The sequence below is a fragment of the Salvelinus alpinus genome, chromosome 23 (assembly GCF_045679555.1).
Source record: "Salvelinus alpinus chromosome 23, SLU_Salpinus.1, whole genome shotgun sequence".
Classification (NCBI taxonomy): Eukaryota; Metazoa; Chordata; class Actinopteri; order Salmoniformes; family Salmonidae; genus Salvelinus; species Salvelinus alpinus.
The window spans coordinates 48,201,133-48,266,575 of NC_092108.1; the positions used below are offsets into that span (position 1 = coordinate 48,201,133).

General features: G+C 41.3%; 1 protein-coding gene across 4 annotated transcripts; it reads left to right on the forward strand.

Annotated features, from left to right (window-relative positions):
- Window positions 1-2,379: 2,379 nt before the first annotated feature.
- stard3nl (STARD3 N-terminal like) lies at window positions 2,380-45,617 on the forward strand. Of its 4 annotated transcripts, none has more exons than XR_011670217.1 (10): window positions 2,380-2,582; window positions 8,764-9,212; window positions 27,266-27,343; window positions 27,448-27,525; window positions 27,808-27,861; window positions 31,743-31,860; window positions 33,442-33,540; window positions 33,950-34,008; window positions 37,300-37,355; window positions 44,810-45,617. XR_011670217.1 is itself a non-coding variant. In XM_071362604.1 (9 exons), exons 2-8 carry the CDS (start codon window positions 9,018-9,020, stop codon window positions 34,003-34,005), a joined length of 678 nt encoding a protein of 225 aa, XP_071218705.1. In that variant the 5' UTR covers window positions 2,380-2,582; window positions 8,764-9,017; the 3' UTR covers window positions 34,006-34,008; window positions 44,810-45,617. The 4 variants fall into 4 exon arrangements, 2 of the variants coding, with proteins under 2 accessions (XP_071218705.1, XP_071218704.1); XR_011670216.1 differs by having other exon boundaries at window positions 44,813-45,617; XM_071362604.1 differs by lacking the exon at window positions 37,300-37,355.
- The last annotated feature ends 19,826 nt before the right edge of the window (window positions 45,618-65,443 follow it).

Consider the following 65,443-nt stretch of genomic DNA (forward strand, 5'->3'; position numbering starts at 1 on the left):
CATACATCTGTCAGGAGGATGTACTTTGCTATAAAATGCTGTGGCTCAAATCCACTCGTTGGGCTCTCAACGAATCATCTAAGGGTGGTTCGTCGACCAGCTTCATTATTGCAATAATTAATCTATGTTTTTAATACATTTTGAATAAAGCAATATCCTGATTGGTGATTGACCTTGTCTCTCCTCATTATTGATTAGTATTTCCATGTCAAAAGTGAGAGACAAGAATTAATAAAATAAATAATCACAGCAAAGTAGTTTGTGAGCTAGAAAATGAATACCTTGACAGTCTGAGGCAGGGTGCTCTGTAATCATCCTACTCCAACTATTGACAGGGATAATGTGGCACTTCTTATTTGTCAGTAATAATTAAATTACTGGGTCCTGCCTTGATGGCTGTATTAGATTTACACCACTTGTCCTTCAGATTTTTGTAGTCCTGAATTATTAGTGAAAGCTAAAACGCTCCTTGTCCCAGAATGTCATGCTAGCGATAAAATTATCTGCTCCTGCTAGCTAGCAACAGATCTACTAACTAGCAAGCTAGCTACATTACTGAGGTTGCTATGTTCTACATTACTAACGTTGCTGTGTTTACATCTTGCATTAATGGCATCACATTTCTATAACAAAATAAATAGATTACAAATTAATAAAAAATACTTTGCCTGATAGCAGTTTATCAGATGGAAATCTCTCTCTTGAGATGTCACCTGCTGTCTACTACCTTAGATACGGATAACGGGATTAGCAGACGTGATCAGCAGAGATAGTACCATGGATAGTACAGTTTAGTACTCTGAGGCATTTGCCTGCCCAGCTAGCGAACATAAAAATGTGTTCAGAAGAAATAAATATACACAATATGTAAAAAAACAGCTTCTCCCTCGACAAAGATCGATCATCTCGAAAACTAAAGCAGATACAGTAGCTTGCTAAGGGCCACCACCTAAGGAGTTTACAGAGCTTGTCTCAACCTGTCCTTCTTTTTAGGGAGCGTGCAATTGGCATGCAGGAATGTCCCCCAGAGCTGTTGCCAGAGAATTTAATATTAATTTCTCTACCATAAGCCGCCTCTGTCGTTTTTAGAGAATTTGGCAGTACGTCCCACCAGCCTCAACCACAGACCACGTGTATGGCGTCATGTGGGCGAGCGGTTTTCCAATGTCAACATTTTTAACAGAGTGCCCCATGGTGGCGGTGGGGTTATGGTATAAGGTAGGCATAAGCTATGGACAAAGAACACAATTGCATTTTATCGATGGCAATTTGAATGCACAGAGATACCGTGATGAGCTCCTGAGGCCCTATTGTCGTGCCATTCATCCGCCACCATCGCCTCGTGTTTCAGCATAATGTATTCCCAGTCACGTGAAATCCATAGATTGGGACCTAATGAATTTATTTGAATTGACTGATTTCCTTATATAAACTGTAACTCAGAAAAATCTTTGAAATTGTTGCATGTTGCGTTTATACTTTGTTCAGCATTGGAATGTCTCCTTTCTCTTTTTCTCCATCATCACTCTCTCCACCTCCTTTTTGTTCTCCTTCATATCCAATTTGACTGTTGACTGAATGATAAAGATAATCTCATAAAGCAAAACCTACTTGGCCAAAAAAACTAAAATGTACTATTAGACTACATATCCCATAAGCCCACACAATGTCGAAATATTGGGCTCGTTTGAGTAACAAGGTGAACACAACAGACTGTAGACGAAAGTCCAGGAGTGAAGTCGGGGGAGGTGCATCTGTGACAGCTGAAAGTCAGACACGTAGTTTTCCAACAGGAAGGCTGAGTGCAACATGGAGGTGTGGCAGTTGTTTACAAACATTTTTCTTTGTAATGTCGAAATAACAAGTGTCCAACTTCCATATCACACACGCACAACTGTAAATATATGTGTACATTGTGGGGTACTAGGGGGTAACTGCCCCCCCCCCCTGTAATTCACATAAAGACCACAAGATGTCATCAAATTATTTCCCCAAAACTTTCCGTGGCTGCCACTGCTCTTGCTCAACAAAAAATGTACTCTGTCATCACAACTTTTGGAAATATTTCAAACAAAACGATTTTGTGGTAAGTTTATCAAATTTTTTGACATTGAAAAAGTTGAGGATATATTCCAATGAAGTTAGATCTATAATTGTTTTTTTTAAATATACAAGTAGGAAAGCCTTATTACTTACTAAATCATTCCCAAATAAAACTGATTCAATGGATTTTAACAGACCCCTTTTTTGTTTTTGTCCTGGCACTACATAGCTAATTCAAATAACCAACTCATCAAGTTTTGATTATTTGAATCAGCTGTGTAGTGCTAGGGTAAAAGCCAAAACGTGCACCCAGGTGGGGCCCCAGGACCGAGTTTGGGAAACTCTACCCTATTGCAACACACTTTGGAAGGCGACACTTTGATCCGCTCGAACGCGCCCATTATCACCTCATTTCCTGGTCGACGGAATCAAGTATTTCCGCCGTATTACATTGACAGTTTAGTCTTCCGCATAATATGCCAAAGACAGCGAGCGGGGTGTAAGAAGAAAACGATAGGTAGCTAGCTATACAATTAAAGGTAAGATAACAATTTCATTGCAACACAGGCTATGTCATTTACATACGTTCATTAATCATTATTACAATGTTTTCAGTGTCGAAAACATTTGCTCCTATGAAGAATAATTTTCTTGGGCGCAATACTGCCTGCTCACGAGCTGCCAAAAAAGATATCGGTGGACCGTCTTGTTTTTTTCCTCGAGCGTCGGTCGGGTCTATATGTTGTTGTGCTGAATTCGATGCCATATATGGTCATCTATTTAACCAGTTTAACGGATCATAATGATTTAATATCACTAACCCCAATTTGCATTAGGTAAAGTAACTGCACATTTGTGATTAGTTGATATAGTTGGAACAGAACTTGCAACAATGTAGCCAATTGCCCAATTACAATAAACTCACATTGCAACATTAAGCACAACAGTGAGTGGTTAGTTGCAGTAGTCTCGCGTTGAACTCAAATCACGTCTTAGGGAAGACTGGAGTCTCATCTATAGACGTTGTCTATACTCAATTTGCCCCAAAACTAATGATAACATTGCATGTTTTCACGCAAAATGTGGCATTTATAAAAACTGAACTAGACTTGAATTTGCTTGTCCTCCCGCAAACTTAGACCATGCGTACGACAGTTTCTAGTTGTTGAAGTATTGCATTGCAAGAAGGCTAAAGTAGCCTAGTGCAGGAATATGACACTTATTCATAACAAAAACGGGTAGATAAATTATAATATGAAAACATTTCCCGTTAGAGAGAAGAGCGAAAATCGATGCATTCTAAAATAATTAGAAAGGCATTAACGTTACATGTTATATTTCAGTAATTTAGCAGATGGCCTTATCCAGAGCAACTTAGTACATTCGTCTTAAGATGGATAGGTGGGACAACGCACAGTCAGTCATAGTATGTACATTTTCCCTCAATCAAGTAGACATCTAATTCCAACTATTTATTTCATTTCCATGATCATTGCAGAATAAATTACTCACCTTTTCTGACCGATGGTTTTATACTCACGAAATAGCCTACAACAGGTTAGGATAGGGTACCATTAATCCCACATCTCATTTTTCCATTGACGTTTGTAGGCTACGTCTGAAAACTGTAATGTCATATTTCGAGTAGACTGTCATTTATAAACATCATACATTGCACTGAGTGTACAAAACATTAGGAACATCCCCGTTTGGCCTCAGAACAGCCTCAATTCGTTGGGCATGGTCTACAAGTTGTTAAAAGCGTTGATGCTTCCCACTGTTGCTAAGTTGGCGGGATGTCCTTTGGGTGGTGGACCATTCTTGATACACACGGGACACTTGTGTGACATACCCAGCAGCATTGTAGTTCGTGACACACTAAAACCAGTGCACCTGGCATCTACTACCATACCCCGTTCAAAGCCACTTACATTTTTGGTCTTGCCCATTCACCCACTGAGTTGAACACATACACAATCTGAGTTTCATCATATATTCCCCATTTCCACAAGGCTACTACTAGTCTACTTTTGCTTGTTTGCAATGCAATATTTCAACCACTAGAAACTGCGTACGCATTGTCTGAAGCCCTCACTCAATTCTGGACCTCAAAGCCAGTTCCACTGCTTTTTTTTTTTTTCAACGTTCCCCTCTAATCAGGGACTGATTTAGACTGGACACACCAGGTGGTTTCAATTAACTAACTATCAGGTAGAACAGAGTACCAGCAGGCTCCTGACCTTGTAGGGTAAGAGTTGAATGCCCCTGGTCTAAAGAGCGCAGGAGGATAAGCACAGTCTTGTGTCAAGTTCAGGTTTTATTAATGCCAACTTTGCGTGAACTGGTGCACGCAAGTTTTGGGGCATATTTTGTTTGTACAACACGTTTAGAAATGAGGCCCCGGGGATTGGCAACTCCAGACCTCTGGGGCCGGAGTTGTGTCACTCTTTTCCCCCATCCCTAGCAAATACAGCTGATTTAAACTAATTGCATTCTAAACTGAAGATCATGATTAGTTGATTATTGGAGTCAGGTTTGTTAGCTGGGGCAAAAGTGTAACACCAATCAGGCCTCCGAGGACTGGCGTTGACCATCCTATCAATGTAGAAAGTTGCCATTTCTACAATTGATTAGACTAATGTAGCTTCTGTACCTACTGTGTTATTGTCCCTTAGGCCAGTGTTTTTTTTTTTATAACCATGATCATTATTTTTTTTTAGAGACCTGAACTACCTCACCTCGTTAAGGGCTTGATGATTAGTTTTCAAGTAACCTAACGTAGCAGGTGTAAAAAAACACCTGAGCTGCGTTTCTTTCTTTCTGGTCCTGATGAGGGAAAAAAACTGTCGGGAGGTTGTCTTCTGCATTGTTCAACCAATCCAATAAATGTGGCGGAGGAGTGTAGATGGAGTGTCGCCTTGTTAACCTCTCTGGGATCGTTCGGGACGTAAGCGTCCCACCTTGCCAACAGCCAGTGAAATTGCAGGGCGGCAAATTCAAACAGAAATCTCAATTAAAATTCCTCAAACATACAAGTATTATACAGCATTTTAAAGATATACTTCTTGTTAATCCAGCCACAGTCTCTGATTTCAAAAAGTCTTTACGGCGAAAGCACACCATGCGATTATGTTAGGTCAGCGCCTAGCCACAGAAAACCATACAGCCATTTTCCAACCAAGGAGAGGTGTCACAAGTCAGAAATAGCATTAAAATTAATCACTTACCTTTGATGATCTTCAACTGATGGCACTCCCAGGTCTCCATGTTAGACAATAAATGTTTGTTTTGTTCGATAAAGTTCATCTTTGTCCAAATACCTCCTTTTTGTTCGAGTTTAGTCCAGTAATCCAAATGCACAAAGCGCGGGCACAAAGTCCAGACAAAGTCAAAAGTTCCATTAAAGTTCGTAGAAACATGTCAAACAATGTTTCTAATCAATCCTTAGGGTGTTATCATAAATATTCAATACTGTTTTCATTAGAAAGGAAAGGGAACGAACCTCGCGCTCACGGGCGAGACTAAACTAAAGGCTTTCAGCCTGACCACTTGTTGAAACGGCTCTTATTCGCTCCCCTTTCACAATACAAGCCTGAAACAACTTCTAAAGACATCTACTGGAAGCCTTAGGAAGTGCAATCTGACCCCATAGACACAGTATATTGGATAGGCAATCACTTAAAAAAACTACAAACCTCAGATTTCCCACTTACGGGTTGAATTTCTCAGGTTTTTGCCTTCCATATGAGTTCTGTTATACTCACAGACATTATTTTAACAGTTTTGGAAACTTTAGTGTTTTCTATCCAAATGTTATATTCATATCCTAGCTTCTGAGCCTGAGTAACAGATAATTTACTCTGGGCACGCTTTTTATCCAAACTTCCCAATGCTGCCCCCATTGGGATAGCCCAATGAATTTAACCGAGTTTATAAACCGAGGCGCAACATCGCAAGACTTCTGTGAACGCAATCGAGGCACACTTGGGCCCGGTTTCCCAAAAGCATTTTAAGGCTTAAGTTCATCGTTAGAACCGTCGTAGGAGCGTTTTTAGATCTCCGAGATGTTTCTCCCAAAACCGTCGTTATTAATGTTGCACTTGTAAACACTTGTAATCTAATGCCTGCCTCAGACCACTCGTAGAACAGTTAAGTGCGTCGTTAGATGCTTTTTTTGCCCTCCCAAGTCACTTTATCCACAAAGATCTCCGCTAAACAACTTCAGATCAAAGTTGGCTACCAATACAAAGTTGCCAATGTCTTTGCATTTGATACAAACAAGCGACGTTTAAAAAAAAAAAATGCTTTAAATCAAGACAGAGATGACTGCATTAAAATATAAACAGTAGTATATATGTCTATTTCAATCATATTGAAATACATTAAATGTTCAATTGAGTTATATTTTGCTACTTGTAGGCTACTGTCTGTAATTTGTCTCAAATATATTTCATGTGTGGCTTAACGTGTGCAATAGTGTGCCAAATCTGTGATTTTTGTGCATTTATATTGGATATACATTAGTATAGACATCTGTGATTTAGTTCATTTTTATTAGGTAAGCATTAGAATAAGCCGCCTCAACATTTGCAGCCGTAGGTGGTAATACCTCAATAGGAGCTGATCCATTGTCAGTATTGTGAAATAATTCTGTTCAGGAAATATATTTGAATGGAGAAAGCTGATTCTAGAGCAGCGCTCCCTTTCTTTCGATCCTATCTGTATCGACACATGCTCCAATGATGCACTTAGCAACCGTTCTCTCTGCATGGTGTTTTGGGAAACGGCCGTTGTAGGAAAAATACAATGTTAAAACACTTGTAAGTTCCATCGCTATAGGGAAACCAGGCCCAGGCAAGGAGTGCCTTTTTGATTTGATGACCGTTAGACCCGATGACGTGTTTCTGCGCATGAGCTTAGCTAGCTAACGTCGAAGACATCGCCAAACGGAGAAGCAGTTTCTGCCTATGTTTTGGGGGGCTATATCAGCTTTAATATGGCATATAGATTGTAGCTTCCAGCAATGTAATTGTCTGCATCATGATGTGGTTAGGGGAACATAGGAAAATATATTTCCCCCTAACCCCACCACTAATTGGAGTAAACTAATGGAAAACAAAACTTAGGCTTCTACTTCCATCTTATACACACTATATACATTTTACGGACACAACATATTTTACAATTGTTATTTTTAATCCTTCAGCTGCTCTATTACCCCTCCCATCTACAGTGCATCCAGAAAGTATTCAGACCCCTTGACTTTTTCCACATAATGACAGAACGAACAGGTTTTTAGAAATGTTTGCAAATTTATAAAAAATAAACAAATATCACATTTACATAATTCAGACCCTTTACTCCGTACTTTGTTGAATCGCCTTTGGCAGCGATTACAGCCTCGAGTCTTCTTGGGTATGACGCTACAACCTTGGCACACCTGTATTTGGGGAGTTTCTCCCATTTTCTTCTCTGCAGATCCTTTCAAGCTCTGTCAGGTTGGATGGGGAGCGTCGCTGCACAGCTATTTTCTGGTCTTTTCAGAGATGTTCGATCGGGTTCAAGTCCGGGGTCTGGCTGGGCCACTCAGAGACATCCCGAAGCCACTCCTGCGTTGTCTTGGATGTTTGCTTAGGGTCGTTGTCCTGTTGGAAGGTGAACCTTTGCCCCAGTCTGAGGTCCGGAGCGCTCTGGAGTAGGGTTTCATCAAGGATCCGTCTGTACTTTGCTCCGTTCACCTTTCCCTCAATCCTGACTAGTCAATGCTGCCTCCACCGTGCTTCACCTTAGGGATGGTGCTAGGTTTCCTCCAGACGTGACGCTTGGTATTCAGGACAAAGAGTTCAATGTTGGTTTCATCAGACCAGAGAATCCAAGCTGGCTGTCGTGTGCCTTTAACTTAGGAGTGCCTTCCACCTGGCCACTCTACCATAAAGGCCTGATTAGTGGAATGTTGCAGAGATGGTTGTTTTTCTGGAAGGTTCTCCCATCCCCAGTCCCCAGCTCTGTCAGAGTGACCATCGGGTTCTTGGCCACCTCCTTGACCAAGGCCCTTATCCCCCGATTGCTCCGTTTGGCCGGACAGCCAGCTCTAGGAAGAGTCTTGGTGGTTCCAAAGTTCTTCAATTTAAGAATGATGGATGCCACTTTGTTCTTGGTAACCTTCTATGCTGCAGACATTTTTTGGTACCCTTCCCTAGATCTGCGCCTCGACACAATCCTGTCTCGGAGCTCTACGGATAATTCCTTCGACCTCATGGCTTGGTTTTTGTTCTGCCATGCACTGTCAACTGTGGGACATTACATAGACTGGTGTGTGCCTTTCCAAGCATGTCCAATGAATTGAATTTACAACCGGTGGATGAAGTTGTAGAAACATCTCAAGGATGATCGATGGAAACATGATGCACCTGAGCTCAATTTCGAATCTCATAGCAAAGGGTCTGAATACTTATGTAAATAAGGTACATTTGAAATATTTTTTTCATACATTTGCAAACATCTCTTAAAACCTGTTTATGCTAAACATAAGAGAGCCATAGATGGCTCTGCTTTCAAGTATTATTTTACATGGGGTAATATACTAAAGTAAATGGCAGTAATGCAAATAGGTCTACTGCCTGCATTTGAAATAAAAGCAGGCAAGCAAATGAATTGACCCTTACCTTGATGTGAAATGTAAACCGCATGTACTGAAGGCCTGGCTTTTCTCTTTTTCAGCTGAGGCAGGGATGCATCTGACATCCACCCGCAGCAATCGTCACTGGATGTGATAAGTAGGCGGGCCTTCTTCTGACCAGTTGACGGGGCCAATACCTGCAAGCAGCAGGTGTGGGCACACCCCTTGAGTGGTGTGCGTTGCCAAAGCTCCTCGGCCTTTACTGTCATTGGCCGTGACTGGAGGAGCAACCAAGTAGCTGACTGACGCTTCATTAGTGGGTGGAGCCAGCCCAGAGTGAAAGGCGTGGCCAGTTATGGAGAGCATAAGTGGTAGCAGCGTGGACTCGAGAGCCACCCTTCGGGGCATAAACACCACACCTCTCTTGGCCCGCATAGAGTCTTATGAGGCGAGCGAGAAGAAGTGTATCTCTGATGTCAGGAGGACATTCTGCCTCTTTGTCACCTTTGACCTCCTCTTCATCACCTTGCTCTGGATCATTGAGCTCAATGTAAGTTTTTTTTATTTTTATGCACCATGAAAGTGAATAATCCTGGTAAGTGCAATCTGGATATGTGCGAACTCCTGCAATGAGGTTTTTCAGTCCCAATTCAATGACATTATAATGAATCGCTCCTGTTAACTTCATGCTCCGGTTTAGTGCACACTGTCACTACATGACAGTTGTACCAAGCTGTTGTATTTATCAGGCCCTTTCATAGCTTATTAAAGTATTGATAGAGCTCAATATTGACTACTGTAGTTTAAGATAAATGTATCGATGTATGAATCATTTTGAAACGCTACCTTTTTTGTTACTGGGAAAAGTTTGCAGTTACTGGTAACGTGTATCCAAAGGGCACTTAATTTACTATAACAGGCTTTTAAAAGCTATATGGCTTTTTCTGAACAATTTCAACTTTTTTTTTTTACCCACATATTTTATTGTAGTCCTGCATACTGAGTTTACATAACACTGCCTTTTACTTCCCACAACAGGGGTATTTGTTTTGCAACTGTTTACTCCAAACGGAAACCTTTTTGCAAAAAAATTGTTTCAATTGGACAACTTCAATTAGGTCCCTTTTCGTTCTGTTTGGTTCTTAAACAGTTTCAATTGCGATACGTATTGAATACACTCCTGGTTTCAGTGTCTTTTCACTGTGGTAAGATAACACTTCTCATTGTTAAACGGAGTAGGCCAATTCTAACCAGCATTGGCCACTAGACTATTGCCAGCTGATCTCTCCTTAAACCATCAAAACACACTAAAATCACCCGCACAGCTGATCTCAATTGCAACCATCATCCGCCACCGTTTCCCCGCTCCATAACGTGAATGGCAAATTTACCATGGCAAATCTACTTGTAAGGCGTCTGTTTCTCAAACTCAACACTCAGTTGTTCAGTTGTGCACCGGGGCCTCCCACTCTTTCTATTCTGGTTAGAGCCAGTTTGCGCTTTTCTGTGAAGGGATTAGTACACAGCATTGTACGAGATCTTCAGTTTCTTGGTAATTTCTCGCATGGAATAGAATTAATTTCTCATAAAAAGAATAGACCGATGAGTTTCAGAAGAAATTCTTTGTTTCTGGCCATTTTGAGCCTGTAATTGAACCCACAAATGCTGAAGCGCCAGATACTCAACTAGTTTGAAGGCCAGTTTTATTGCGTCTTTAAATCAGCACAACAGTTTTCAGCTGTGCTAACATAATTGCAAAAGGGTTTTCTAATGATCAATTAGCCTTTTTAAAATGATCAACTTAGATTAGCTAACACAATGTGCCATTGGAACAGAGGAGTGATGGTTGCTGATAATGGGCCTCTATACGCCTATGTAGATATTCTATTAAAAAAAATGCTGTTTCCAGCTGCAATAGTCATTTACAAAATTAACAATGTTTACACTGTATTTCTGATCAATTTGATGTTATTTTAATGGACAAAAAAGTTGCTTTTCTTTCAAAAACAAGGATGTTTCTAAGTGACAAACTTTTGAACGGTAGTGTACATGTAGGTACTGGTAAAGGGAACTAGGCAGGATAGATAATAAACTGAGTAACAGCAGCGTGTGTGTGTGAGAGCGTGTGGGGTGTAGTGTGGGTATAGTTCAGTGAGCGTGCATAGAGTCGGTCCAAGAGAGTCCGTGCAAATAGGCAGGGTGGCCATTTGATTAACTGTTCAGCAGTCTTATGGCTTTGGGGTTAATGCTCTTTAGGAGCCTTTGGGTCCCAGACTTGGTGCTCCGGTACCGCTTGCGGTGCGGTAGCAGAGAGGACACTCTGTGGTTTGGGTGGCTGGAGTCCTTGAAAATGTTTAGGGCCTTCCCGCCTGGTCCTGGATGCAGGGAGCTTGGCTCCAGTGATGTACTGGACCATATGCACTACCCTCTGTAGTAGCGCCTTACGGATACCAAGCAGTTACCATAACAAGTGTTGATGCAGCCAGTCAAGATGCTCTCAATGGTGCAGCTGTATAACTTATTGTGGATCTTAGGGCCCGTGCCGACTCTTTTCAGCCTCCTGATGGGGAAGAGGTGTTGTTGTGCCCGTTGGTGGGTTTGGACCATAATAGGTCCTTCGTGATGTGGACACCGAGGAACTTGACGCTCTCAACCCGCTCCACTACAGCCCCGTTCATGTGAATTGGGGTGTGCTTGGCCCTACGTTTTCTGTAGTCCACAAAACTGCCAGGTCACTGACCTCCTCCTTATAGGCTGTCATGTCATCGGTGATCAGGCCAATGTATTCAACTTTTTCTGGCCCATGGTGTTGCGTGTGAATGTTTATCCTTTTAAGTTTAGAAAAGAGACATTTTCAGTCCGACGTTTTAAACCTAGACTTGGACCACACACCCTCTCCACCGAATACCAGACGGGAAGCAAAATAGTGATTGCTTTGTGTCAGTTAGCCATTGATTCCTTCCAAACCACGCATTGTTGAATTTGCCATTTCTGCCTTGTTGTGTAATGTTTATGTCCAATGGCCGATGAGCACCGATTATGTTTTATCAATAATTGAAAAGGATTTGCCAGTAGATTGTCAACGTGATTCATGATGATAACTGCTTAACTTCTTTGGGCTGCAAGCCCGAGGCCGGGCACAATATGACAACAGCCACTTCAAGTGCAGGGCGCGAAATTCAAAATATATATTTTTTTTTTTATATTTAACTTTCACACATTAACAAGTCCAATACAGCTAATGAAAGATACACATCTTGTGAATCCAGCCAACATGTCCGATTTTTAAAAATGTTTTACAGGGAAAACACCACGTATATTTATGTTAGCTCACCTCCAAATAGAAAAAAGCACAGACATTTTTCACAGCACAGGTAGCATGCACAAAACCAACATAACTAACCAAGATCCAACCAAACTAACCAAGAAACAACTTCATCAGATGACAGTCCTATAACATGTTACACAATAAATCTATGTTTTGTTCGAAAAATGTGCATATTTGAGGTATAAATCAGTTTTACATTGCAGCTACCATCACAGCTACCGTCAAAAATAGCACCGAAGCAGCCAGAGTAATTATAGAGACCAACGTGAAATACCTAAATACTCATAAAACATTTCTGAAAAATCGATGGTGTACAGCAAATTAAAGACAAACATCTTGTGAATCCAGCCAATGTTTCCGATTTTTTTAAAGTGTTTTACAGCGAAAACACAATATATCATTATATTAGCTTACTACAATAGCCTACCACACTACCGCATTCATTCATCAAGGCACGTTAGCGATAGCAATAGGCACGTTAGCGATCGTAACAAACCAGCAAAAGATATATAATTTTTGACTAACCTTGATAAACTTCATCAGATGACAGTCCTATAACATCAGGTTATACATACACTTATGTTTTGTTCGAAAATGTGCATATTTAGAGCTGAAATCAGTGGTTATACATTGTGCTAACGTAGCATCTTTTTCCCAGAATGTGCGGATATTTCTATTAGACTCTCACCTATTCTGACCAAATAACTATTCATAAACATTACAAAAAAATAAATGTTGTATAGGAAATGATAGATACACTAGTTCTTAATGCAATCGCAGTGTTAGAATTCTAAAAATAACTTCATTACGACATAAGGCTTACGTTATGGCGAGATAGTGGCCAAAACCTGGGCGCAAAACTAATAGTACACAGTTCGACAGATATATGAAATAGCATCATAAAATGGGTCCTACTTTTGATGAGCTTCCATCAGAATGTTGTACAAGAGGTCCTTTGTCGGGAACAATCGTTGTTTGATTTTAGAACGTCCTTTGTCCCTCTTGAATTAGCAAGCACACTAGCCAAGTGGCGCGAAGCTCTCCTTCCTGAACAAAGGCACACAACGCAACACGCCTAATGTCCCGAATAAATTTCAATAATCTAATAAAACTATATTGAAAAAACATACTTTACGATGATATTGTCACATGTATCAAATAAAATCAAAGCCGGAGATAGTAGTCGCCTATAACGACAGCTTTTCAGAAGGCAATTCCAGGTCCATCCTCGCGCTTTCCAGAAAACAGGAAATGGGTGACACGTCATTCCAAGAGGATTCATTCCACCTCAGACCAAGATAATCACTCCATTTCTTCTCTCACTGCCTCTTGACATCTAGTGGAAGGTGTATGACGTGCATGTATACTAATACGTATCATGCCCATTTATAGGCAGGCCCTAGAACAGAGCATCGTTTTCAGACTTTCCACTTCCTGGTCAGGAAGTTTGCTGCCAAATGAGTTCTGTTTTACTCACAGATATAATTCAAACGGTTTTAGAAACTAGAGAGTGTTTTCTATCCAATAGTAATAATAATATGCATATTGTACGAGCAAGAATTGAGTACGAGGCCGTTTGAAATGGGCACCTTTTATCAGAGCTACTCAATACTGCCCCTGCAGCCCAAACAGGTTAACTAGTTAGCTAGCTAAGATTTTGCTTTTGACGTGATCAGTCCATTCAAAGCTATGGTAAATATAACATCATTTGATTTCTTTTTATCTGTGGCCAATGACCTCAAGCTTTGGACGGGCACTTCTAATGTAAATCTATGGCAGCACCCAAGGGGGCTTGAACTGCCTAGTGCTCCCTGAAGATTCTGCGGCAATGTAGTGTCCCCATGAGTGACAGAACACTGAGCCAATCACAGCGCAACTAGAGAAAATTACCAACGCCTACGCTCTGCTTTTGCTAGCTGCTCCTCCGAAACACCTGCATTTTGGAGCTGCCTTACTCAGGAGTCCGTGTTTGTGTGCAGCTTTATTAACTCAAGGATATTTATTTTTTTACATTCCACGAATCGCTTTCTCCTTTGCTGGAGTCTCATATTGCAGGAGTTTCCCCTTGAAATCATGTCCGTGGTAAGGACAACTTGGTTGCTGATTTGTCTTTCAAGGGTGGGCAGTCAAAGTTTTTTTGTTTAGTCAGTGTGTAGCCCTGGCATACATTTGACTGCACGTTTTTCCATATTAAAAATGAGTTTTGTTTTGGTTGGGCTCGTCCCAAAGGGATGAGAGCTCTAGAAAGCTACACAGAGAAATTTTACCTCTGTTTTTCTAAACTTCTGAGCTTTAGGCAGCAAAAAGCAAAAATGATATATATAATTAAGTGTGTATATGTACATAGGTGGCTGTTATGTCTTGGTTTTAACTCTCAGACATGTTTATACTGGAGAAGGCAACACATTGAAGTTGTGAAATGGGAGTTTTCTGTTGGTTGTGTGCAAACTTGTCCAACAAAAATGTTGGATATATTTGTTGTCTTTACGGGGGAAGGTGTTAAGTTTTGCTCTATTTCGAGGTTGGTTCTTTTTGGGTGTTGCTTGCCCTGATTGGAATCATCCTTGTTGGTCAGGATGTGTTGCACCTGTGCTGGCACAGGTGATATTTAAGAGCAGCTGGTAGGGTTGCAAAGGGTCGGAAACTTTCCATGGGAAGTTAAGCCTGGGAATTTTGCTTAAATTCATCCAAGTTAGCAGTGAACCTTTTTTTATGGGATACACATGGCAATTCTAGGTCTTGTGGCATATGTTGGTTAAACAATCCCCAATTCAATGTAATTGCAACCCTCTGCATGCATAGTGCATTCTTCCATCACATGTACAGCTGAATCTCAAGATCTTGCACACTAATGAGATGCTATTGAGCCCACACTACTACACTGTCTGAGCCAAGGACTACATGCTTTCTGGTACGTTTTTTGATTATAATACTGGGTGGGGTGAATACACAATAATAAATGTTTTTTAAATTACATGCTTTTTTTGTTAACTAGTAAATAGTAGCCTACACCAGTATTTCAATTTCTAACTTGTTAACATTTTCTGCTAGTTAGTTTTTGACACCATGTGGGTTTAGCTTGCTTGAGCCTGCTAACTGAGGAGTGTTAATTCACCCGTTTCTATACATGTTTCATTTTAGAACATTTATTTTACAAAGGATTTAGATTAAACTGCTTAACTATTTATCTGTAAATTGAATTTTTATTTATTTTTTACTCTTTTTCTAATCTTCACAGTGCCCGTGACATTTTCCTATCTGATGTGTGGAGACATTTCACTGCAGCTAATGTAGAAGGGAGAAGCTGTGTACATTTGCAAATACTGTGCCAAATCATATGTGAAGAATGCAACAAAGTGCATAAAGTTCCCTCAGCGCTCACAAGCAACCTCTGACAAAAGTCCCTCTACTTCTATTCGAGGTGAAAATGATGAATCAGAAACCTTATCGATAGCAACAGCTCATGGTCCTCCTGGAATCAGATGTTTTTTTTGGCTCAATGGAGGAACGTAGTCAGAGATGCTGATGAATGTCTTGCTCGAACTGTGTATGCAACTGGTTCACCTCTGATGCTCACTTGCAATGTGTATTGGAAGAGATTTCTGAATGTTCTTCGCCCAGCATACACCCCTCCAACAAGACATGCTTTCTCCTAATTTGCTGGATGCAGAGTTCAGGTGAAGGTCAAGGAAATCATATTGCAATCATCTCTGATGGGTGTTTGAATGTTCTACATCTCCACCCCTCAACCAGTATTCTACAAGAGCACAGACACAATGGACAACAGACACAAAGGTCTCTACATTGCAGATGAGCTGAAGGGGCAGTCATCAATGACCTTGGACCACAGAAGGTATTTGCACTGGTGACAGACAATGCTGTGAACATGATGGCTGCTTGGTCTGAATTGGAGGAGTCCTACCCTCACATCACACCCATTGGCTGTGCTACTCATGCATTGAATCTGCTCCTCAAGGACATCATTGCACTGAAAACAATGGATACACTTCCTACCTGTCCCAGACCTGCTGTTTTCAACTCTTAATGATCGGCTATGAAAAGCCAACTGACATTTATTCCTGATTATTATTTGACCATGCTTGTCACTTATGAACATTTTGAACATCTTGGCCATGTTCTGTTATAATCTCCACCTGGCACAGCCAGAAGAGGACTAGCCACCCCTCATAGCCTGGTTCCTCTCTAGGTTTCTTCCTAGGTTTTGGCCTTTCTAGGGAGTTTTTCCTAGCCACCGTGCTTCTACACCTGCATTGCTTGCTGTTTGGGGTTTTAGGCTGGGTTTCTGTACAGCACTTCGAGATATTAGCTGATGTACGAAGGGCTATATAAAATAAACTTGATTTGAAGAGAGCCAAGGAAATGGTTAGGTATGTGAAGGGTCATCAAGTTATAGCAGCAATCTACCTCACAAAGGAAAGTGAGAAGAATAAGAGCACCACATTGAAGCTGCCCAGCAACACACGTTGGGGTGGTGTTGTCATCATGTTTGACAGTCTCCTGGAGGGGAAAGAGTCTCTAAGAAATGGCCATATCACAGTCTGCCGATATGGAAAGCCCCATCAAGAGGATCCTCCTGGATGATTGTATTTTGGGAGAGTGTGGTAAGCAGCCTGAAACCTATAGCAGTAGCCATTGCACGGATTGAGGGAGACCATGCCATCCTGTCTGATGTTCAGACTCTGCTTGCAGATGTAAGAGAAATCCGTACTGCTCTGCCCACTGCACTGTTGCTCCAAGCAGAGGAAACTGCAGTTCTGAAATATATCAAAGCGTGAAGTCTTCTGCCTGAAGCCTGTACACGCTGCAGCGTACATGTTGGACCCCAAGTATGCTGGCAAGAGCATCCTGTCTGGTGCAGAGATCAACAAGGCCTATGGTGTCATCATTACCGTGTCTCGCCACTTTGGCCTGGATGAGGGCAAGGTTCTTGGCAGTCTGGCGAAGTACTCTTCTAAGCAAGGGCTTTGGAATGGAGATGCAATATGGCAGTCGTGCCAACATATCTCATCAGCCACATGGTGGAAGGGACTTTGTGGGTCTGAGGCTCTTTCCCCTGTTACCTCCATCATCCTCCCAATCCCACCAACATCTACCGCCTCAGAGCGCAACTGGTCCTTGTTTAGGAACACACACACACCAAAGCACGCAACAGGCTGACCAATACAAGGGTTGAAAAATTGGTGGCCATCCTCAACAAGGTTGGAAAGTGCCAGTGAAGATGAGGCCTCAGAGTCTGATGTTCAAGAGGTGGACATTGAGGTGGTCCAGGGAGAAGACATGGAAGCCTGAGGGGAAGACAACCAAAGCTTTAGTTTCTAGAGTATCATTTTACAGATGTATGTTGAAAACATTTTTGGGAGATGCGATGGATCATTCAATATTCCCTTTCTTTTGTAGTTCAGTGAAATCATCCCATGTGAAGAGTCGACTCATTTAATTAAAGTTCAATTTGTAACAATTTTTTCTATTGGAAGGATTCAATCATTTGCAATTATGTCTACTTATGATAAGGTAAAAGGTTTGTTTCTGTCTCCGTATGATATATCCAATGCAAAAAAATCTACATTTTTAAATGGTATTAATATTAATTCCTGTTATTTCCCATGGAAAGTTTCCACCTCTGAATATTCACCAAAATGTGCAACCCTAGCAGCTGGCATGAGAGATGTTGGAAGAGCTTTACTGGTGTTCAGCGCTTCCTCATTGAGTTTGTGAAAAACAAAACCTTTTATCTTGTTTTACTTTTTACTCCATATTATACGTTTTTTTTATTTTGGTTTGCTTTTCCTGGGGCAAATTTAGTGCGCACACATGGTGGGTGTCTTTTAGGACCCACTTTCTTGTTGCTAGTCAACTTTCAGTGGACACGTCATGAACACTCCACCTGTTTCGTTTTGGTTGTTAGTGACTGTTAGTTCCCACTTCTGTTTGAGCGGCTACATTTTTGGTTTCTTGTTGTGTAACGTAAACATGTCACAAGACTTTCATGAATACAACCAACTTATTGGTTCAGGGACCTAAATCTTCGAATCAACGGCATTTGTTTTGTTTTTACTTTGGTACTCTGGACCCTGTCCTTGCATTTCAAGGCCGCAGTGAGACAATGACTTATCAGTGAGACAATGACTTATCAGTGAGACAATGACTTATCAGTGAGACAATGACTTATCAGTGAGACAATGACTTATCAGTGAGACAATGACTTATCAGTGACCCAAGACCTGCTCAGATAATCCCTACCATTGTGTCACTGAGCTGTCGGTGTACTGCTGCAAATGTACATTTCCCAGTCATAATGTAAGTCACCTAATTTATGTTCTTCTAAATGCCTCTGTCAAAATCTGCTCTAAAGCAGTATCCACACCCATTGAACGTAGTGATCATAATATAATATCCATATCTAGAAAAAAACAATGTTCCAAAGACTGGATTAAATGGTGTATAAGCGATCATAGAGGTTTTACAATGATTCCAAATGTGGAATATTTGTCGGTCTGTGTGTAATAAGTGACATCCTGATTCTGCATGTGAAGCATTTATGAAATTGCTTATTCCAGTTACTAATAAGCATGCACCCATTTAAGATAATGACAAAATATGGTTAAATCCCCTTGAATTTAAAAATTGTATGGTTGAGAAGGATATGGCAAATAAGTCTGGCTGGACAACCGATTGGCAAACGTATTGCAAATTTGAGAAATCATGTGACTGAACTTAACAAAAATAAATTCTACTATGAAACAACTAAAATAAATTATATATAGAAGGATAGTAAAAAGCTTTTAAATGAAATTTTGGCCAAAAATGCAAACTCATTTTTGCTGTAGCGTTAAGATTTCCCTTCACTGGAACTAAGGGACCAAGGCCGAACCATGAAAAACCGCCACAGACCATTATTCCTCCTCCACTGAACTTCATAGTTGGCACTATGCATTGCGGCAGGTAGCGTTCTCTTGTCATCTGCCAAACCCAGATTTGTCCGTCGAACTGTCAGATGGTGAAACGTGATTCATCACTCCAGAGAACGCGTTTCCACTGCTCCAGAGTCCAATGGCGGTGAGCTTTACACCACTCCAACCAATGCTTGGCATTGCACATGGTGATCTTAGGCTTGTGTGCGGCTGTTTGGCCATGGAAACGCATTTCATGAAGTTCCCAACAAACAGTTATTGCGTTGACGTTGCTTCCAAAGGCAGTTTCAAACTCGAGTGAGTGTTGCAACTAAGGGCAGATTTTTACGCACTTCAGCTCTCGGCGGTCCCGGTCTGTGAGCTTGTGTGGCCTTCCACTTCGTGGCTGAGCCGTTGTTGCTCCTAGTGTTGAAAGTCACTGAGCTCTTCAGTAAGGCCTTTCTACTGCCAATGTTTGTCTATGGAGATTGTGTGGTTGACTTTATTCACTTGTCAGCAATGTGTGTGTGGCTGAAATAGTTTACAGTGCATGTCTGAGCAAAAATCAAGCCGTGATATCGAAGGAATTGTCCGTAGAGCTCTGAGACGGGATTGTGTCTGCACAGATCTGGGGAAGGGTAAAAACAAATGTCTGCAGCATTGAAGGGCCCCAAGATCAGTGGCCTCCATCATTCTTAACTGGAAGAACTTTGGAACCACCAAGAATCTCCCTAGAGCTGGTCGCCCGTCCAAACTGAGCAATTGGGGGAGAAGGGCCTTGCTCAGGGAGGTGATCAAGAACCTGATGGTAACTCTGACAGAGCTCTAGGGTTCCTTTTGTGGAGATGGGAGAACCTTCCAGAAGGACAACCAACTCTCTGCAGCACTCCACCAATCAGGCCTCAGACGGATGCCACTCCTAAGTAAAAAGCACATGACAGCCTGTTTGCCAAGAGGTGCCAAAAGGACTGTCAGACCATAGCCTGAATGCCAAGTTTCACATCTGGAGGAAACCTGGCACCATCCTTACGGTGAAGCATGGTGGTGACAGCATCATGCTGTGGGGATGTCTTTCAGTGGCAGGGACTGGGAGACTAGCTAGAATCAAGGGAAAGATGAATGGCGCAAAGTACAGAGATCCTTGCTGAAAACCTGCTCCAGAGTACTCAGGTCCTCAGACTGGGCTGACGGTTCACCTTCCAACAGGACAATGACCCTAAGCACACAGCCAAGGCTCCGGGACAAGTCTCTGAATGTCCTTGAGTGGCCCAGCCAGAGCCCAGACTTGAACCCGATCGAACATCTCTGGAGAGATCTGAAAATAGCTGTGCAGCAACGCTCCCCATCCATCCTGACAGAGCTTGAGAGGATATGCAGAGAATGGGAGAAACTCCCCAAATACCTGTGTGCCAAGCTTGTAGCGTCATACCCAAGAAGACTCGAGGCTGCCAAAGGTGCATCAACAAAGTAAAAGTTCTGAATACTTATGTATGTTGAATTTTTAAAAAATCAATTTCCCCAATATTTTTTTTTTTTTGTTGGTCATGATGGTGTTTAGACCTAGGAAGAAAATGACGACCCAAAAAATAACATGTAGGCTAATTAACCTGCTGTAGCAAAAATATTTAGGTGTTTTGTGCATGAGGAAAAGTACAATTTGAATCTTGTCTTAATCTCATTTGCAGCTTCATTTTGTCCACAAATCTATTGGTTAAAGTTAAGTATCCAAAAATCGCATTACCATAACTATATGCATGTTTGTGGAATTGTTTTGATTGGAATACAACAGACAAACAATGTGTGAGAATAGTCACAGTTCATGCCCCTCTCCCTGCCTCCCTGGCTCTCTATCCACAGTGAGTGCTACACACACATCACCTCACTATACACCGTATTAATGAACACCGTGATTACTTGATCTCTCTAATGTACACAACAGGTCTTTGTTACAGGTGAGAGGCATTTGCGCACAAAATTATATTCTCGCTCGCTTTCTCTCTCCTCCCCTTTTTCTCTCCCAGTTTTCAGTTCAGTTTGCTTTATTGGCATGACGTAACAATGTACTTATTGCCAAAGCTTACTTTGCAGGTTTACAATATTGATTATTATTAATTATGTTAACGGCACAAGAGTAACGGCAATAACCAAGGGTCAAAATAAGCATAGAGGACATGTGCAGGTTGGTTGGTCTGTCCCTCATCTTACGGCAGGCAGCAAGGTAGTGCGCTGCCAACCCACAGCTGTCTGCGTGCGTAGCCTATCCTCTACAGGGAGTCATGTTTTACTGTGTCTACCCTTCTCAATGACAAGGCTGTGCTCACTGAGCCTGTACTTAGACAAGGGTTTTCTAAGGTTTTGATCAGTAACCATGGTCAAATAGTTTGCCACAGTGTACTGTCAATTTAGGGCCAGATAGCACTGCGCTTGATTCCCAACAAGTAATGTAAACTCAGCAAAAAAAGAAACGTCTTCTCACTGGCAACTGCGTTTATTTGCCGCAAACTTAATGTGTAAATATTTGTGTGAACATAAGATTCAACAACTGAAACATAAACTGAACAAGTTCCACAGACACGTGACTAACAGAAATTTAATGATGTGTCCCTGAACAAAGGGGGGGGGGGTCAAAATCAAAACTAACAGTTAGTATCTAGTGTGGCCACCAGCTGCATTAAGTACTGCAGTGCATCTCCTCCTCATGGACTGCACCAGATTTGACAGTTCTTGCTGTGAGATGTTACCCCACTCTTCCACCAAGCCACCTGCAAGTTCCCGGACATTTCTGGGCGGAATGGCCCTAGCCCTCACCCTCCAACAGGTCCCAGACATGCTCAATGGGATTGAGATCCGGGCTCTTCGCTGGCCATGGCAAAACACTGACATTCCTGTCTTGCAGGAAATCATGCACAGAACGAGCAGTATGGCTAGTGGCATTGTCATGCTTGAGGGTCATGTCAGGATGAGCCTGCAGGAAGGTACCACATGAGGGAGGAGGATGTATTCCCTGTAGCGCACAGCGTTGAGAATGCACCTCCCCCCCAGACCACCCTCCACCTCCAAATTGATTCTGCTCCAGATTACAGGCCTCATTCCTTCGACGATAAACCCCCTTCACCCCTGGTGAGACACAACCGTGACTCGTCAGTGAAGAGCACTTTTTGCCAGTCCTGTCTGGTCCAGTGACGGTGGGTTTGTGCCCATAGGCGACGTTGTTGTGGGTGATGTCTTGTGAGGACCTGTCTTACAACATGCCTACAAGCCCTCAGTCCAGCCTCTCTCAGCCTATTGCGGACAGTCTGAGCACTGATGGAGGGATTGTGCGTTCCTGGTGTAACTCCTCTACCTGTCCCGCAGGTGTAATGTTCGGCTGTACCGATCCTGTGCAGGTTTTACATGTGGTCTGTTACACGAGGACGATCAGCTGTCCGTCCTGTCTCCCTGTAGCGCTGTCTTAAGCGTCTCACAGTACGGACATTGCAATTTATTGCTAATTCCTCTTTTTTAGGTTTTTCCAATTTTGCCAGAAGTTGTTTGTTTATGGACTCCTCAATCAGTGTCAGCTGCTTGCTGTTGCACTGTGCTTTTTTGGTTCTGAGTGTACGTTAATAGAGTTTTAATGTCTCACAGTAATGAAGGTGTAGTTCACCATTATTTGGGTCTCTGTGCTTTTGGTTTGATAGTGTTCTAATGTTTTATTTTTGTTCCCTTATTTTACAATCTGCATAAAAACAGTTGTCATTTGGTCTTTATTTTTTTATTTCTTTCATTTCAGCTCTGCTGATTTTTTGTTTTTTGCCTGAATATATTGCTGATGTTTTTTATTGCTAGATTGATGCCTTAGTGTTAGTGGATGTACTATCCCAGAAAGTTATCTAAGAGTGTTTGGATATTTTGGTTACTGGTTGCTTTCTGGTATTCTTCTGTGCTGTTTTGGGCTCATCTGTATGCATTTCTGATGTTGTACAGCTACCTGGCTGTGAATGTGTGGTTTCCATATCTGTTCTCTTGAGGAACAATGTAATTTGGCTGATCAGACAGGGGTGTTAGTGGCTTGACAGTGAATGAGCTGAGAGAAGGGGTCAATGTCTGTAATCATACTGTGCTGTGGCCAAGAGGTGAGCAGTAGGTGAATCTCCCCAAAGAGTCCCCCCTGTAACCTACCATTGACAAAGTACAGACCCAGGCTTCGACAGAGCTGCAACGGGTTGATTTTATTGCAAAAATCGCTGAAGTTAGAGACCTATTTCCCTCACCAACTTTAAACATCTGCTATCTGAGCAGCTAACCGATCGCTGCAGCTGTACATAGTCCATCTGTAAACAGCCCACCCAAAACAGTCCCCTTACTGTTTTTATTTACTTTTTCTGCTCTTTTGCACACCAGTATCTCTACTTGCACATGATCATCTGATGATTTATCACTCCAGTGTTAATCTGCTAAATTGTAATTATTCGCTCCTATGGCCTATTTATTGCCTACCTCCTCATGCCTTTTGCACACAATGTATATAGACAATTTTTTTTCCCCCTACTGTGTTATTGACTTGCTTATTGTTTACTCCATGTGTAACTCTGTGTTGTTGTCTGTGTCACACTGCTTTGCTTTATCTTGGCCAGGTCGCAGTTGTAAATGAGAACTTGTTCTCAACTAGCCTACCTCAACTAAAATCCCTTCCGTTTTTGTTGACACTTGTTTCTATGGGGGAGATGAAGACAGTTAGAAACAGTATGGCCTGTAATAAAGCTGTCCCCTCGTGTGCTCGTTAGATCAGGTAGTGTTGCTGTGCACACATTTGTGTCCCCACAGATGAGCACATTTCCTCTCTTCCTCAAGGGTGGGGAATATCTCCTCTGAGTAATATGGGGATTCTGATGGGGGGGATATATATATATATATCCACTGCTCAAAAAAATTAAGGGAACACTTAAACAACACAATGTAACTCCAAGTCAATCACACTTCTGTGAAATCAAACTGTCCACTTAGGAAGCAACACTGATTGACAATAAATTTCACATGCTGTTGTGCAAATGGAATAGACAACAGGTGGAAATTATAGGCAATTAGCAAGACACCCCCAATAAAGGAGTGGTTCCGCAGGTCGTGACCACAGACCACTTCTCAGTTCCTATGCTTCCTGGCTGATGTTTTGGTCACTTTTGAATGCTGGCGGTGCTTTCACTCTAGTGGTAGCATGAGACGGAGTCTACAACCCACACAAGTGGCTCAGGTAGTGCAGCTCATCCAGGATGGCACATCAATGCGAGCTGTGGCAAGAAGGTTTGCTGTGTCTGTCAGCGTAGTGTCCAGAGCATGGAGGCGCTACCAGGAGACGTGGAGGAGGCCGTAGGAGGGCAACAACCCAGAAGCAGGACCGCTACCTCCGCCTTTGTGCAAGGAGGAGCACTGCCAGAGGCCTGCAAAATGACCTCCAGCAGGCCACAAATGTGCATGTGTCTGCTCAAACGGTCAGAAACAGACTCCATGAGGGCCCGACGTCCACAGGTGGGGGTTGTGCTTACAGCCCAACACCGTGCAGGACGTTTGGCATTTGCCAGAGAACACCAAGATTGGCAAATTCACCACTGGCGCCCTGTGCTCTTCACAGATGAAAGCAGGTTCACACTGAGCACGTGACAGACGTGACAGAGTCTGGAGACGCCGTGGAGAACGTTCTGCTGCCTGCAACATCCTCCAGCATGACCGGTTTGGCGGTGGGTCAGTCATGGTGTGGGGTGGCATTTCTTTGAGGGGCCGCACAGCCCTCCATGTGCTCGCCAGAGGTAGCCTGACTGCCATTAGGTACCGAGATGAGATCCTCAGACCCCTTGTGAGACCATATGCTGGTGCGGTTGGCCCTGGGTTCCTCCTAATGCAAGTAATTTATTTTCATTTTTAACCAGATGTGATGATATCTACAAATTGAGGGGATCAATTCAATTTTGTAGTTCGGATTTGTACCAAATGTTCAAACCTCCAGAGCCGCTTTCTCACTTTCTGGTGTGTAGGTACCCAGGCGCAACACTGTCTAGTTTACCAACCATTGAACTGTGACTGTCTCCCCTCATTCTTTCTACTTATGGATTACCACTACACACACACTTTATGTTCTGGTGCAGTTTGGGCAATTTAAAGTATTGATTGGGAACTTATTTGTGGAGGAATGTAACTTTTTCTGGGTGATTTGTGATGTTTTATTTGTGCTTACCCTTTGTGTGTGTGTGTGGGGGGGGGGGGAGTGCTACAAACAAAAGACAATGAATACATTTAAAACTCATAAATGGAATGAAATAAACCAAAACGTGTTGCTCGCAAGTGTAGCTTAGGTTGTGCGGTCCGCAAACAATGTGTCCACTCGACAGTGAGAATGGTCATATTTGATGCATTAACATATAGCCCTAAATGGAATAGTACAAAAATTGCAAACCCTGCCTGTTTTTTATGTGTATATGAATAACTCACGTCGGAGCGTTTGGTAAAGTTTTAGCATAATCCTTTACTCAGGTATAACATGTTACAGGCCACGACATCCCAATCAGACACTCATAATGCACCTGTTTTATATATCCTAGATAGGTGCCCCACTAAGCGCCATCTCTGGGTTGGCATTATGCCCATTATCTTAACACCGCCCATCTGACACTCCAGGCAGGCTAGCGAACTCTCAAAGTATAGTATTTCGACATCTGACACACACACACATTTTTATTTCTTTACAGGTCTGAAAGATAATCCACACAATCTTCTGTGTCCCTGTCCGATTCCGAAAATCATGTCATGAACATTTCCAGCGAACTCTTATCAATTTGCTTTGTTTAACTTCAAGTAGATTTACAATTCAACTCTTGACTTGAGGTTCCCCTTGGGGGCAGAGTTGCTCCAAGGGAAGTGGTCCATCTCTCCTGGCAGTGGGTCACTCTTCCCACTGATTTCCCCCCCCCCCCCCCCCCCTTCCAGCCCAGAGGACTTCAAGAACATCATGCTGTCGTCCAAACCGTTGTGATTAAAATAAATGTTTTAATTGAAATCTTCACCAATGCCTCCTTGTCTTCTGTACTCTATAAAAATGTTCATATACTGCTTTATTCTAGTAGGAGTGTATACAAGTGTAGTAGTCTGAGTGTAGTTATTTGTAATGAAAAGTGTGATCTAACTGCCCCACAATATAAAGTACTAAGGTTGATATAGTAGTATATCAAAGTAATCAGACCAATTATTTTACAAAGTTTAACTTTGCCTATATTTAAGTAACTTTTTAAACTTAAACTACCACAAAAATACTTTACTACAGGTAAAGCACGTCTCAATTGTATTTAATTTAAAATGACCTAGTTAAGTTGATCTTCAATAACTTTATTTTCGCGGAAGAGGAGCCTCGATGTAGGCATAATTTGGTTGAGTAATTGTCTGCAATTAAATGTTAACTAAATCATAGTCTACATTTACAGTCCAATCAATTTTATTTCAGTTGTAATATGTCACATTCTTCCATTTGTTCCTGATAAGATGTTTCGTCATTGGGGCAGGAGTAGTGACCTTTTACCATGCCTTTTCTGCTGTCTTCTATTAAGCCGGCTTGACATCGGAACAGCGTCAGATCAGCTGGTCTACTAGGTTTTTTATTCATTGCAACTAAGGTTATTTTAGCTCGGCTCGCTGCATAATCTCCCGTTAGTAGTGTGTTAAGAAATACAGCAGTAACCTGCAGGTAAGGCGCAGGTTCCGCGATTTTGTTGCGAACAGGCCAGTGGTCATGTTTGAATCAGGTTAAGGTTGAGCTTATCAATTACAGGGTTATCATTAGGGCTCATAATGGGAAATGAAAATTAGCTTTTGTTATTGGAGAAGTCCAGATAGTTCCTCCCTGGTTCGGTCTGTTTGATTCCATTTCCTTTTGAGTATGTTGGTATAGTATGAGTACATTTATGGTTATACAACCACAACTTTGAGAAAGGGCTCCACAGGAGGAAGTCTTTTTTTTTTATCTTCCTTTTTTTAACTACAGGACAACCTGTTTGTACCAGTTTCTACACTGACCCTTTGACCTTTTTTAAAATAGTAACACACACACAGACTTCTCAGGCTTTTAAATCTATGAATGAACTGATATCATCTTCTTCATGTAATATTTACTTCTTCTGTCTACATTGCCAATGCCAACAGTTAGTCGTTACTAAAGTGCATGCCAATCACGGATAACATAGCAAGTCGCATATTTGAAAGGGGGGACATTTGAAAATGTTTGGTATTTTAAGAATTAATTTAATCTGTGACAAGATAACTCAATGTATTGACTACAGATTTGGGTATTTTGCACCTGTCTTATCTGTCAAATCCATTCCTTTTTTGTTTTTGTCTTCATAGGTGAACGGAGGAATCGAGAAGCGGCTCGATAAGGAGGTCTTACACTATGACTACCACGCCTCATTCTTCGACATATTTGTAAGTCCATTATGCTGCATCTTTGCTCAGTCAGAGTACAGTGCTCATTTGTTATCCAGATCAGGCAGACATGATGACGTAAATTGCGACTGAATATCCCCTAGCTCCTGGCTGTGTTGCGGTTTGCAGCCCTAATCTTGGCCTATGCTGTTTGTAAACTGCGTCACTGGTGGGCCATAGCGGTAGGTGAACCATCCTATGACTCAAACGCATTTTCACATTTGCTACACTAGAGGATGCTGTTTCCCCTGTGCAGGTCCTGTTGTACATGTTCATTGTGCCTGTTTTCAGTCAAGCAATCAATCGAATAGACAGTAATTGCATGTCAACACATTTCCTGTTTTTTTGCAATAGTCCACTTATGATGCAGTGACATTTTCTTCATGATTTCATTTTTACTGACGTAATATATTTAATGCCAACTACAAGTAGTAAGTGTTTTCTGATCTGTCTTTCCATCACAGATAACCACAGCAACCACAAGTGCTTTCTTGATCGCAAAAGTCATTTTATCAAAGGTATGTTTTTATTAAAGTATGTCTGACATACATTTTCATTCCTCTTGTTAAAATTATTTCATCATTTGAATACAATAGGAGGGATATGCAATACATCTCCTTTCTGACATATTTGAAGGATGGTATGATGTTTGGATTTTCATGTTTGGATTGTGAATCGAATAATGTAAGCATTACTGTTGGACTTGGTGTTGGCACATTGGTTCCTCCTTTAAAAGTTGCGAGCTTACACCGCGGGACTTAGAGGTACCCAGCGTCACGGCTTCATTGCTCCAGACCACCACAAGGGGGAGTTAGAGCACTCATTATGCATTTGGGTCCCAAGGTTTTTATATGACTAATCATATTGAGTGGTTCCAATGACGAATTTGATGCGAGCCACCCGTCCCTGGTGACTTTCTTCAGCAAAGATGGCTGACTAAACATTACGGGGAAGCAGATGTAAGTAGTTATAACGTCATAACAAGTTAAGCAAAACATTTACAATTGAGAGGAATGTGGTAGTTAATGTAGAGACAAACGATTGTGCATATTTTTTTGTCATAAAGTTAATTTACGAAAATCGCTATTTAGCAAGTTTTGTTTTAGTCATATCTAATACCAGGTGTATCAAACTCCATTATTTGAATGATGCTGTGTCTGCATGTATGTATTACAATTATACACTTCAACAATGTTTACCACTCCTGCTCCTGGGACATCAATGATTACACATTGTAACTATGCAATAGACTAGAAACATGATTTAAGTAAAGGCTGTTTTGTAATTCATATATACAGAATAAAAAACAGTACGTCCTGCCAGCACGCCCACAAGCGTGCTGAATGACGCGTGGAAGAGGGCGAGGAATGAGATGGGAGTAACAATCCAGGCTATTTGTCTGAGACCAGCATAATAATGTAATGAAACAAGCAGGGAGCAGGTTTCGAAACCTCAACATTCTAGCCCGAAGTCCAGCACGCTATCGCCTGTGCCCAAATGAATGAATTGGGGTTGGGGCCGATTGTGGCTAAAAACACTATCAAGGGGAAAAGGTACTATTCGTTTTTCACAGGCATAGCAGGATGGGCTATTAGCTGAACAATTCAACTTTTTTACTAAATAATTGTCTAATAGCCGAACTAGGTGTGAACCCCCCCCCCCCCCCCCCCCCCAACTTGCAACAAATCATTAGTATCTACCTACACACGGTTAATGTTCTGGGGGAAAAAGTGCGTGTGTTTCATTGGTCCCGAGTGGTGCAGCGGTCTAAGGCACTGCATCTTGGTGCAAGAGGCTTTTTTTCTACAGTCCCTGGTTCGAATTCAGGGTGTATCACATCCGATCGTGATTGGGAGTGCCATAGGGCGCACAATTGGCCCAGCGTCATCCGCGTTTGGCCGGGGTAGGCCGTCATTGTAAATAAGAACTGGTTCTTACCTGACTTGCCTAGTTAAATAAAGGTTCAATAAAAATAAAAAAACTGGCAGCAACCGCAGTGCAATCAATAGGACGTGAACAGTGGCTGGTGCTGAAAATATAGCAAACTTGTTATGCAAGTGTTGCACACCAACAGATGGAGAAACCTACACCAGTCGAGCAATTCATTTCAACAATAATTTTAATTTGACTTTCCAATTAAGCCCTCTTGTTTGCAGTCTATTTCTTCGTAGCCTAGACCTATATAAGATAACTTAGCCTACCTCAGCCAGTTATGAGGCTTAACAGCCTAATAGAAGTAGGATTTATTTTATTTTATTAGGCCTACCTACAATTGCAACTGGTCAAAAATGTAGCATCATAGCACTTAGCATTTTTTTTAAGTCTTCACGTTCAAACTACTGTCCCTCAACTTGCAATGTATTTGATGCTTAAGTACTGTAAAGTGTTACATTTTTAACTCAAAACACAATTTCTTCATCAACATCTTTATGCTTTCGTTAATCTTCTTGATTAACAAGCAAATTGCTCAAGGGCCACGGTTGATTTGTCTGTGAAGATGACGTTTATTGAATGTCTCGCCAGCCTTGATCCATGCCTGGGCTTGCACGACGCAAAGTTCTTTGTTTGTCAGACAAATTATTGGAATCATTGACTCACTCACGCGTTGAAAAGGGCGAGGAACGAGATGGAGTCACAATCCTTGCCAGGCACACCTGTGAGCTCTGGAACTCCACCTCCAACAGGCAGAGTCAACATGCGTGACGGCTTCGTCAGGTCTTCGGTTCACCCTGACATTTCCATTCGTCTTCTGACAACAGAACTTGACCAACTGCTCACCAGGCACAGCAAGGGCCGCCCAGACCGTTATGCTGTTCTGCCATTCCAAGGATGTGTAACCGAAGAGATGCCATGAGTGGGCACAGAATACATAGGCTTCCCGCTGTGGATGTCTATTTCAGCACCATTTCGCGCTGCTCTTAGACAAGCATGGAGAAATGAAAATGTTCAAATATTCCATGATATTCTTAAGATATGTGTTGACTGAATATAAGCAAGTGATGTCTGCTAAATAACAAGTTAGGTTTCTCCAGAAACCTAATGGAAAATGCCCCTTTAGATATTAATTTAGAATCCTCCAATCCTCTATATGTAATTATTGGCGGAGAGTCACGTCATATTTTTCGATATACTGTAGGCCTACTGTAGGTGACATGAGTCTCACTAGTGTTGAGTAATGTGGTGTAGGTCTTATTTATTTAAAGAGCATATTGACGTTAGAAGCAATAGGATTTGAAGCAAAAGCCTACAACTATTTTAGCAATGTTTCACGTTGCTCTGAGACAAGCATGGGGACTCTGAGACAGACTTCCTCCCCATCAGGGATTTGAACCCCGGTCTCTCGTCTGCACGACACAGGGATTCTTTAGCTAAATAGCCCAGTACTGTACGGCCGACTGTCGTGTTGTACAGCGCCATATTTTCCGTTCCAGCAGGTACCAGTCAAAAGTTTGGATACACCTACTCATTCCAGGATTTTTCTATATTTGTACTATTTTCTACATTGTGAAATAACTATGAAATAACACACATGGAATCAGTTAAGAACAAATTCTTATTTACAAGGACAGCCTACTCCTTCCTCCCCAACGGGCCGCATTCTGTAGTACAGACAGCCTGTTCTCCCTTATGTAAGAAATTAGGCACTTTCCCATGTTTACTACAGTATGTATTGTAGACTGCACAGTAGCCTAATAAACAAATGAACACATTTTTTAAATAAAATAATGATTAAAAAGTATTTCAAAATGCAGATGTTATTTACTTATGGATCCATAATGAATTACTATGGGAATAAATATCACTGATTTACAGAAATATTGGAGCAAAGTTGTCCAATATTCCAATAAGGCAAAAAATAAGGCAAAAAATGTCCAATAAGGCAAAAAAAGGCAAAAAATGTAGAAATCTGTAGCCTACTCCCGACCGTCACGTTGTACAGCGCCATGTTTTCCATTCCATCCTAACGGAGACCATGAGGGTTTCGTTTTTCTTTTTTCTCTGAATAGAAACACCATAAAATTTATCAAATGAATTAAGCCACATTTCTTAATTAATCCCATATACTATGTTATTACAAAAAAGGTTTTTAAATTCTCTGGTAATGCCAATACGGAATACTATCAAATGCTTCTCAAAGATGCCCTCTGGTGGTCAAACTAGCAATAAGTTGCAGTAACAGAAATGGCTCACAATTAAATGACGTGCCACAGAATGCTGCGGCAGCACGCAAGGTGTGCCGCAGTATGACGCAACTTTTAAAGGAGGAATCGCTGTACATGTTTAGTGTCTGTGCATGTCAGTGTTTTTGACAGTATGCAAGTAACAACATATGTTTGCTTATGTGTTTTTTGCTATTTGAACTAAGAGCGAGTTAGTTTTTTGTGTGTGCATGTTTCAGCTCCTTTCCCAGGGGGCCTTTGGGTACCTGCTGCCCATCATCTCTTTCATCCTGGTCTGGATAGAGACGTGGCTACTAGACTTTAAGGTCCTACCTCAGGAGGCTGACGATGAGAACAGTGAGTATAGGAAACTCTCCCATTGCACTCCTAGGGTGCATCCCAATAATATCTCCTTTCTCCTGAGGTGTACACCCGTTCACTACTTCCCACAAATCTAAAAGCATTGGATTGGTGGAGGTATGGGCTAGAGGGAGTCTTCACCACATGTTTCAACAAATAAGTAAATGAAGGGAAAGGGAAGTGAACAAGTACACACTTTGGGAGGAAGCGATAATCTTCTAAATTGACTTATTTTGATTTATACTCACAGTTTATAGAAACGGAAGAAATACACATTTTAAATCATAATGTAATATAAAAACACATGTAGAGACAAATGGGTTACATATCCTTTTGTCTTGATTGGAGTCATTTGTATTGTTAAAAGCTCAAATTATTGTAGTGGGTCTCTTTTGACTAACAAACTTGCCATTGTGCTTGCTGCCACAGTGTTTTCCTTCACCGCATTCAGCAAAACATGACCGCATCTGTATATACAGTGCGTCTGGAAAATATTCAGACCCCTTCACTTTTTCCACATTTTGTTACGTTACAGCCTTATCTTAAAATGTATTAAATACATTTTTCCCTCATCAATCTACACAAAATACCCCATAATGACAAAGCGGAAAACAGGTAATTCAGACCCTTTGCTATGAGACTCGAAATTGAGCTCAGGTACATCCTGTTTCCATTGATCATCCTTGAGATGTTTATACAACTTGATTGGCGTCCACCTGTGGTAAATCCAATTGATTGGACATGATTTGGAAAGGCACAAACCGTGTCTATATAAGGTTCCACGGTTGACAGTTCATGTCAGAGCAAAAACCAAGCCATGAGGTCGAAGGATTTCGCGTTACACCTGAATTCAAAATGGATTAAGTTGTTTTTTCTCACCCATCTACACACAGTACCCCATAATAACAAAACATGTTTTAAGAAATGTTCATTACTTGCAGAAATATCAAATTTACATAGGTATTCACACCCCTGAGTCAATACATTTTAGAATTACCTTTGGCAGCGATTGCAGCTGTGAGTATTTCTGGGTAAATTTCTTGACAGCCTTTTAAAATTCTTGCCATAGCTTTTCAAGACGATTTTAAGTTAACTGTAACTAGGCCAATCGGGAACATTCAATGTTGTCTTGGTAAGCAACTCCAGTGTATATTTGGCCTTGTTGTTTTAGGTTAATATTATTTAGGTTATTGTCCTGCTGAAAGGTGAATTTGTCTGTTGGAAAGCAGACTGAATGAGATTTTCCTCTAGGATTCTGCCTGTGCATAGCTCTATTCCGTTTGTTTACTGCTGAACTTATTTAGGCTTGCCATAACAAAGGGATTGAATACTTATTGGCTCAAGACATTTCAGCTTAAAATTTTTAGTTGATTTGTACACATTTCAAAAAACATAATTCCACTTTGACATTATGGGTGTATTGTGTTTAAGCCAGTGACACAATCTCAACAAATTTTTATACAGGGTATAACAAAACAAAATGGGGAGAAAGTCAAGGGTTGTGAATAATTTCTGAAGGCAAGTGGTACTATGTTACAGCGACACTTACGTGTCATCATTGTGTTTTCATCCCATCAGGATTTCTTTCTATAATGGACGCCCCTGAAAGGGCCCCCTTCATGCAACCAGGACCACTTTCAGATGGGCAGTTCTACTCCCCACCCGAGTCTGTGGCAGGTGAGAATGTGTGAATCTAAGGTTTGAATTGAAATTTTACAGGCCTGTTTGTGGATTGTTTTCCATAGCGAATGTTGTGGCTGTTTAAACTGGGTTTAATCTCTGTGTGGGATTCACAGTGTATAAGTGTCTTTTAAACAACATAAATGAGAAATTTTGTTTTGGCACCAACGACTGGTATGACAAATATTGGAGAAGCTCTCTGGCGACCAAGACAGTATGAAGTGTCATCAGAATAATATTTGATCTCATATCCGTATACTCTGATATGTGTCACCGCATGGTGATATTGTCATTTTCAAATCCATTTATTGCACAACTTATTTACGCTATTTCCTATGTCTGTGTGTGTTTTGGCATTTTCTTAGATCTATTTGATTTTTTGTTGTTGTGCTTGCTCCGTTTGTAGACTCTGATGAGGAGCTGCTGGATGATAAACACGACACGGAGAAGGCTCTTATTTAGCAGGTAGCTATACTGTCTTTACCACTCAAACTAATGAGGCGGGTAACTGAATAAAATCAATAGTCTTTTGGTGTTTAGAATGGTGCATACAATAGTTAGGATTTATTTATAGCATCATAAATAAGCGTTTATAACATTCCAGCGTTATGGACGTTACATTTGCACGCAAAATCACAACTTTCATCTCTCACAGAATGGATAAACAAAATAGAAATTGGCCTTTTGATGTGTGTCTATAGTACCATTTAGGGCAGTGGTATTCAAACTTTTTCAGCGGGGACCCCACCCCAGATCTAATGACACAACCTTAAAATCTGTACATTTTGATTTTTACGTCAACAAATAACTTTAAATTCATTGCATTTTCATCTCTTATCAAAATTAAAGAAACAAATACATTTTTTCTCTAAAATAGTATTTAGTTAATTATTTTTCTCAATTTTTGTATATGGTCCCTTAGAATCTGTACTCTAAATGTTTTGTTCCTAAATTATTATTGGATTTTTTTGGGGGGTGACCCCACTGCAGTTCCCCCGTACCCCGACTTTGAATACCACTGCCTTAAGGCGTCTGCATGCTTCCCAGCCGAAACAGTTCGGAAGAGTTTGTGCATACACTGCTGTTCAAAAGTTTGGGGTCACTTAGAAATGTCCTTGTTTTTGAAAGAAAAGCATTGTCCATTAAAATAACATCAAATTGATCCGAAAAATACAGTGTAGACATTGTTAATGTTGTAAATGACTATTGTAACCGGAAACGGCAGATAAGAAATAAAAAATTGAATATCTATATAGGCGTACAGAGTCCCATTATCAGCAACCATCACTCCTGTGGCACATTGTTAGCTGATCCAAGTTTATCATTTTAAAAGGCTAATTGATCATTAGAAAACCTTTTTGCAATTATGTTAACACAGCTGAAAACTGTTGTGCTGTTTAACCTGTTTGGGCGCATGAACCGCTAGCGGGATACCTACGACAACATCCGGTGAAATTGCAGAGCGCGAAATTCAAAATACAAAAATCGTAATATTAAACATTCATGAAAATACAACTGTCATACATCATTTAAAAGCTTAACTTCTTGTTAATCCAACCGCGTTGTCAGATTTCAAAAAGGCTTTACTGCGAAAGCATACCATGCGATTATCTGAGGACAGCGCCCCACATCAAAATACTTTTTCAACCAGCACAGGCGTCACAAATAGCGATTAACTTCTTATGGGCAGGTGGGACGGTAGCGTCCCATCCGGTGAAATAGCGGAGCGCGAAATTCATACTACAGAATTATCATTATTTAACTGTCATAAAATGAATCGCAAACGTTACTAATAAACTTTTCCAAACAAGTCAAACAACGTTTATAATCAAACATTAGGTACCCTAAAATGTAAATAAACGAACAAATTTAAGACGGAGAATTGTTATCTTTACCGGAGAAAAATACCAAAAAACGTGCTCTCTTCCACGAGCTTGGAAACACTACAGACAAAATGGGAGCCACCTAGAAAAACAACAATTTCTGGCTCATTTTTCCAAAAAACAGCCTGAAACTCTTTCTAAAGACTGTTGACATCTAGTAGAAGCCTTAGGAACTGCAATCTGGGAGGACTTCGCCTTATAATAAAAGTGACAGCCATTGAAAATAGTGGTAGGCTGAAATCTGTTTGTTTTTTTGGATGGTTTGTCCTCGGGGTTTCGCCTGCCATATCAGTTATGTTATACTCAGACATTATTTTAAAAGTTTTAGAAACTGTAGTGTGTTTTCTATCCGAATCGACCAATTATATGCATATCCTAGCTTCTGGGCCTGAGTAACAGGCAGTTTACTTTGGGCACGCTTTTCATCCGGACGTGAAAATACTGCCCCCTACCCAAGAGAGGTTAAATAATCACTTACCTTTGAAGATCTTCCTCTTGTTTGCAATCCCAAGGGTCCCAGCTACACAATGAATCGTTGTTTTGTTCGATAAAGTCCTTCTTTATATCCCAAAAAATCAGTTTAGTTGGCGCCAATGATCTCAGTAATCCACTCGTTCAACATGCATACAAACAAATCCAAAAAGTTACCGGTAAAGTTCGTGCAAACAAGTCAAACGATGTTTCTAATTAATCCTCAGGTACTGTAATATCTAATAAACGATAATATTTAAGACGGAGAATAGTATGTTCAATAGGGAAGATGAATAACGAAGAACGCACACCTCATTCACGCGCCAGCAAGACTACTTTTATAATGAGAGACACCTTGGAAAAACTACACCTACTCACTAATTAAAAAAGAAAAAACAAGCCTGAAACCCTTTCTAAAGACTGTTGACATCTAGTGGAAGCCATAGGAACTGCAATCTGGGTCCTATCTATTTGTTTTTCCCATAGACTAGCATTGAAATGGCCTGTGACCTCAACAACAACAAAACATTCCGGATGGATTTTCCTCTGGTTTTCGCCTGCCATATCAGTTATGTTGTACTCACAGACATTATTTTAACAGTTTTAGAAACTTAAGGGTTTTCTATCAAATGCTACCAAGTATAGGCATATCCTAGCTTCTGTGCCTGAGTAACAGGCAGTTTACTTTGGGCACGTCAGTCATCTGAAATTCCGAACAATAACCAGTATGCTAATAAAGTTAAAGAAGCAATACAACTGACCTTTGTGGGTTCGATTACAGGCTCAAAATGGCCAGAAACAAATAACTTTCTTCTGAAACTTGTCAGGCTATTTTCATTCTGAGAAATGAAGGCTATTCCATGCGAGAAATTGCCAAGAAACTGAAGATCTCGTACAACGCTGTGTACTACTCCCTTCACAGAACAGCGCAAACTGTCTCTAACCAGAATAGAAAGAGTGGGATGCCCCGGTGCACAACTGAGCAAGAGGACAAGTACATTAGAGTGTCTAGTTTGAGAGACAGACGCCTCACAATTCATCAACTGGCAGCTTCATTGAATAGTACACGCTAAACACCCGTCTCAATGTCAACAGTGAAGAGGCGACTCTGGGATGCTGGCCTTCTAGGCCGAGTTGCAAAGAAAAGCCATATCTCCGACTGGCCAAAAAAAAGAAAAGATTAAGATGGGCAAGAGGAACTCAAAAAGATTACTGTATTTCTGATCAATTTGGTGTTATTTTAATGGACAAAAACTGTGCTTTTCTTTCAAAAACAAGGACATTTCTAAGTGACTCAACTTTTGAACAGTAGTGTATATTATGATGACGTTTATGTGCATTTTGTACTTCAGTAAGATTTTTTTTTCGGTTGTTTGGGGGGGGCACATTTTTTTCTCTCAAGGCCAGCCGAAGTTTGGGAGCCGACATATACGCCCCATGGTCTGAGATTTGTTAACGGTAGGGATTCTTCAATAAAGTTTGTCATTCATGAGAGATGACTCGTTTTCATGCACCTTTATTCATTGAGAAATACTGCACCAACCATCTTAGTTAGATGTAGAATTGCACGACTAAGATCTCAACGTCAAACTTAATGACAGATTTCTTGAGTTTTCTTAGATTAAATCTGACTATTTTTAGGAAGTGTATACAGGCTACGGCATCTCAAAATGGACAAATAGTATTATTTGCCGCTTTTTTCTCATTTTTCAAGAGAAGGTATTTTTTAAGGGAGTTTGAGCACACTTGTCCGGTTTGCCTAGTAGACTTCGGCTGGCCAAACTGAAGCATGCTGACGCCTTTAGGGTATATATTTATTTAGTATAAGTGTATATCGAAAAAAGTGAACTTCAAAAATATTGGTATGTTGGAGAAATAAAGCAAATAAGAAGCATTATGGATGTTACATTCAATAGACCAGCTTTTTGGGGAGACTGAACATATTAGCAAAAGTCTGTGCGTTTCTAAGTCTTAGGTCAAAACACGAATAGCCATTCTCAAGGAATTCAAAAACGATAATATGGAAAATATGGCCATTTCCATGGTTACTTTAGAGAGCAAAAACAACCGTTTTGGATGTTAGTCTGAAATCATGAAATCTATCATGTCATTTGGAATGTTTAAAAAAAGACAGCATAAGGCATTGTACCTGCATAATTACAGTTAGCCTTAATAGTATACACAGCCAGGCACCACACCCTAATAGGTTAACCATTTACCAGTTGATTGTACACCCAAAGATAAGTGTTTTTTTTGTATAAAAAGTCATCTGAAATATTGTAATGCAGATAAGGCATGTGCCTATACTGCCAATCCACTTTCTGGACACTGGATGAAGTCTGTATATTTTGGGGGGCTTTCATTTGAAAAAGACACTCCAGGACTATTCACAGTTTGTTGATTAGCACTCTTATCTTTCTATCTAAAAAAAAAGTGTACTGCCATGTATGAGAAATCAATTTCACCATATGTTTTCCAAGATAATCGTAGCTAGAACACATCATTTTCAAGATATCAACAATTGCGTCACTGAAAGTATGAAGAATATATTTCAGAACAAGCACATAAAATGTGGTGAATGCACAAGCTTCTGAAGCAAAGATATGATAGTTCAATATCCATCACATCCACAACCGTTATGGATCTCATAATGCTAAAAACGGATATTAACATTCAAGAGAAACCAATTACAGACCATATAAAACCTTGATGAAAGAAAGTTGGCTTTACAGACAGTTTCAAGATCAGATGTAAGGTGCATGTTTTACAAAAACTTTTCCTAAAAAACGTTATGTACGGTTGAAGTCGAAAGTGTTTACATACACTTATGTTGGAGTCATTAAAACAAGTTTTTCAACCACTCCAAAATGTCTTGTTAACAAACTATAGTTTTGGCAAGTCGGTTAGGATATCTAATTTGTTCAACAATTGTTTACAGACAGATTATTTCACTTATAACTCACTGTATCACAATTCCAGTGGGTCAGAAGTTTACATACACGAAGTTGACTGTGCCTTTAAACAGTTTGGAAAATTCCAGAAAATGATGTCATGGCTTTAGAAGCTTCTGATACGCTAATTGACATCATTTGAGTCAATTGGAGGTGTACCTGTGGATGTATTTCAAGGCCGACCTTTAAACTCAGTGCCTCTTTGCTTGACATCATGGGAAAATCAAAAGAAGCCAAGACCTCAGAAAATAAATTTTAGACCTTCACAAGTCTGGTTCATCCTTGGGAGCAATTTCCAAACGCCTGAAGGTACCACGTTCATCTGTACAAACAATTGTACGCAAGTATAAACACCATGGGACCAGGCAGCCGTCATACCGCTCGGGAAGGAGACGCGTTCGGTCTCCTAGAGATGAACGTACTTTGGTGCGAAAAGTGCAAATCAACAGCAAAGGACCTTGTAAAAATGCTGTTTGGAACAGGTAAAAAAGTATCTATATCCACAGTAAAACGAGTCCTATATCGACATAACCTGAAAGAACGCTCAGCAAGGAAGAAGCCACTGCTCCAAAACCGCCATAAAAAAGCCAGACTACGGTTTGCAACTGCACATGGGGACAAAGATCGTACTTTTTGGAGAAATGTCCTCTGGTCTGATGAAACAAAAATAGAACTGTCCATAATGACCATCGTTATGTTTAGAGGAAAAAGGGGGTTGCTTGCAAGCCGAAGAACACCATCCCAACCGTGAAGCACGGGGGTGGCAGCATCATGTTGAGGGTGCTTTGCTGCAGGAGGAACTGGTGCACTTCACAAAATAGATGGCATCATGAGGTAGGAAAATGATGTGCATATATTGAAGCAACATCTCAAGACATCAGACAGGAAGTTAAAGCTTGGTCGCAAATGGGTCTTCCAAATGGACAATGACCCCAAGCATACTTCCAAAGTTGTGGCAAAATAGCTTAAGGACAACAAAGTCAAGGTATTGAAGTGGCCATCACAAAGCCCTGACCTCAATCCTATAGAAAATTTGTGGGCAGAGCTGAAAAAGCGTGTGCGAGCAAGGAGGCCTACAAACCTGACTCAGTTACACCAGCCCTGTCAAGCGGAATTGGCCAAAATTCAACCAACTTATTGTGGGAAGCTTGTGGAAGGCTACCCGAAACGTTTGACCCAAGTTAAACAATTTAAAGGCAATGCTACCAGATACTAATTGAGTGTATGTAAACTTCTGACCCACTGGGAATGTGATGAAAGAAATAAAAGCTGAAATAAATCATTCTCTCTACTATTATTCTGACATTTCACATTCTTAAAATAAAGTGGTGATCCTAATTGACCTAAAACAGGTAATATTTACTTGGATTAAATGTCAGGAATTGTGAAAACGGAGTTTAGATGGCTAAGGTGTATGTAAACGTCCGACTTCAACTATATGTTACATTGCCTGTAAAATCCCCTTCAAAATCCGTAAATTTCAGATAGAGATGTTTCTTTAAATGGTTATTTGTTTTGCTATACGACCCCCCCCACCCCCCCCTCGTCTGAAGTCTGTTTGTAGCGTTCAAACCGAACCTGGTCTTTCCATGATATAGACTGACCAGGTGAATCCAGGGTGAAAGCTATGATCCCTTATTGATGTCATCTATTAAATACACTTCAATCAGTGTAGATGAAGGGGAGGAGATGGGTTAAATAAGGAATTTCATGCCTTGAGACAGTTGAGACATGGATTGTGTATGGTCCAATCAGAGGGAGAATGGGCAAGGCAAAAGATTTAAGTGCCTTTATTAACGGGGGTATAATAGTAGGTGCCAGGCACACTGGTTTGAGTGTCAACTGCAACGCTTCTGGGTTTGTCACGCTCAATAGTTTCCCGTGTGTATCAAGAATGGTCCACCGCTCAAAGGACATCCAGCCAACTTGACACAACTGTGGGAATCATTGGAGTCAACATGGGCCAGCATCCCTGTGGAACGCTTTCGACACCTTGTAGTCCGTGCCCCGACAAATTGAGGCTGTTCTGAGGGCAAATGGGGGTGCTACTCAGTATTAGGAAGTTGTTCCTAATGTTTTTTACACTCTGTGTAAATTGTATTCGCAAAGAAATGGGGAAATTATGTTATTTTATACCACCACAGTTGCTCAGAGACAGATTTTGTTCAAGTTAATAAAACTAAATTATTGCCACCCCGGTTTTCAATACTCCGGCACCTTCACCTCTGGGAGGATATTGGCACTGAGACTTTTTACAAAAGGTTTTATGAGGTTGATAAACAAATTAGGAAGGATCTTAGACCATTCCTCCATACATAATCTTTCTAGATAATTGATATCCTTCGTCTGCGCTTATGGACTGCCCTCTTCAATCAAACCAACAGGTTTTCAATGGGGTTCAAGTCCAGAGACTGATTGCGAAATGTTGAATTTTGTAGTCAATTGACCATTTCTTTGTGGATTTTGATGTGTGCTTGGTATTTTTTTGGGGTGGAAGATCCACTGCGGTCAAGTTTCAGCCTATCTGGCAGAGACATTTTAGTTTTTGACTAAAATGTCCTGGTACTGGGTAAAGTTCATTTTGCCCTTGACCTTAACAAGGTCCCCAGGACCAGTGGAAGCAAAGAAGCCCCATAACATCAAAGATTCACCACTATATTTTATAGTATGTATGAGGTACTTTTCTGCATGTGCATTCTTCTTTTCAAGAATGCCAGTGCCGTTTAGCAAATTCCAGGTGTTTACGTTTGTTGGATGACGTGAAAATGGAGCTCTTTGGCTATGCACACCAGTGGTGGGTCTGGTGTTGAAAGAAGGATACGTATGCAGAAAAGTACCTCATACTTACTGTAAAATATTGTGGTGGACCTTTGATGTTATGAAGCTATTTTGCTTCCACTGGTCCTGGGGCCCTTAAAGTTAACGGCGTAATTAACTTTACCCAGTACTAAGATATTTTTGTCAAAAACCTGGTTGCCTCTGCCAGGAGGCTGTTTCATAAAAATATTATTATTTAATATAGCAATATAATATACAATATAGTTCAGTATTTGTATTTATTTTAAGAATGCCAAGAATTTTGGATCTGACTATATATGTTTCTAATTCCTAATATTGAGTTACACCCCCCACCTTAACCCTCAACCGCCTCAATTCGTCGGGGCATGGACTCTACAAGATGTCAAACGTTCCACTGGGATGCTGGCCCATGTTAACTCCAAAGCTTCCAGCAGTTGTCAAGTTGGCTGGATGTCCTTTGGGTAGTGGACCAATCTTGTGGGAAACTTTTGAGCGTGAAAAACCCAGCAGTGTTGCAGTTCTTGACACACTCAAACTGGTGGGCCTAGCACCTACTACCATAGCCCCCGTTCAAAGGCACTTAAATCTTTTGTCTTGCCCATTCACCCTCTGAATGGCACACATACACAGTCCATGTCTCAATTGTCTCCAAGGCTTAAAAATCATTCTTAAACCTGTATCTTCATCTACACTAATGAAAGTGGATTTAACAAGTGACATCAATAAGGTATCATAGCTTTCACCTGGTCAGTCTGTCATAGGAAGAGCAGGTGTTCTGTTTTGTACACTCAGTGCATATATAGTACCAGTCGAAAGTTTGGACACACTTACTCGTTCAAGGGTTTTTCTTTATTGTAGAATAATAGTGAAGCCATCAAAATGAATAAGTAACACATGGAATCATGTAGTAACCAAAAAAGTGTTAAACAAAATATATTTTAGATTCTTCAAAGTAGCTGCACTTTGCCTTGATGGCAGCTTTTTGCACACTCTTGGCATTCTCTACCAGCTTCATGAGGTAGTCAACCTGGAATGCATTTAAATGAAAAAAACTTGTTAATTTGTGGAATATCTTTCAGTCTTAATGCATTTGAGCCAGTCAGTTGTGTTGTGACAAGGTAGGGGTGGTATACAGAAGATAGCTCTATTTGGTAAAAGACCAAGTCCATATTACGGCAAGAACAGCTCAAATAAACAAAGAGAAATGACAGTCCATTACTTTAAGACATGGAGCTCAGTCAATCTGGAAAATTTCAATAACTTTGCAAGTCTCTTCAAGTGCAATTGCAAAAACCATCAAGCGCTATGATGAAACTGGCTCTCATGAGGACTGCCACAGGAAAGGAAGACCCAGAGTTACCTCATTCGAGTTACCAGCCTTAGAAATTGCAGCCCAAATAAATGCTTCACAGAGTTCAAGGAACAGACACAACATCAACTGTTCAGAAGAGACTGTGTGAATCAGGCCTTCCATGGTCTAATTTCTGCAAAGAAACCACTACTGAAGGACACCAATAAGAAGAGACTTGCTTGGGCCAAGAAACACGAGAAATGGACATGTGGAAATCTGTATTTTGGTCTGAGTGTGAATTTGCGAATTTTGGTTTCAACCGCCGTGTCTATGTGAGACGCAGAATAGGTGAACGGATGATCTCCGCATGTGTGGTTCCCACCGTGACGCATGGAGGTGTGATGGTGTGGGGGTGCTTTGCTGGTGACACTGATTTATTTAGAATTCAAGGCACACTTAACCAGCATGGCTACCACAGCATTCTGCAGCGATACGCCATCCCAACTGCTTTGAGCTTAGTGGAACTATCAATTGTTTTTCAACAGGACAATGACCCAACACACACCTCCAGGCTGTGTAAGGGCTATTTGACCAAGGTGAGTGATGGAGTGCTGCATCAGATGACCTGGCCTTCACAATCACCCGACCTCAACCGAATTGAGATGGTTTGGGATGAGTAGGACCACAGGGTGAAGGAAAAGTAGCCAACAAGTGCTCAGCACATGTGGGAACTCATTCAAGATTGTTGAAAAAGCATTCCAGGCGAAGCTGGTTGAGAGAATGCCAAGAGTTTGCAAAGCTACTTTTCTGGGGGGTTACTACATGTTTTGATGTCTTCACTGTTATTGTGCAATGTAAAAAATAGTAAAAATAAAGAAAAACCTTTGAGCATGCGTGTCAACTTTTGACTGGTACTGTATGAATATACACTCAGCACCCCGTTCACGTAAATTGTTCGCTCCTACATGCACTGAGTCACATGGCTGTGGCTTGCAATATAAAGCAGGCAGACTGGCATCGAGGGGTTCAGTTACATGTTAGAATAGACAAAATAAGTACATAAGCGACTGACTGGTGGTATCGTCGTCGGTACAAAGTGCACTGGTTCCAGTATCTCAGAAACATCCGGCCTCCAGGGCCTTTCATGTACCACGGTGTCTAGGGTTTCCCGAGAATGGTGCGTCAAACAAAAACCATCCAGTCAGCAGCAGCACCATGGGCAAAAACAGCATGTTGAAATGAGGTCAAAACGGAGGCCACAAACGGCAAATAACGGCGCAGAACGGCATCTCGGAACGCACAGCTCGCCGGTCCTTGTCGCGGATGGGCTATTGCAGCAGACGACCACACCAGGTTCCGCTCCTATCAGCTAAAACCAAAACTCTGCCATAGTGGGCACGCGATCACCAACATTGGACAATTAAGTGGAAAAACATTGCCTGGTTCGACAAATCCCTGTTCCTGTTTTATGCTGAGTCAGGATTTGGCATAAGCAGCATAACCCCATTAAGCCTGGTGTCAACGGTACATGCTGCTGGCAGTGGTATAATGGTGTTGGGAATGTCGTCCTGGCACATGTTGATACCAATTGAGCAATGTGTCCATGCCCTGAAGAATTCAGGCTGTTCTGGAGGAAAAGGGTTGTCTGACCTGGTACTAGATGGGTGTACTTAATAAACTGACTGCTGAGTGTATGTGTAAATATAAAAGCTGAATGACTCTTGTCAAAATGTCATTTTGTGAATGTTGACATGAAACTACTTCCATAATACGTTATTTTTAGGACATTATTTCTGGTTTGATTAATTATGTAGGTTATAATATAATTGGTGTTTGCTTGCTTATAATATGCTTTTTTTGTTGTTTTTGAGAAGTACCAGTGGTCATCCTGGAAGGTGGAAGCCATTTGAAGATTCACAACTTTGAGTGACTGCATCTGAAGTGCTCACAGCAGCTGCCCCATCGAACCACGGGGAAGACTTACGACCACTGCATGTTCTGTATTCCTCCACTGAGAGATCGACATTCCTCAGCCTATCACCCTCTACACACCTGCTTCATATCCCGTCGCCTCTTCACTCAAGCTTCCAAACAGTTGTTTTTAAAGAACTGAGTGCCAACTGTTTTTTTGTTGTTGTCGCCAGATATAAGTTCCTAATGTGCTTATTCTTCTATCTCTTGCTGATAGGGTTAGAAGCTTCAAAAGTTCTGAATTGAAGACTGAGAAGTCAGCATGGGCAGTGTGTGCCAATTTCAAGTGTGGCTACAGGGCTGTTGAGCCCTAAGGATGGCACTTTAATATAAATAGATTACTCAGAAAAAAATGTATTGATATTAAACAAACTCCTTTGGACAACTGTCAAGGGGGAAAATATAATAGACTACATAACCAACACAGCTGTGCCTGCATATGTAACAACTTCAGTTGGTGATCTATATATGTCTGAATGCATGACTTTGGGAACTCAATGATGCAATGTTTTTTTGATTTCTTCTTATGATTATGACCTCTCTTCATCATAGGAAAGGAAGAAATTGTATACAGCACCTTTTTTTATCACTGGAAAGTGTTATACCGTTTGTTTTCTATGCTGACCATTTGGAAGTAGAAGGGCATTAGCCCGGAAGCTTCTTAGTAAACTTTCCACTTGGCTTTGCAAATTGTATCAATATACAAATTTTAAAAAATGGCAGAATACATTTCCCATGAATTCATATTAGAGTTCAACACTGGTATCTTTCACACCACCTGGAAGTTTCAAACTTTTCATCCAAAAATATCTGCGCTCATTCACATCTGCATGTTTATGTTTTCAAAGTGAACCGTCCGAAAGCTTTTTATGCAGAAGCAGACTAATGGAGTTTGTGCTCTTATCATGGCGAATGCAGCTCCACACATGGGAATACACAAACAAACAGCTAACACAGAGGGAACCGTTTAATGTAGTTAACCAACAGAAGTTGTGTCAGCATGAATTAATATAACGCCCACCACAATTTCCATTCACCATGACAAGACTATGAAAATGGCAATAAAACATGCTTCCTCAGATTATTGCAGATCCCAGTTGTGTGTACATATCACCATGGAAATAACATGGGTAGGATGTAGATTTTACACTGAAATGTATCTTTGATAACCTTTTATTAGGTTCACTTCTGAAAATGAATGTGTGTTGGCATGTAACGCTCTTAACTTGCATTCAGAATTAGTGTATGCTGATGCATGGACCTGTAATCAAGAATTTCAATGCGATCAGCGTTAGATCTGCGTAATAGTGGGCTTAACATTTTAAAGTAATTTCCGATTGAGCCGAAATACAGTTTACATCACTTACCGTGATTGCAGTTTCCGTGAACATGGGAACATTGGCTTTTTATAAAAGGTGCATACTGTAGCCGACAAACCGCAATCGGATTGAATACCCACTAAAGAGAGTATAGTCTTCACATTTATTTTTTATTTAACTAGGCAAGTCAGTTAAGAACAAATTCTTATTTGTAATGACAGCCTACCCCGGCCAAACCCTAACCCGGACGACGCAGGGCCAATTGTGCGCCGCCCTATGGAACTCCCAATCACGACCGGTTATGATACAGCTTGGAATCGAACCAGGGTCTGTAGTGGCGCCTCTAGCACTGAGACCGCTGCGCCACTCAATACAGTAAAATAATAAGGTTCACCGTTCAAGACACTAAGTTCATTTTCAAAGTGGCAAGCCTGTGTGCATTTAGGAATTAATGGTTGGTTACCACGTTTGATCAAGAATTACATTGCTTGTCAATTCAATTAAGCAATAATGTGTATCTAGCTTTATTGGTTTTACTCGTCTTTGTATTTAGTTTTGGATTAAAGTGAAAATTTTATGATTTGTTAATGATGGTATATAATGGTATATGTTCTGTTTTTGCATTTCATTCGATTTTAATAAAAATAAATTGCACATTGTTAAAGGGCCTTCTTTGGGAGGTGTGTAGTTTTATTTACATTTTTTACATTTCGGTAGCACTTTATATTACAGCACAGATTAAATGGGTAATAACATGACATTAATATACATTTACAGTGGCTTTCGGAAGTATTCATCCCCCTTGGCATTTTTCCTATTTTGTTGCCTTACAACCTGGAATTTAAATAGATATTTGGGGGGTTTGTATCATTTGATTTACACAACATGCCTAGCACTTTGAAGATGCAACATATGTTTTATTGTGACAACAAACAAGAAAAACAGAACTTGAGCGTGCATAACCCCCCCCCCCCCCCCTCCCAAAGTCGATACTTTTTTCATCTGACCAGAGTACCTTCTTCCATATGTTTGGGGAATCTCCCACATGCCTTTTGGTGAACACCAAACGTGTTTGCTTATATTTTTCCTTAAGCAATGGCTTTTTTCTGGCCACTCTTCCATAAAGCCCAGCTCTGTGGAGTGTACGGCTTAAAGTGGTCCTATGGACAGATACTCCAATCTCCGCTGTGGAGCTTTGCAGCTCCTTCAGGGTTATCTTTGGTCTCTTTGTTGCCTCTCCGATTAATGCCCTCCTTGCCTGGTCTGTGAGTTTTGGTGGGTGGCCCTTTCTTGGCAGGTTTGTTGTGCCATATTCTGTGCCCTGGATACCATATGTGAATTGATTGCCCCCCCATCTATCTTCAGAGTTCGTACTGTTAGGTTACCTAAACTGGGACATGCTTAACACCCCAGCCTTCCTACAATCTAAGCTAGAAGCCCTCAATCACACAAATTATCAAGGAACCTACCAGGTACAACCATAAATCCGTAGCCATGGGCACCCTCTTAGATATTGACCAACTTGCCCTCTAAATACACCTCTGCTGTCTTCAACCAGGATCTCAGCGATCATTGCCTCATTGCCTGCGTGCGTAATGGGTCTGCGGTCAAATGACCATCCCTCATCACTGTCAAACGCTCCATAAAACACTTCAGCGAGCAGGCCTTTCTAATCGACCTGGCCCGGGTATCCTGGAAAGGATATTGACCTCATCCCGTCAGTAGAGGATGCCTGGTTGCTCTTTATTTGTGCTTTCCTCACCATCTTAAATAAGCATGCCCCATTCAAAAAATGTAGAACTAAGAACAGATATAGCCCTTGGTTCACCCCAGACTTGACTGCCCTTGACCAGCACAAAAACATCCTGTGGTGTTCTGCATTAGCATCGAATAGGCCCCGCGATATGCAACTTTTCAGGGAAGTCAGGAACCAATATACTCAGTCAGTTAGGAAAGATACGGCTAGCTTTTTCAAACAGACATTTGCATCCTATAGCACTAATTCCAAAACGTTTTGGGACACTGTAAGGTCCATGGAGAACAATAGCACCTCCTCCCAGCTGCCCACTGCACTGAGGCTAGGTAACACTGTCACCACCGATAAATCTACGATAATCGATCATTTCAATAAGCATTTTTCTACGGCTGGCCATGCTTTCCACCTGGCTACCCCTACCCCGGCCAACATCTCAGCACCCCCTGCAGCTGGTGATTCTCTGATCCACCTCTACACAGACGAAACCATTCTGTATACATCTGGCCCTTCTTTGGACACTGTGCTACAAACCTCCAAACGAGCTTCAATGCCATACAACACTCCTTCCGAGGTCTCCAATTGCTTTCAAATGCAAATAAAACTAAGTGCATGCTCTTCAACCGATTGCTGCCTGCACCCTCCCGCCCGACTATCATCACTACTCTGGATGGTTCTGACTTAGAATATGTGGACAACTACAAATACCTAGGTGTCTGGTTAGACTGTAAACTCTCCTTCCAGACTCACATTAAGCATCTCCAATCCAAAATTACATCTAGAATCGGCTTCCTATTTCGCAACAAAGCCTCCTTTACGCATTCTACCAAACATACCCTTGTAAAACTGACTATCCTACCGATCCTTGACTTTAGGCGATTTCATTTACAAAATAGCCTCCAACACTCTACTCAGCGAAATGGATGTAGTCTATCACAGTGCCATCCGTTTTGTCACCAAAACCCCATATACTACCCACCACTGCGACCTGTATGCTCTCGTTGGCTGGCCCTCACTACATATTTGTCGCCAAACCCACTGGCTCCAGGTCATCAATAAGTCTATGCTACTTAAAGCCCCGCCTTATCTCAGCTCACTGGTCACCATAGCAACACCTACCCGTAGCAAGCGCTCCAGCAGGTATATTTCACTGGTCATCCCCAAAGCCAACACTTCCTTTGGCCGCCTCTCCTTCCAGTTCTCTGCTGCCAATGACTGGAACGAAATGCAAAAATCACATAAGACTCCAGCTTCAATCTCCTTCTCTAACTTTAAACATCAGCTGTCAGAGCTGCTTACCGATCACTGCACCTGTACACAGCCGATCTGTAAATAGCACACCCAACTACCTCATCCCCATATTGTTACTTATCCTCTTGCTCTTTTGCACCCCAGCATCTCTACTTGCACATCATCATCTGCACATCTATCACTCCAGTGTTAATGCTAAATTGTAATTATTTCACCTCTGGCCTTTTTATTTCCTTACCTCCCTACTCTTCTACATTTGCACACACTGTACATAGATTTGTCTATTGTGTTATTGACTTTACATTTGTTTATGTGTAACTCTGTGTTGTTTTTTTTGTCGCACTGCTTTGCTTTATCTTGGCCAGGTCGCAGTTGTAAATGAAAACTTGTTCTTAACTGGCCTATCTGGCTAAATAAAGGTGAAATAAATAAAATTAAAAATTAAAAAATATGAACCACATTTTCCAACCACTTTTGAGTCTAGGCTCAACGCCTGCGTCTGAAAATGCAGATTCAAGCAAACCGTACGGTTGAAATCAGAATGTGATCTTCTATTATTGTTCCACTTCAGAAGTGACTTCTTTTTTTTTAACAATAAGAATAGGTGATCTTATAGTAAAGAAATCCAATGTTTTGGGGGGTTTAAGAAGCCTTTATCTTCTAGAATGGTAACAGTTTCCTCATACAAAACGGCACGGAAATGTACGGAATCATTTTTGTAACTTTTCTTTCACGAAGGCAGCGATTATTTAACCTGTCGTGGAAATTCGAATAAAGTGAGAAAGACCTTAATTTCTTCAAACAATCTTCATTTGACATTTGACTAATTATTCCAATAATGGAGCTGGTCAACGACCCACCCCTAGGTGATTCATTGAGAGCCCAATGATTGATTCTGAGTTGGGGCTTGCCTTATATAGCCCAACCTTTGTTACATTTCCTTAATCCACTACCAACTGTCTCAATGTGTCGAACCAACTGATATCTACTGGATGAGGTGGCCAAATAGTCAGAGTCCTCTGTGTTCTCCTGTGAGTACTAAGAACTGTTTGTTCTTAGAATAGAGGATAAGGAGAGACTTCGTTCGGAACAGAGATACCTCGTTCTGACAATGCACATTTCAGAGTACAGAGGGTGGGGGTAAGAACACAAGATGTACACAGCCGTGTTGAATTAGGTACAGAGTTATGTGAAAACAGCAATTTACACAACCAGAGTAACATGATTGTACACATCTATCGTTTATATAAACCTTAAAGTAATGCTAATACTAATTTTTCTCTCACAAAGGAAAATGTCACTTCATACAAGCCGTATCAATGTAAAATAAATTATAATAATGATTTCACTGATAGACCAATTTATCTTCTCGGTAAGCGCTCAGCATTTAGTTCTTTAAAGCAGCAATCAGCAGTTGAAACTAACAAAGCATTTTCCCCACCCCTGTTTCGGTAAAAAGGGATGGGACTGGAGAAATGTAACCACTCTCAAATTCATAGACAGAGCTTTGGATGCAAGGACTGAACAGCTATGATATAACAATTATAGTTTGAACCATGTTTTGAGGCTACATGTACTTTGTCTACAAACATTGGAGTAAAACAAGCTTACTGTGGCTTAGTTGGTAGAGCATGGCTCTTGCAACACCAGGGTTGTGGGTTTGATTCCCATGGGGGACCAGTATGAAAATTGATGCACTCATCACTCTAAGTCACTCTGGATAAGAGCGTCTGCTAAATTACAAAAAGTAAAACATGTAAATACACTTTATATGCAAAAGTTTGTGGACACCCCTTAAGATTTGTGGATTTGGCTATTTCAGCCACACTCGTTGCTGACAGGTGTATAAAATCGAGCACATAGCCATGAAATCTCCATAGGCAAACATTGGCAATAGAATGGCCTTACTGAAGAGCTCAGTGACTTTCAACGTGGCAGTTTTCCAACAAGTCAGTTTGTTAAATGTCTGCCCTGCTAGAGCTGCCCCGGTCAACTATAAGTGCTGTTATTGTGACGTGTCAACGTCTAGGAGCAACAACGGTTTAGCCGTGACATGGTAGGCCACACAAGCTCACAGAACAGGACCGCTGAAGTGTGTAAAAATTGTCTGTCCTTGGTTGCAACACTCACACCAAGTTCCAAACTGCCTCTGTAAACAACGTCAGCACAAGAACTGTTTGTCAGGAGCTTCATGGTTTCCATGGTCGGGCAGCCGCACACAAGCCTAAGTTCACCATGTGCAATGCCAAGCATCGGCTGGAGTGGTGTAAAGCTCGCTTTCATTGGACTCTGGAGCAGTGGAAATGCGTTCTCTGGAGTGATGAATCACGCTTCACCATCTGGCAGTCCAAAGGACAAATCTGGGTTTGGAGGATGCCAGAAGAATGCTACCTGCCCCAATGCATAGTGCCAACTATGAAGTTTAGTGGAGGAGGAATAATGGTCTGGGGCTGTTTTTCATGGTTCCAGTGAAGGAAAATCTTAACGCTACAGCATACAATTACATTCTAGATGATTCTGTGCTTCCAACTTTGTGGCAACAGTTTTCCTGTTTCAGCATGACAATGCCCCCGTGCGCAAAGCAAGGTGCATACAGAAATGGTTTGTCGAGATCGATGTGGAAGAACTTGACTGGCCTGCACAGAGCCCTGACCTAAACCCCATTGGAAACCTTTGGGGGGAATTGGAACATCGACTGCGAGCCCGACCTCACTAATGCTCTTGTGGCTGAATGGAAGCAAGAGTGGAGGCTGTTATGTCAGCAAAGGGGGGACCAACTCCATATTAATGCCGATGATTTTGGAATGAGATGTTCGACGAGCAGGTGTCCACATACTTTTGGTCATGTAGTGTATTTTGGGTTCTGGTGGGGTATGACAGTTGAACTAAGGCCTAGATTCAATCAGATCAAGCGCTAACCGGTCTGGTGATAATGATGGATTGTCGGCACTGGTGATTTCACTGGATGTATAAATGTGAAGCATCCGCTTGGTGTTTCCCCTCACTACCAAATATAAAATTTTCATCGAAGAAACATTGAATCTCAATACAAAACTAGAATTTGTTAGAAACAGAGTGAACTAAAGTTTGTAGAATTCACCCTTTGCAAAGTTTTTTTTTAAATCACGTCGTTTAGAAGGAGGCTAATTGAGTTATTGCACACGCTCACTTCACAGAGTAGGTGTTCCCTAACGGAAATATGCAGATGATGCTAGAACGCGCCAATAGGATCTTGCTAACTCATGCTTGGCTCTGCACCCCTCCTTGTGCCACGCCCTGACCTTAGAGATCCTTTTTATGTCTCTATTTTGGTTGGTCAGGGCTTGAGTTGGGGTGGGCATTCTATGTTTTTGTTCTATGTTGTCTATTTCTATGTGTTTGGCAGAGTGTGGTTCTCAAACAGAGGCAGCTGTCTGTCATTGTCTCTGATTGAGAACCATACTTAGGTAGCCTTTTCCCACCTGTGTTTTGTGGGTAGTTGTTTTCTGTTTTGTGTTTCTGCACCAGACAGGACTGTTTCGTTTGTTCCGTTTTGTTATTTTTTTGTTCCAGTGTTCAGTGTTATTAAAAGTCATGAACACGTACCACGCTGCACCTTGGTCCGCTCCTTCTTCCTCAGACGAACGTTGTTACACCTTGCTTGTTCTCCCTACTATGGCTCAATTGTTCCCATTGGAAAGGACAGGATGTGGTCTAACTTAGTTTAGTTATAAAACCTCTGGTGGTGCTGTGTTGTTTTTTTTGGTCTGGGCCGTACGCACTACCCTCTGTCGTGCCTTGCCGTCAGAGGCCGAAAAATTGCCGTACCAGGCAGTGATGCAACCAGTCAGGATGCTCTCGATGTTGCAGCTGTAGAACCTTTTGAGGATCTGAGGACCCAAGCCAAATCTTTTTAGTTTCCTGAGGGGGAATAGGCGTTGTCATGCCCTCTTCACGACTGTCTTGGTGTGTTTGGACCATTCTAGTTTGTTGTTGATGTGGACACCGAGGAACTTGAAGCTCTCAACCTGCTCCACTACAGCCCCGTCGATGAGAATGGGGGCGTGCTCGGTCCTCCTTTTCTTGTAGTCCACAATCATCTCCTTAATTCATCAATAAATGTGGGCAAACAGAAGACCTGCAAAAAACAATCTGTTTGGTTTTAATTCCCCTGGTGGAACTGCGTGGTATTTGCTGCTCAGATGGGTGTATTTGCCACTATAACGACTCTGGACTGTGATCTATTAAGCAATATCAATGCAGTTAAACAGGTTAATGTAAAATAATGAATTATGTTGGCTTACACGTAAAGCACTTCCAAGGCCGTTTCATGATGATTAATACGGTCATGACAGTCATGTTATATACTTAGGCTATTGTAACAAGGCATATACCAGCATTGTAGACCTACTGCCTCTCGGCTTTCATGGCAACGGCTGTTAGAGCTCACTTTGCCACGTATGAGCCCTGGATGGAGTCCCTGTTGCAGCTTTCACTTTCTTCCGCTACACTGGTGGCAGAGTTGGGATCACGTCCAGCTCACGTCTAGTTATGTGATCTAGTGGTGGGAAGCATTCTCGCCGCGTGTTTAAACTCGGCCTACAATAGAGCTTGGCAGCTTGTAGTCCTAAAACCCAAAAGGAAGTTACCTCTAGTTCTTCAGCCATTCCTATGGCAAAAATGTATGGGGAAAGAATAGAGTTTTGGGATTAAGGGCGAAAATAAGGTCTGAGGTTATTAATAACACAGGCTTAGGAGATCTTATATGTTTTGTTTTATGGGATAATATCAGTCAATCAATTTCTGTACAGCACTTTGAGATATCAGCTGATGTACGAAGGGCTATATAAATAAATTTGATTTGATTTGAATCAACATGACCTTTATGAATTATGAAGCCTTTGTGTCTTTTTTAAAATGACACAACTGCTTCAAAATTCACGAACAGTGATGTTAGCTGATGAGGTTTATCTCAGAAACAAAAGTAGAAGATTTCCTAAACCTGTGTTTAGCACATACCTTAATTTCGGCGTTTATCCAAAAAACGTAAAAAAACTCTATTCATTTTCCCATATTGGCTTTGTCGATGGCAGAGTTAGTGCCTACAAAAAGACGCCATTACTATATACAGTGGGGAGAACAAGTATTTGATACACTGCCGATTTTGCAGGTTTTCCTACTTACAAAGCATGTAGAGGTCTGTAATTTTTATCATAGGTACACTTCAACTGTGAGAGACGGAATCTAAAACAAAAATCCAGAAAATCACATTGTATGATTTTTAAATAATTAATTTGCATTTTATTGCATGACATAAGTATTTGATCACCTACCAACCAGTAAGAATTCCGGCTCTCACAGACCTGTTCGTTTTTCTTTAAGAAGCCCTCCTGTTCTCCACTCATTACCTGTATTAACTGCACCTGTTTGAACTCGTTACCTGTATAAAAGACACCTGTCCACACACTCAATCAAACAGATTCCAACCTCTCCACAATGGCCAAGACCAGAGAGCTGTGTAAGGACATCAGGGATAAAATTGTAGACCTGCACAAGGCTGGGATGGGCTACAGGACAATAGGCAAGCAGCTTGGTGAGAAGGAAACAACTGTTGGCGCAATTATTAGAAAATGGAAGAAGTTCAAGATGACGGTCAATCACCCTCGGTCTGGGGCTCCATGCAAGATTTCACCTCGTGGGGCATCAATGATCATGAGGAAGGTGAGGGATCAGCCCAGAACTACACGGCAGGACCTGGTCAATGACCTGAAGAGAGCTGGGACCACAGTCTCAAAGAAAACCATTAGTAACACACTACGCCGTCATGGATTAAAATCCTGCAGCGCACGCAAGGTCCCCCTGCTTAAGCCAGTGCATGTCCAGGCCTGTCTGAAGTTTGCCAATGACCATCTGGATGATCCAGAGGAGGAATGGGAGAAGGTCATGTGGTCTGATGAGACAAAAATAGAGCTTTTTGGTCTAAACTCCACTCGCCGTGTTTGGAGGAAGAAGAAGTATGAGTACAACCCCAAGAACACCATCCCAACCGTGAAGCATGGAGGTGGAAACATCATTCTTTGGGGATGCTTTTCTGCAAAGGGGACAGGACGACTGCACCGTATTGAGGGGAGGATGGATGGGGCCATGTATCGCGAGATCTTGGCCAACAACCTCCTTCCCTCAGTAAGAGCATTGAAGATGGGTCGTGGCTGGGTCTTCCAGCATGACAACGACACAAAGCACACAGCCATGGCAACTAAGGAGTGGCTCCGTAAGAAGCATCTCAAGGTCCTGGAGTGGCCTAGCCAGTCTCCAGACCTGAACCCAATAGAAAATCTTTGGAGGGAGCTGAAACTCCGTATTGCCCAGCGACAGCCCCGAAACCTGAAGGATCTGGAGAAGATCTGTAGGGAGGAGTGGGCCAAAATCCCTGCTGCAGTGTGTGCAAACCTAGTCAAGAACTACAGGAAACGTATGATCTCTGTAATTGCAAACAAAGGTTTCTGTACCAAATATTAAGTTCTGCTTTTCTGATGTATCAAATACTTATGTCATGCAATAAAATGCAAATTAATTACTTAAAAATCATACAATGTGATTTTCTGGATTTTTGTTTTAGATTCCGTCTCTCATAGTTGAAGTGTACCTATGATAAAAATTACAGACCTCTACATGCTTTGTAAGTAGGAAAACCTGCAAAATCGGCAGTGTATCAAATACTTGTTCTCCCCACTGTATGTCCATTTTTAATGGTCATGGCTCGAAGTCATCCAGCTTTTGTCAAATTAATGTCAGATTTGACTTTTCGTGGGGTCTCAACTTGCCTCTCAGTTTGTCATTTGAGCCTGTGAGAAGCTGCCAATGCCAGCGGCAAGCACCTGGGGGTGACTGCAGAGTGCCATCCTTCTTAGACGAAGTTCCCTGCCCACCTCGCATTTCTCAAGATGAAAAGCCATATTGGAAATGGTCGTTTCTCTCTGTGGGAAGAAGAGATGGGTAGTGTATACCCTGCAGTAAAACAAAAGAATATGGCAACTCCAGCTTCACACTGCTTAAGACCAGCAGTGTAATCTAGCTGTTATGTGAGTTTCTAAGGCAAACTAGGATAGTTACTGTCTGTACTGTAAACTAATGTAACAAAACTATAGTAAACCCAGCTATATACTGAAACCCTCAGTGTAATAGATCTGAACTCTGTTTCCAGGGGAAACTAGGATAGTTACTAAATTAACTGTAAGTACAACAGAAAACTAGTAACTCCGGTGTGTTGTGCCCGGGCTAGGGTCATGAACACTTTTCACAGCACAGGCAATACAAAAGCTTTATCAGTTTTCTTTAACTATGGTGAAAGAGTTTTGGGCCAGTGCCTATCCGACCGGATGCTTACATTGCATGCACAATCAAATGTCGACCGCATTATCTACCAAGGGAATTCTCGTCAATCATAATCACAGCCGTATACATTCCCCCCCAAGCAGACACATCGATGGCCCTGAACGAACTTTATCTGACTCTTTGTAAACTGGAAACCACACACCCTGAGGCTGCATTCATCGTAGCTGGGGATTTTAACAAGGCTAATCTAAAAACAAAACTCCCTAAATTCTATCAGCATATCGATTGTGCTACCAGGGCTGGAAAAACACTAGACCATTGTTACACTAATTTCCGCGACGCTTATAAGGCCCTCCCCCGCCCCCCTTTCGGAAAAGCTGACCACGACTCCATTTTGTTGATTCCAGCCTACAAACAAAAACTCAAACAACAAGCTCCCGCGCTCAGGTCTGTTCAACGCTGGTCCGACCAATCTGAATCCACGCTTCAAGACTGCTTCGATCACGCAGATTGGAATATGTTCCGCATCGCGTCCAACAACAATATTGACGAATATGCTGATTCGGTGAGCGAGTTCATTAGGAAGTGCATTGACGATGTCGTACCCACAGCAACGATAAAAACATTCCCAAACCAGAAACCGTGGATTGACGGCAGCATTCGCGTGAAACTGAAAGCGCGAACCACTGCTTTTAACCAGGGCAAGGTGACCGGAAGCATGACCGAATACAAACAGTGTAGCTATTCTCTCCGCAAGGCAATCAAACAGGCCAAGTCTCAGTACAGAGACAAAATCGAGTCGAAATTCAACAGCTCAGACACAAGAGGTATGTGGCAGGGTCTACAGTCAATCACGGATTACAAAAAGGAAACCAGCCCCGTCGAGGACCAGGATGTCTTGCTCCCAGACAGGCTAAACAACTTTTTTGCCCGCTTTGAGGACAATACAGTGCCACTGACACGGCCCCCTACCAAAACCTGCGGGCTCTCCTTCACTGCAGCCGAGGTGAGTAAAACATTTAAACGTGTTAACCCTCGCAAGGCTGCAGGCCCAGACGGCATTCCCAGCCGCGTCCTCAGAGCATGCGCAGACCAGCTGGCTGGTGTGTTTACGGACATATTCAATCAATCCTTATCCCAGTCTGCTGTTCCCACATGCTTCAAGAGGGCCACCATTGTTCCTGTTCCCAAGAAAGCTAAGGTAACTGAGCTAAACGACTACCGCCCCGTAGCACTCACTTCCGTCATCATGAAGTGCTTTGAGAGACTAGTCAAGGACCATATCACCTCCACCCTACCGGACACCCTAGACCCACTCCAATTTGCTTACCGACCCAATAGGTCCACAGACGACGCAATCGCAACCACACTGCACACTGCCCTAACCCATCTGGACAAGAGGAATACCCATGTGAGAATGCTGTTCATCGATTACAGCTCAGCATTTAACACCATAGTACCCTCCAAACTCGTCATCAAGCTCGAGACCCTGGGTCTCGACCCCGCCCTGTGCAACTGGGTCCTGGACTTCCTGACGGGCCGCCCCCAGGTGGTGAGGGTAGGTAACAACATCTCCACCCCGCTGATCCTCAACACTGGGGCCCCACAAGGGTGCGTTCTGAGCCCTCTCCTGTACTCCCTGTTCACCCACGACTGCGTGGCCATGCACGCCTCCAACTCAATCATCAAGTTTGCGGATGACACTACAGTGGTAGGCTTGATCACCAACAACGACGAGACGGCCTACAGGGAGGAGGTGAGGGCCCTCGGAGTGTGGTGTCAGGAAAATAACCTCATACTCAACGTCAACAAAACAAAGGAGATGATTGTGGACTTCAGGAAACAGCAGAGGGAGCACCCCCCTATCCACATCGACGGGTCAGTAGTGGAGAAGGTGGAAAGTTTTAAGTTCCTCGGTGTACACATCACGGACAAACTGAACTGGTCCACCCACACAGACAGCGTTGTGAAGAAGGCGCAGCAGCGCCTCTTCAACCTCAGGAGGCTGAAGAAATTCGGCTTGTCACCAAAAGCACTCACAAACTTCTACAGATGCACAATCGAGAGCATCCTGTCGGGCTGTATCACCGCCTGGTACGGCAACTGCTCCGCCCACAACCGTAAGGCTCTCCAGAGGGTAGTGAGGTCTGCAGAACGCATCACCAGGGGCAAACTACCTGCCCTCCAGGACACCTACACCACCCGATGTCACAGGAAGGCCATAAAGATCATCAAGGACAACAACCACCCAAGCCACTGCCTGTTCACCCCGCTATCATCCAGAAGGCGAGGTCAGTACAGGTGCATCAAAGCAGGGACCGAGAGACTGAAAAACAGCTTCTATCTCAAGGCCATCAGACTGTTAAACAGCCACCACTAACATTTAGCGGCCGCTGCCAACATACTGACTCAACTCCAGCCACTTTAAAAATGGGAATTGATGGAAATTATGTAAAAATGTACCACTAGCCACTTTAAGCAATGCCACTTAATACAATGTTTACATACCCTACATTACCCATCTCATATGTATATATACTGTACTCTATATCATCTACTGCATCTTGCCATCTTTATGCAATACATGTACCACTAGCCACTTTAAACTATGCCACTTTATGTTTACATACCCTACAGTACTCATCTCATATGTATATACCGTACTCTATACCATCTACTGCATCTGCCATGCCGTTCTGTACCACCACTCATCCATATATCTTTATGTACATATTCTTTATCCCTTACACTTGTGTGTGTGTGTAAGGTAGTAGTGTGGAATTGTTAGGTTAGATTACTGTTGGTTATTACTGCATTGTCGGAACTAGAAGCACAAGCATTTCGCTACACTCGCATTAACATCTGCTAACCATGTGTATGTGACTAATAAAATTTGATTTGATTTGATTTGATTTGATTTGGTGGACACTGTTACTGCAGCATTTCGGCTGGCCCGCCAGCCTTTGCCTTTTGCTGTGGTGGCACATTCTATTGGAGGAGTAACTGCCTTAGCTAGACGAATGCACAGTCTGCCCCATCCAGGGAACAGGCCACAACGGACATGAGGACCCTCTTGAACCACATTTGAGTTCTGGGCCTCACCCTAAACGAGGAGAAGACCCCCTCACGGAAGGTGATCTACCTTGGGATGTCCATAGACTCGACTCTCGTGAGGGCACGTCTCCCTCAGGTGAGAGTGACAAAATCCTATCCTACCTCAACCGTTTCCAACTTGTTCTCAACTGGCCTACCTGGTTAAATAAAGGTGAAATAAAAATGTTAAAAAATTGCACATTCTAAAGTTCAAACAAACAGTAACAGAATACCTGAATACTTCTCTGCATGCTTTAGTGTCTAGCAAGCCAAGACCACGGGACTTGGTGTATGTAGGAGCAATTTATTATCATGAACAGGGTGGTGAACCTAATAAAGTGGCAACTGAGTGTAGAAATCACAACTCCTTTTGAGCAGTGTCTGTCTGTTATACGTTTGATCAATGGGTATAATGGTAAATCTGATCCCCAAGGTCCTCATAGGCCCACTTGGATATATAGAGTTCGAGGTAAAGAAAAAAAAACATTAAAACACTGGCAGAATTCTTTCATCCACATCCATTCACATAAAATATGTCTTTTAAAGTATACATACCCTTCTAAGACCACTGTCTTTCTGGATGTATTAAAAGGTTTGCAAATACTTCTTTCTGCAAGGAATTTGAATTGAAAGGGACATGGTAATACCTATGTAGGTGACGTAGTTTCTCCACTGGTATCATGGCTATAATGTGTGGTAGTTGCACACCTCCCTGCTGAATTATGTAGAGCTGATTTGGGCCAGTTGATATTTTTTTTTATTATCTTTTGTGAAAAAACGCATTTTCACATAGGCTTTGTGCTAGCAGTTTAAGAGAGAAAGAGAGCAAATAGCATAGGGACAGCCTGGTTGAAGTCCTAGTTTTTAATGGTTAGTGCCAGTAGATTGCAGAGGGGTTCACATACAGTTCAGAGGCAAATCATAATACATTTAGCCCAAAAACAAAACATGTACCGTCCACTTCTTATATTAGTACTTTTTATTGTTATCCACCCTCTGGTATCTTTCAATACCATTGCTAATATATATATATACAGTATATACGTACATTAGCATACAAAAGTTTGGGGTTACTTAGAAATGTCCTTGTTGTTGAAAGAAAAGCAATTTTTTTTGTCCATTAAAATAACATCAAATTGATCAGAAATACAGCATGCCCTCTATCAAATCAAAACTGGAATCTTTACTCAAAACAAAAATTGTAAAAGTATCCTAGTCATTTATAGAATGAATCATACATAGATTGATGTTTCTGTGACCAACGGTGAAGTAGTTATTGATTTATACCGCTTTAAATGGCATTTTATAGATTTTATGTATTTCTATAAAATCCAAACTGGAATTTAAAAAAACAAAGGTTGTAAAAGTATGCTAGACATTTATAGAATAAATCATATATTGTTTGATGATTCTGTGACAAATGGTGAATTAGTTATTGATTTTTACATTTTTAAATGGCTTGTGGCAAATGTATGTTGAATGTCTGATGAATGTCTGTTGAATGTCTGAATGTGTGAATATAACCAACTTTACCTCTGTCTTTTACAGGGAATTAAGCCACACAAAAATGCATGAAATCTGCAGAGAATACGGTAGACAGCATGTGTCAAAAAGTGATTTTTGGTGTCCTGTGTTTATGCCCTTTTATGGACATCCTGTCCGGATGTTCTCACGCTATGGAGTGAGTGCGTATGTAGTAACATGATAGTGCAGCTGTTTCTTTTTGGTAAAGCAAATGTTTGCAATAAAAATGCCCTGGTGATTGAGGTGTAGTGACCTTATTGAACTGACAGAAAATGAGAAACAGTTGGGAAATTTTGTAGTGAAATTATGGATTTGCTGTGTGTCTTGTGACCCCTTGTATATAGGTAGGTCTGCCTGAGTATAAGTAAGTGTTAGACTTGTCCTGTGCCAAGTCTAACACAGATAAACTACAGAAAACATGTCTCCTAGACCAATTCTAGGTGTGTTGTGTCCTTCATGTCTGGGACACAATGACGAAACCATCTTAAGCCATTTTCTCCTGCGTTTCACTTGAGAGAAAGAGCAAGTCTTATCTTAAGCCTATGTCAGATCGAACAGGACCTGAGTGGAACATCATAGCCTGGGTACGCATTGGAAGAGGAAGTCTGCGGGCGAGATGATTTGAAAGCCATAAGAATATCTTCAATGTTCTATGGTCCAGACTCCAAAGTGAAATCTGTTAGTTCGTATGTATTTTCAAAAGCATGCACAGAGATCAACTATTTGGGCCTGTCTTTAGCTTCAGGTGGGGAGATTATTTTAAAGTGCTTGATATGATGAAACAAGTACAGCAGTTTTTCCACTATCATGAACATTTACGAAAATTGGCCCTTCTGTCCTCAAGACATTACTTGGGCTTAACGGAAAGAAGGTTGATCTATCATGGAAAAGAAAACATACAAAACCTGGAAGGCCCTGGAGATCCGTCATGGAAGAGATATTGTCTGAGGCGCTCACAGCTTGAAGATGGGGATTTAGAGACTGATGGGAGTGTTGGTTTACAATAGACCCTTTTCAAGGCATTTTTCTCTAAGAAAGGAAGTAAAGAATTTTTATAAATATAAACATGTAGTGTAGTGAAGTGAAGTGACTGATATATAAAGAATTAGAATAAAATGTCATTTTTTCAAAATGAATGAAATCTCTCCTACGAGAGAGAGAGAGAGAGTCCCAGCCTGACCAGGACACATTATTATTCACACCGGCACCAACAACCTGCGAGAGGAGCAGGAGAGGGCTACAATTTTTTTTCGAGATCTTGGCTGATTTCTTTTGATTTTCCCATGATGTCAAGCAAAGAGTCACTGAGTTTGATGGTAGGCCTTGAAATACATCCACAGGTACACCTCCAATTGACTCAAATTATGTCAATTAGCCTATCAGAAGCTTCTAAAGCCATGACATCATTTTCTGGAATTTTCCCAGCTGTTTAAAGGCACAGTCAACTTCGTGTATGTAAACTTCTGACCCACTGGAATTGTGATACATAAGATTTATAAGTGAAATAAACAATTGTTGGAAAAATTACTTGTCATGCACAAAGTAGATATCCTAACCGACTTTCCAAAACTATAGTTTGTTAACAAGACATTTGTGGAGTGGTTGAAAAACGAGTTTTAATGACTCCAACCTAAGTGTATGTAAACTACTGACTTCAACTGTGCATGTTATTTAAAAAATTATGTGTATTAAAAATGAAGGCTGTTTATCCATTGAGCAGTAGCCATTGTTTTTATTCTTACTGTTTGTAGACAATAGCTTCTGCCCTCTTAGGTTCTATTTGACCCTCTTATTATCAGACTAGAAAGTATGATTATAAACTATGTTCAAACTATGATTGGGAATGATCATTAGAAAGTATGACAAACTATGATAATAAACTATGAACAACTATGAAGCCATGTCTGTGTGTGTGAGTGATGATCTATTAATGAATTGTGTAATATTACTCTCTCTCTCTCAATGTATAACATTTCACTCAGTGTATACCAAAGTAACAAATATTTAACAATGTTTCAATGTTTTGTATTGCAACAGTTATGAAAGACAATGACGACCAATTTTTAGGGAATTATTAATATATTGTGTTACATTGTGTGTATCTGTTATAACTTTATGTAAATAGATCCTCTCTCTCTCTCTCTCTCTCACTCTCTCTCTCTTTCTCTCTCTCTCTCTCAGGCTATGAAAAAGACAAAAGACATGACATTGACTCCTGAGTGTTGAACTTTTGCCCACTCTATAGCCACCCTGCTTATTATATGACCCCGATGGTCATCTACTAACGTTGGAACATCTTGAATAACAATTTGGGGCACATGTACTCTTAAACGTCCACTCAGCACAGCCCTCGGAGCATGGTTCCTCTCTCATTTTAATTCTAGGTTTATGACTTCTAGTGAGTCTTTCCTAGATGCTGTGCTTCGACATATGCATTGATGGGTCTTAGATTTTTAGACTGGGTATCTCTAAAACCCTTTGTGACAACTGCTGATGCAAAAAGGGGTTTTAAGAAATACATTTGGTTGGTTGACAGATTTGTATTATTAGAAAAATAATATAACAATATTATTATTATTATTATCATAATCATTATTATTATTATGTTACAGGTGAGACATACCCAGAAATGTCAACGTCTTGTCAAGTGCTCAAATCTGTACAGCAGCCCCAGACAATCATTTGCAGTAGCTCCAACTTACAAGAATGTGTTTACAAGACAGTGATGAAAACATTTTGAGCGCTAATTCAAACATACAATGATATATATTTGATACAATTACCCATTCAAAACTGTTGTTACAAAGTCACTTCTCATTGTGTACATTTCGAGGTTTCACAAACATAAACAACTATCCAGTTCATGTTTCTCTGACTAACACACTGTTGAGTTTCCTGTTTACTAAAGAACAATCATTAAGACAAAACACAAAAAGATGTAATATAATCTGTATACAAGTCATTCTATACTGAAAACAGGTACATTCTGAAAGATTTGGTTGCTGTTGATGTGATAACACATGTTTTATTCATGTCTCATTTTAGGATAATACTGTTAATTTGTATTTGACTTAAATTGTATAATTTATGTTGTTTCATACCATGCTAATACACTACCAAGGAATGCAAGCAGATGTGGAATTAACCCCCAAAACAGTTGTGTGTCTTTATGGATCAAGAATTGATCCAGAATACCAATAGACATGATCAGATCCTCTTTCCTATTCAGGCATCATATAATATACGGCAAATCCATAAACTCCACCAATAAAACATTGAAAACCTTCACATGACTACTGTCAATGTCATTATTTTCATCACCATCCATCAATGGTTGTCTTTCGTTCTTTTTCTTTGTACATGCACCGAGCTTCCAATGGCTGGAGCCAATCAACGTGGTAAATGAAAAAGACCCAAATAAAACGTATGTGAAAAGATGTGGTCAAAGTATAAATCTTGGCTGTTTTTTTGTTGTTGTTGTTTTTGTTACAACAACCAGGTCTTCCTAACATTTGCCATAACTAGTAAGCCTTACATCCTGAATGTATATGTGCTATAAAATATGTATGTAACGCGCGTTGTCGTCGGATGAAGAGGAATCGGACCAAAGCGCAGGGTGGTAAGTGTTCATGACTTTTTATTTAAACTGAACACTAAACAAAATAACAAAGAGAATAAACGAAAATGAAACAGTCCTGTCAGGTGCAGAAACACAAAACAGAAAACAACTACCCACAAAACACAGGTGGGAAAAGGCTACCTAAGTATGGTTCTCAATCAGAGACAACGATAGACAGCTGCCTCTGATTGAGAACCACACCCGGCCAAACACAAAGAAATAGAAAACATAGAAAAATGAACATAGAACGCCCACCCAAATCACACCCTGACCAAACCAAAATAGAGACATAAAAAGCTCTCTACGGTCAGGGCGTGACAATGCACCTGGGTACACATGGGAGGGGTGGGACCACATGCCCTTCTAAGTAATTGTGGCGAGAACATAATTGCTATATTCTAATTAAAACCATTGACCCATAAGAGAACACATGACCAAAGCAAGGCATGACCCATATAGAATTAAAACAACATTATTCTTAATGAGAAATATAATCTAATAAACCAATGTTTGCATAACGAAAGACATGAAAACTGTCTCCATCATTGTATTTATCTATATATAAAACGTTCATATTGGCAGTAAGGTCATTGAGAATAACAACAGACACAAGTTATTGTGGGTAGTTTAGGGATGAATATAGTGAATGATCATGAATGTT

Bases quoted from the DNA above. Each gene is read 5' to 3' on its own strand.
- stard3nl (XM_071362604.1), top strand. From the start codon at position 9,018: ATGGAGAGCATAAGTGGTAGCAGCGTGGACTCGAGAGCCACCCTTCGG. The intron at 9,213-27,265 runs GTAAGTTTTTTT...TTGTCTTCATAG, and splicing joins TCTGGATCATTGAGCTCAAT to GTGAACGGAGGAATCGAGAA. The intron at 33,541-33,949 runs GTGAGAATGTGT...CTCCGTTTGTAG, and splicing joins CCCACCCGAGTCTGTGGCAG to ACTCTGATGAGGAGCTGCTG.